The sequence below is a fragment of the Bos mutus genome, chromosome 1 (assembly GCF_027580195.1).
Source record: "Bos mutus isolate GX-2022 chromosome 1, NWIPB_WYAK_1.1, whole genome shotgun sequence".
In the NCBI taxonomy this organism is placed as follows: Eukaryota; Metazoa; Chordata; class Mammalia; order Artiodactyla; family Bovidae; genus Bos; species Bos mutus.
The window spans coordinates 95,342,865-95,414,953 of record NC_091617.1 but is presented as its reverse complement, the minus strand read 5'-3'; the positions used below and the strand labels follow the sequence as shown (position 1 = coordinate 95,414,953).

At 40.5% G+C, this 72,089-nt stretch overlaps 1 protein-coding gene across 2 annotated transcripts; it reads right to left on the bottom strand.

Moving 5' to 3' along the window:
- Window positions 1-37,303: 37,303 nt before the first annotated feature.
- Window positions 37,304-66,371, bottom strand: SLC2A2 (solute carrier family 2 member 2). Of its 2 annotated transcripts, XM_005905570.3 has the most exons (11): window positions 66,357-66,371; window positions 58,123-58,215; window positions 54,590-54,846; window positions 51,191-51,315; window positions 47,989-48,104; window positions 46,946-47,108; window positions 46,284-46,471; window positions 42,481-42,585; window positions 38,850-38,951; window positions 37,590-37,793; window positions 37,304-37,504 (listed from the first exon to the last, which is right to left on the bottom strand). In XM_005905570.3, the coding sequence occupies exons 1-11, from the start codon at window positions 66,369-66,371 to the stop codon at window positions 37,304-37,306; spliced, it is 1,569 nt and encodes a 522-aa protein (XP_005905632.2). The 2 variants fall into 2 exon arrangements, with proteins under 2 accessions (XP_005905632.2, XP_005905633.1); XM_005905571.3 differs by lacking the exons at window positions 54,590-54,846; window positions 66,357-66,371 and having other exon boundaries at window positions 58,123-58,136.
- Between the last annotated feature and the right edge of the window lie 5,718 nt (window positions 66,372-72,089).

Sequence of the window (72,089 nt, the reverse complement as noted above, 5' to 3'; positions counted from 1 at the left end):
GTCTTCACTGCTGTGCTCAGGCTTTCTCCAGTTGCGGTGAGAAATGGGGGCTGCTCTCTAGTTGCGGTGCACGGGCTTCTTATAGCAGTGGCTTCTCTTGTCTTGGAGCATGGGCTCCAGGCACACGGGCTTCAATAGTTGTGGAACACATTCTTCAGTAGATGTGGCTCATGGGCTCTAGAACACAGGCTCAGTAGCTGTGGCACACAGGCTTATCTGCTCTGTGGTACGTGGAATCTTCCTGGACCAGGGATCAAACCCATGTCCCTTCACTGGCAGGTGGATTTTTACCCACTGAGCCACCAGGGATGTCCTTCTCGGGTAATTCTAATGTGCATATATGGTTCAGAGTCACTGTTTTATTATCTCAGCTAAAGCAGTTAGGCCACACTAGGCAAAAGATGCTGGTGGTTACATTGAAGAGGCACTTTGATTGGAGTTGACATTGGCAACTGGTAGCGAGGCCTCACAGCAGGTAGCAGTCCCCAGTGGCTGAGCACCATCCAAGCCATGCCACCACTGTCTGCAGTACACAGTGATTTGGGCAGTAGTGCTAAGTCACTTCAGTTGTGTCCAGCTTTTTTGCTACGCCATGGATTGTAGTCCACCAGGCTCCTCTGTCTATGAGATTCTCTAGGCAAGAATACTGGAATGGGTTGCTGTGCCCTTCTCCAGGGGATTTTCCCAACCCAGTGATTGAACCTGAGTCTCTTATGTCCCCTGCAGGGGGACAGGTAGGTTGGCAGGCAGGTTCTTTACCACTAGCACCACCTAGGAAGCCATTGGACAGTAGCAGCTGTAGATACTTTGTAAACAGCAGGCTGCCAACCACACAAGAAGGCAGTTACCCTATTCTTATTTTAAATTACAAAAAAAAAAAAAAAAAGCTTGATTTTATCACCAGAATGTCATTTTTGAATATACAAATGCAAATGGCCTGATGAGCTTTGTGAAAGTCTCCCAGATAAGCTAAATGGTGGCAACATGCGGAGGGTACCAATTGTCTTGACTGGTCCCAGTGGGGCAGTTCATAGGTCTGGGAAACTGTTTATGTAAAGGATCAGGAATGTGGTATGGGAGAAGCACACTTCACGATCAGGTTGCAAGAAGCATCAGTCACCTGAGAAAGTTTGTCCATCAGCTGTTGCCTGTGGAAAGAGGAGTGGATGGAGGGGAGGCGAGCAGGTTTCCGTTGGGACATCACAAGCTGCCTTTTCCACAATGGGGTCTAACTGCTACTTTGTACAACTCAGAGATGGGAAGCTTCCAGTTTCTCTAGTGGATGATCAACACTCAGGACAGCTACACACAATAATGCTGAAGTATTTTTCAGAGGACCAGAATAATTTGTTTTTATTACTCAAAATACTCTTTCCTTCCTAGGAAGGGAAACTGGAGATAATATGCTCAGTTGCTCAGTCATGTCCAACTCTTTGCCACCCCATGGACTGCAGCTTGCCAGGCTCCTCTGTTCATGGGGTTTCCCAAGCAAGGATACTGGAGTCGGTTGCCATGTCCTTCTCCAGTGGTGATAATAAGTGAACATTTATTAAAATGTCTGCGTGTCAAGTGCTCTACATTTTAACATTTCATTTACACTTGAAGAAGGCATGGAAATCATGCCCAAACTCACAAAACTGGTCAGTGATGAGAGAAAAATTAAACCCTCTGGCTGATTCATGTAGATGTATGGCAAAAGCTACCACAATATTGTAAAGTAATTATCATCCAATTAAAATAAATAAATAAAAATTTAAAAACGCATCTGGCTCCAGATTGTCCTAGCCTTCCTGGGAGATTGAGCAAGCATTTAGAAGGCTGATCAGGAGTCAGATAAAAGGGAGACGAATGCTCCTGATGGAAATGTCATGAAGGCCATAAGAATATTTGCACTACACACATCTCATAAGACGGTGGATCTCTCTGGTAACCAGAATGATTTAGGTTGTCAAATACAGTGTCTCTCTCTATTTTTTTTTTCAGAGTGCTATATAATCTTTATTTTTTTCCCCTTAACTTGCTAAAGTCTCACAGAGAAGTAAACAAATTTTAAGTTTATACTTAAGAACTCAGTGGACTTTTACAAATGTGTACACATCATATTGCCATCACCCAGATGAAGTTAAACATTATCAGCAGTGCGATAGCTTCCTTCTTGTCCCCCTAGTCAAAGCCCCACTTCATCCTCAGCCTCCATGCCAACCACTATTCTGAACGTATAGATTTGTTTTGCTTACTCTAGAACATCATGTAAATGGGCTATATAGTATGGATCCTTTGGTATTTGATGTGTCTTACCCTACGTTAGCCTGTGGAATTCATCCATGTTACTGTATGTAATTCTTAATACAAACCACATGGTCCAAGAAGATACCTATTCTATCCACAATCCCAGCCTCCAAGCAGTCAGATTACTCATATTTGATTAGACTTGCTTATTTTTAGTTATAGTGCTGTTCCAAAGACACTCCCTGTACACCCAGATTGGACCTCATATATAGCTCATATCCACATCAACTAGAAATATAGGCATGATTTCTTAGGATGGGCAGTATCTATAGAGGTTTTAGATACCCACTATGTGCTTGTCCTTATTGTTATCACTCTCAATAGTAATTTTTTTTTCCGTTCAAGTTACTGCCTTTTAGCTACCATAGCTCTCTCTTTAAAAAGAAAAAAAAAGAGCTTTGGGTTTTCTGTGTTTTGTTAATGCATTGCTATCTCTCAGTACAAACAATTTCTTTCAAGAAGGGGGTTTTTACTAAATATTGTGTTTTTCTAATGCAAAGAATTTCTGTGGCTTGTAGGGAAGTCTGGTAATGGTGATAAATGGTTCCCAGGTTATTGTGTGTTTAACTCCAAGGTGTAGAGAGGTGGAGCTGTTTACCTTCTTTATGGTCCCTTGCTCATACCTGGACCACTGTTCCCATTACTCTCTATTCCTTCTCCCAGTATTGGACACTGAAGTCTAACCCTTCCCACAAAAAGATGGAAGGAGGGTCAGTTTTCAGTGACTCACAGGCACATCCTCCTCTGCACATCCTTCCTCATTAAAAAATATATATTTCCTGACCATTACCCATTTCATTGACAATTGAATTCTTTGTAAGAGCCAGCAGTAGTATTATTCACCTACTACCTTGAAACTCCAATACTTTGGCCACCTGATGCGAAGAATTGACTCACTGGAAAAGACCCTGATTCTGGGAAAGATTGAGGGCAGGAGGGGAAAGGGACGACAGAGGGTGAGATGGTTGGATGGCATCACCGACTCAATGGACATGAGTTTGGGTAAACTCCAGGAGTTGGTGATGGACAGGGAGGCCTGGCATGCTGTGATTCATGGGGTCGCAAAGAGTCGGACACAACCGAGTGACTGAACTGAACTGAACTGAACCCTTTCCCTCCTCTCTTACCTTGTTTTCCTCTCTCTCTCCACTCTTTCTTTTTGTTGTTATGGCAGGGGAAAAGATTAAGAAGTTGTAATCTTGGCATGACATTTTTCAGAAATTTCTAAGTCTGATGTTATTGGAGGGGAAAAATAGAAAGACCTAAAGAGAACACTTTCAAAAACTGTTTTTGTCTAGAATTTTTGTTTATAACCGCCCCCCCACGGCTGCCCCGAATCCAATTACACAGTTCTAGGTCAGGAGCAATCACTGTCTTACCCTTGTTTACTTTTTTTCATTTCTACAACCAGCACTTCTTCTTCTTCTTCTTGGTGGCACTTGTTATTATGAAGAACTTGTTATTACTTGCTTGTTTGGTTGGTTGATTTTAACCAGTTCATGGGATTGGTGCATTTGTTACAATCAGTGGAGAAAGGTAAAACCATGAATTCTTTGAATACTTTAGTCAAGTTTGGGTGATGATGGGCTATTGTGCTTTTGTTTCCACTTTGAAAATATATTTCCCAAGAGTCACCCATTACCCTTACACATGCCTACATACAGTATTTGAACTAAAGGATTGACAAAGAAAACATAATTGAGTACATGGGCAGAAGTTGTATGCATTCCTTTCTAATTATTTTATACAAGTAATTTATTTGTATTTAGCAAAAAATCAAAAGCAGGAACAAAACTTTTTATTTTTCCCTTTCCTAATGTAATATATGTTTATTGTAGAAATTTAGAAAATATAGATCAATGATATAAAAAATAAAAATTCATTTCTGATTCTATTGTAGAGAAAAGCATTATTGCCATATAGGGCTATAACACATCCTTTCACAATTTTTTTTTTTTTATGGATTGATTGAATTTTATTGTGATAAATGCAATTCTGAATAGCAAATAGCCACATATCTTATATTCCATGTTCAGAAAATCTTAACTTATAGAAAACTGATACAAAGCCCATTTTGTTAATATATTTTCTAAAGTTCTCAAATATTCACAGCATCAGCAGTAGCATAAATTTGTAAGAGGTAAAACTGCTTAAATATCAAGTTTCTTCTAAATTACATTCTCATTGAAAGGAAAAATAGTCCATCCATAGTAGATGGAAAAAACTCCATTTTAGGAGATATCCTCCATACCCTATAATCTGGAATTATAAAAAGAGCAGTTGATACAAGAAACTGTAGACCTTTTACCAACAGAAATCCCATCTCTTTTTCTGTACTCTTGCCTAAATATTTAACATTATGTCTAGTTTTCTGATGAAATCATGTAGGAATTATTCACCATTTCTTCACTGATTACAACTTTAGTCAAGAGTCCCAAGAAAATTCATTCCACATAATATAATTTCTTTAGCTTTATATATAGTACCTAGAAATTGAGTCATATGAAATATTTATATATAAACATATTTATTTTAAAATATTATTGTATATAAGATGCAACATTAAGATTAATAATGTTTTTGAAGAAAACTGTATTGAACAACTATTGATTGTAAAATCTAATTTTCAGAAATGCTATATCCAAAAATTATATATATGTAAGACTCAGCAAAAGTAGCACAATATTATTTCTACTGTTAATATTTGTGAACATATATATTTCTTTTAAGAGTAGAGGAACTCTATCAGTTCTGATACTACTATATAATCATATTTGATTTCCATATATATATATATGTATATGTATATAGGTTTAGGGTAACCCTAAAAAATATGCAAACCTTCAATGAAATCCCTTTCTTGTCTGTCAGTGCTGTCTTCCAGTTCTGCAGCCCTGGCTACCTATAAAAGTCTATTGCTCTGGTACCAGGAGAGCTCTTGGAACCTGGAAAACTGCTTTAGTTGCAGGGAGAACACTGATGTCAGCCTGAAGTGCTGCTGCTGCTGCTAAGTCACTTCAGTCGTGTCCGACTCTGTGCAACCCCATAGATGGCAGCCCACCAGGCTCTGCTGTCCCTGGGATTCTCCAGGCAAGAACACTGGAGTGGGTTGCCATTTCCTTCTCCAATGTATGAAGTGGAAAGTGAAAGTGAAGTCACTCAGTTGTGTCTGACTGGTAGCAACCCCATGGACTGCAGCCTACCAGGCTCCTCCCACCATGGGATTTTCCAGGCAAGAGTACTGGAGTGGGTAAAGTGCAGGAGAGGGTAAAGTATGAGAGTCTGGCTATGACCTTGACACCTGATGCATCTTTCTGCAGAAGACTGTTTTCTGGACAGCAATCTAGACCTTCTGGACAATGCTAGGTGACATTGACCAATTACAGTTAGTTGTAGTGAGCAACCTAATGAAGGTCTGATTATTCTCAACAAAGAAGGGGTGGCTATCAAGAATGGGGAAGTCCAGGAAAATAGCTAGAGATTTTATGAAGTCCAGCCTTCCATGAAGAAGTCTAGTCACCCGCCTACAGCAGCACCAGTAAGGATCATCCGTATATAGATCACACTGAAGATCAGCTGCCTTTTGGTGAAAGTCTGAAAGTGAAAGTGAAGTCGCTCAGTCGTGTCTGACTCTTTGCGACCCCATGGACGCCTACCAGGCTCCTCCCTCCATGGGATTCTCCAGGCAAAAGTACTGGAGTGGGTTGCCATTTCCTTCTCCAGGGGAATCGTCCCGACCCAGGGATGGAACCCAGGTCTCCTGAATTCCAGGCAGACACTTTAACCTCTGAGCCACCAGGGAAGCCCAAGGGGACGTTGTGGCTGCATAGGCTGGGAAATGAATCCGGGCCTCCCGCGTGGCAGGCGAGAATTCTAAATAGTACTAATTGTGGTGACCCAAGGATGAAAGAGCAGGTAAAACCAAAGAAGGTCTTGGAATGCAGGAATAGAAAAACCAGACCCTTATCGTCCTTCCCTCTCCCATGTTATAACTATTGATGGATTTCAGGTTCTCCTGAGCAGCATAACCTGTCTCCCCTCCTACCCCTTACTCTTCCCCCATCCAGGATACATGCCTCATCCAATCAGCATATGGCCCAGAAGACTGTTATCCAACTCCTTGTACCCTGGGTATAAAAGTGGACTAAGGACCCCTGTTCAAATGTTGGTTCTCCCTTGAGCTGGCCTGCCATTCTAACAGCATCTTCCACTCAAATAAACTTTATTTCCCTCTCATTCTGTCTCATTTCTGGAAGTTCTTTTCCAACCTGCACACAGACTAAGACACTAATGCCTGGTCTTGCCTGTTTGGATAAATAGTTCATAAATCAAGAAAATGAATTGAATACTGCTACTGCTGCTAAGTCGCTTCAGTCATGTCCGACTCTGTGAGACCCCATAGAGGGCAGTCCACCAGGCTCCCCCGTCCCTGGGATTCTCCAGGCAAGAACACTGGAGTGGGTTGCCATTTCCTTCTCCAATGCATGAAAGTGAAAAGTGAAAGTGAAGTCACTCAGTCGTGTCCGACTCCTAGCGACCCGATGGACTGCAGCCCACCAGGCTCCTCCATCCATGGGATTCTCCAGGCAAAAGTATTGGAGTGGGGTGCCATTGCCTTCTCCGATCTTTTCACAATTTTTATGTGTACTATATGTACCATTTTGTTTCTCCTTTCCTTTCTGACATGCATGCACAAAAAATGGTTTTAATTTTTTAAAATATTTAATGTATTGAGAATATACTTCCATGCTAACCCATTAGTTTTCAGCATCATTTTTTAATAGAAGTCTAATATTCCACTGGGTGAACAGATCATAATTCAGCATCATTTTTTAATAGAAGTCTAATATTCCACTGGGTGAACAGATCATAATTTATTTAACTAATTTCCTGCTGTTAAATATTTATATTCTTTCACTAGTAAGCAGCATATAATAAGCATAAAAGCATAAAAGACCCTTAACTTCTAGCATGTGTGCATCTGTCTTTTATTCCCTAGGTTTCATTCCAGGATCTAGTTCTGCAGTAAGACAGCCATTTAAATTGTAGAACAACAGAATGTTACCACTGGTTCATTATATCCTTCATTCATTTATTTTACAAATACTACTGACTGCCTACTTTGTGCCAGGATCTGTGCAGTATACTCAGGATATGATGATGACGAAGGTACACGTAATCGTTAATCTGAGGAAGTATAGTTTCATGTGAGAGAAACACAATAAATAATCATAAAGACTTTGGACAGGTGCCATTATAGAAGTACACTCATCCAAGGAGGCTTGTAAGAGACAACTATTCCAGACTTTGAGGAAGGGTAGTTAAGGGGAAATGTTCACATTGCATGAGAATTTCCTGTGCCATATATTCTCATGCTGAGTAAAGACTTCAGATGTCATTTAGCTCAAACCTCTTTTGCTGCTGCAATTTTCCGTGTCAGCTGGTAATGCAATACACAGGGCTCTGCAGTATGATCAGTGTAGTTAGACTGCCTGAATGTGAGTCCTGGCTCTACTCATTTAGGATCTGCACATATGATTTCAGGCATATAGTATATGATACTCAACCTGCAGTGGTTCAACTTAAGATTTTTTTACTTTAACTGAAAACTGATGCAAAAGTAATAGGTGTTCAGTGGAAGCTGGACTTTGAATTTTGATCTTTTCCCAGGCTAGCAATATGTGGTATGATACTCCTTCATGATGTTGGGCAGTGGCAGTGAGTCTCAGCTCCCAGTCAATGAAGTCACAAGGGTAAACAACTGATACCCTATGTATCCTATGTTCGAACACATTTAAGGTAGGCTAGGCTAAGCTGTGATGTTCAGTTGGTTAAGTGTATAAAGTATTTTCAACTTATGATGTTTCCAGCTTATGATGGGTTTATTGGAATGTTACCCCACCATAAGTGGAGGAGCCTCTATGCATATAATTCATGTACACTCAATTCATGCAATGATCATGTTAATAGGAAACTCACTGTCCACCAAAGCTTTTGATTGTTAGAAGGTTATTCTTCATTATAGGCTGAAATTGGGCTCCTTTAGCTTTTACCTGGAAGATATTTCCACCTTAAAAAAATGGAGAAATTTCAGGGAGGCAACTGTTGGTTCAGTTTAATGAAGTTGATTCCAACATTTAGAGCTTTCTAACAGAAATGGACAGCTAAGGAGGGGTGATTTTCACAAGTTACAATAACCACACAGCCTCTTGATTGCAAAGAGTTCCCTGGATAAAATCCAGAATAGCAGACTTCATAGCTTATCTGTACTACAAGTGGACTCTGAAATGCATTTTGAAAGCACGTGAACACAGGCACATTAAACTTTGATTTTCTACTATAGTGAAACTTATTGGCAAACCCAACTTGATACAGATTTGCGTAAGAACATGAGCACATTATCTTGCAGTGAATTCTGCAAAGGAATTCATATTCCCACAACACTCAGATTAAACTTGGCTCTACAAGAGAGAACTGGGGATCATTCTCCTTTGTAACTATTGAATCAGTTAGTACTTGTGATGAAATTTAGATTATGACATTGGCAATCAAAACCAGCCCTCGACCAGGGACTCCTGCAATGAAGAGATATTAGAAACAAAAGAAACCATGCTGCATTTTGTTAAGCTGGTTTCCAAGGTTTAACTGAACTAAATATGCTTTTGACTGAGAGACATTCTCACCAAGGATTTCCTAGTATGAAAGGTTTATGGCAAATTTTAGGCTAATAGAAACAAGTATGCTTTGGAACAGAGTTGATGTGTGCTTATCAGTTTTGAATTGATTTACAATTCATAACGCCCTCAGATGGCAGAAAAGAATGACCACTCCATGAGGCACCTTGGTGAAGATAACAGGGGTAGTCGGCAGAGGTCTAAGGTAAATCAACACTGTGAATGGAGACTGGCAGGCCCACTTCTGCTGCTGCAGTGGCCATTCAGTAACACAGAGGGGCTCACCCTCCCCTCCTGTGTAGCATTTTCATGTCCTTCAATATATAATCTGAGTTATGTAACTGAACAGCTTATTCTTTGAAGATATGACTCAAGTTGGATTATTTCTAGGGTCAAACTACTATAATTCCTAGCAATTGCATAAAGATTTACATTTGAAAATTAGAAGTAGTACAGTATATAGAAAGGGCTTCCCCTGTGGCTCAATTGGTAAAGAATCTGCCTGCAATGCAGGAGACCTGGGTTTGATCCCTGGGTGGGGAAGATCCCCTGGAAGAGGGCATGGCAACCCACTCCAGAATTCTTGCCTGGGGAATCCCCATGGACAGAGGAGCCTGGTGGGCTACAGTCTATGGGATTGCAAAGAGTCGGACATGACTGAGTGACTAAGAACACAAATAGTATAGAAAAATCATTATAATACACTCCTTTTTTCCTTTTAAAAAAAGTAGGTCCTCAACTTTTAGGTGAGTTTACCAACTTAGAAGGGGTAATTTCTTTTGGTCATTTGAATTCAAAACTACTGCCTTATCTTGCTCTTGCTTTTATTTCTCAGTTAATTTCAGCATCATCTATTCCAGCCAACCAGGCTCAAATCTGAATCTCAAAACAGTAGTGTCTCATAACTGAATCTTAAAGGATCCTCGGTCTAATCACCTGTATGCTACTTAAAGCTTTTATTTAATTTGTGATTCCCCAAGTATTTGAGTACCTACTCAGTACGAGGCACTGTACTCTTTCTACTGAGTAGTACTCATTCTAATAATTTCTGCCCAGTATGAAGCACCTCTGGAAAGAAAGGAGACAGGCAGCCATGAAATTAAAAGACTGTTGCTCCTTGGGAAAAAAAGCTATGATAAACCTAGACAGTATATTAAAAAGCAGAGACATTACTTTGCCAAAAAAGGTCTGTCTAGTCAAAGCTATGGAGAACGCACTGGCGACCCACTCCAGTACTCTTACCTGGAAACTGCCATGGACGGAGGAGCCTGGTAGGCTGCAGTCCATGGGGTCACTAAGAGTCGGACACAACTGAGAGACTTCACTTTCACTTTTCACTTTCATGCATTGGAGAAGGAAATGGCAACCCACTCCAGTGTTCTTGCCTGGAGAATCCCAGGGACGGGGGAGCCTGGTGGGCTGCCGTCTATGGGGTCGCACAGAGTCGGACACGACTGACATGACTTAGCAGCAGTCAAAGCTATGGTATTTCCAGTTGTCATGTATGGATGTGAAAGTTGGACCATAAAGAAGGCTGAGCATCAAAGAATTAATGGTTTCAAACTGTGGTGTTGGAAAAGACTCTTGATAGTCCCTTGAACTGCAAGGAGATCAAACCAGTCAATTCTAAAGGAAATCAACCCTGAATATTCATTGGAAAGACTGCTGCTGAAGCTGAAGCTCCAATACTTTGGCCACCTGATGCAAAGAGCCGACTCACTGGAAAAGACCCTGATTCTGGGAAAGATAGAAGGCAGGAGGAAAAGGGGAAGACAGAAGATGAGATAGTTGGATGGCATCACCGACTCAATGGACATGAGTTTCAGCAAGCTCCGGGAGATGGTGAAGGACAGAGAAGCCTGGCATGCTGCAGTCCATGGGGTCTCAAAGAGTCACACATGACTAAGCAACTAAACAACATATTCCTCGCAAAGCACAGCCTGCACTAGTGGAAGAGACATCTAAGAACATTTTAATACGATGGAGTGAGTGCTTTGCAGAGGTCATGTGGAGGACTGGGGAAAAGAGAGGAAGGGTGTCTAGCCCAGAGGAGGCTCCAGGAAGGGGAGTTGGGCCTGCTTTCTAGAATAAGGAACACTACAACTGCATCCTGAAGGGTGAACAGGAGTGATCCAGGTGACTGGCAAGTGTGTGTCCCAGGCAGGGAAACTGGAAGGGCAAAAGTGCAGAAAGTCCATGTGTGTCTCTGTGAATCTTGGTCTTCTCATCTGTAAGGGTTTACTTTATAGGAGCACTGTAAGGTATAAATGAGAAAACGTTTATAACAAACATGCAAAGTGCTCATCAAATTATTATTGTTATTATTCTCATCATCATTATTTTTATTACAACTGCTGTAATATATCAATGTAGAGATATACATAGTAACCATATAGTAACAAGATGACCTCCCCAGGCCCCAAATTCTGGCCTGATAAATATCCTAACATATCTATAGTTGGAATGTTCCAATCTGAAACAATCTTAGAGCCTAAAGTTACTAGATACCTCAAGTTATAACAACTCCCCTTGCTTGACATTCCATGCTTACTAAGAACCATGTTGGATTGCCTTCCCTTAGATCCCGGTCACATGGCCAGGATCTAATAGATGGGGAAATAGATGGGGAAACAAAGGGAACAGTGAGAGACTTTATATTCTTGGGCTCCAAAATCATTGCAGACAGTGACTGCAGCCATGAAATTAAAAGACTCTTGCTCCTTGGAAGAAAAGCTATGACAAACCTAGACAGCATATAAAAAAAGCAGAGACATTACTTTGCCAACAAAGGTCCGTCTAGTCAAAGCCATGGATTTTCCAGTAGTCATGTATGGATGTGAGAATTGGGCCATAAAGAAAGCTGAGTGCCGAAGAACTGATGCTTTTGAACTGTGGTGTTGGAAAAGACTTTTGAGAGTCCCTTGGACTGCTAGGAGATCACACTAATCAATCCTAAAGGAACTCAGTCCTGAATACTCACTGGAAGGACTGATGCTGAAGCTGAAGCTCCAATACTTTGGCCATCTGATGCAAAGAACTGACTCATTGAAAAAGACCCTAATGCTGGGCAAGATCGAAGGCAGGAGAAGGGGATGACAGAAGATGAGATAGTTGGATGGCATCACTGACTGGATGAACATGAGTTTGAGCAAGCTCTGGGATCTGCCAGGAGTTGCCTGCCCGTGGCCCAGAGGCTTGTAAGACATCCAAGATTGGTTTCCCTATATACAAAATATACTTTTAGCACCCTATATGCAAAATATATACACCAAAATACACGGAAATCAGATTGATTATATTCTTTGCAGCCAAAGATGGAGAAGCTCTATACAGTCAACAAAAACAAGACCAGGAGCTGACTGTGGCTTATAGATCATGAACTTCTTATTGCCAAATTCAGACTTAAATTGAAGAAAGTAGGGAAAACCAGTAGACCATTCAGGTATGACCTAGATCAAATCCCTTATGATTATACAGTGGAAGTGAGAAATAGATTTAAGGGACTAGATCTGATAGATAGAGTGCCTGATGAACTATGGACGGAGGTTCGTGACATTGTACAGGAGACAGGGATCAAGACCATCCCCATGGAAAAGAAATGCAAAAATGCAAAATGGCTGCCTGGGGAGGCCTTACAAATAGCTGTGAAAAGAAGAGAAGCGAAAAGCAAAGGAGAAAAGGAAAGATATAAGCATCTGAATGCAGAGCTCCGAAGAGTAGCAAGGAGACATAAGAAAGCCTTCCTCAGCGATCAATGCAAAGAAATAGAGGAAAACAACAGAATGGGAAAGACTAGAGATCTCTTCAAGAAAAGTAGAGATACCAAGGGGACATTTCATGCAAAGATGGGCTCGATAAAGGACAGAAATGGTATGGACCTAACAGAAGCAGAAGAGGTGGCAAGAATACACAGAAGAACTATATAAAAAAAGATCTTCCTGTCCCAGATAACCACGATGGTGTGATCACTCACCTAGAGCCAGACATCCTGGAATGTGAAGTCAAGTGGGCCTTAGAAAGCACCACTACAAACAAAGCTAGTGGAGGTGATGGAATTCCAGTTGAGCTATTTCAAATCCTGGAAGATGATGCTGTGAAAGTGCTGCACTCAATATGCCAGCAAATTTGGAAAACTCAGCAGTGGCCACAGGACTGGAAAAGGTCAGTTTTCATTCCAATCCCAAAGAAAGGCAATGCCAAAGAATGCTCAAACTACTGCACAATTGCACTCATCTCACAGGCTAGTAAAGTAATGCTCTAAATTCTCCAAGCCAGGCTTCAGCAATATGTGAACTGTGAACTTCCTAATGTTCAAGCTGGTTTTAAAAAAGGCAGAGGAACCAGAGATCAAATTGCCGACATCTGCTGGATCATAGAAAAAGGAAGAGAGTTCCAGAAAAACATCTATTTCTGCTTTATTGACTATGCCAAAGCCTTTGACTGTGTGGATCACAATCAACTGTGGAAAATTCTGAAAGAGATGGGAATACCAGACCACCTGACCTGCCTCTTGAGAAACCTATATGCAGGTCAGGAAGCAACAGTTAAAACTGGACATGGAACAACAGACTGGTTCCAAATAGGAAAAGGAGTACATCAAGGCTGTATATTGTCACCCTGCTTATTTAACTTCTATGCAGAGTACATCACGAGAAACGCTGGACTGGAAGAAGCACAAGCTGGAATCAAGATTGCCGGGAGAAATATCAATAACCTCAGATATGCAGATGACACCACCCTTATGGCAGAAAGTGAAGAGGAACTAAAGAGCCTCTTGATGAAAGTAAAGTGGAGAGTGAAAAAGTTGGCTTAAAGCTCAACATTCAGAAAACGAAGATCATGGCATCTGTTCCCATCAATTCATGGGAAATAGATGGGGAAACAGTGGAAACAGTGTCAGACTTTATTTTTTGGGGAGGGGGGCTCCAAAATCAGTGCAGATGGTGACTGCAGCCATGAAATTAAAAGACGCTTACTCCTTGGAAGGAAAGTTATGACCAACCTAGATAGTATATTGAAAAGCAGAGACATTACTTTGCCAACAAAGGTCCGTCTAGTCAAGACTATGGTTTTTCCAGTGGTCATGTATGGATGTGAGAGTTGAACCGTGAAGAAAGCTGAGCGCCGAAGAAGTGATGCTTTTGAACTGTGGTGTTGGAGAAGACTCTTGAGAGTCCCTTGGACTGTAAGGAGATCCAACCAGTCCATTCTGAAGGAGATCAGCCCTGGGATTTCTTTGGAAAGACTGATGCTAAAGCTGAAACTCCAGTACTTTGGCCACCTCATGCCAAGAGTTGACTCACTGGAAAAGACTCTGATGCTCGAGAGATTGGGGGCAGGAGGAGAAGGGGATGACAGAGGATGAGATGGCTGGATGGCATCACTGACTTGATGGACTGAACTCCGGGAGTTGGTGATGGACAGGGAGGCCTGGCGTGCTGCGATTCATGGGGTTGCAAAGAGTAGGACACGACTGAGCAACTGAACTGAACTGAAATGGATACAAAATATACTTATTAGACGAATAGTGGAAACAGCAGATCCTATACACTGGGAGATAAAAATTAAAGAAAGTAAGCATGGGATGGAGAAAGCAAATGGAGAAATACTTAATGGGGTAGATGAAATATTGTTCTGACTTCTCCTGGATTTTCCTTGACCATGCCCTCCTGCTGAGATAGATATGCTTTTGCAAGGCAGAACTGGAGATGAGTAAATAGGAAGGTGGTTATCCACTTTTATCATCACAGCACTCCACATCACAGTTCCAGAAAATGCTAATGAAGAAAATTCTGTGAGTTTGTGGAATCAGAACCCAAATTACTTTCAGAATTTAGAAGAATCAGAGTAGGAGGACTTCTCTGGTGGTTCATCGATTAAGACTTCACATTCCAATATTGGAGGTGTGGGTTCCATACCTGGCTGGGGAGCTAAGATATCACACATGCCTCAGGGCCAAAAAGCCAAAACATAAAACAGAAGCAATATTGTAACAAATTCAATGAAGACTTTAAAAACTGGTCCACTCAAAAAAAAAAAAAAAAAAATCAGGGTTAGTACAGCACCAACCACTTAATCCAATGAAACAGAAAAGCACTGATGGGATGATCTTCAAGCATTAGGAAAACAACCCCAGGGCTCCCGCTGACAGGACACTTTCCCAAAGTACTATTAGTTATAATGCATTATCAGCTAATTGCAGGCAGTGGACACCCTTTCTATCTTAACTAGAGTGCAACAGCCTTTTAGTTAGTGGGGCTTGCTCAGTCTTTGAAATTGTCTTAATCATTAGTGAACTAGTTAAACAATAACGTTAGGAGATAAAAATAATCAGCAGTGTCACTTGGGAACAAGTCTAAAGTAGAATCGGTGGCCAGAGGCTCTGGGTACAGACATTCCTGATAGTGCAGATTGATGGCTGACAATTCCAGTCAGATAGAGCCTCATCCTGGCCTCAGGGTTACACAGTATCATGAGATCATTGTTGCAGGCTCATTTCTGCTACAGTGTGACAGGTGTGTGAGACAGGAAAAGTGCTACCAAGGCATTTCTAGTCCGCTCTCAATCATTCAGAAATTGATGATGCAGTTAGCAGATTTTTGAAACTCGTGTTCCTTTTCTCTTTTTTGGGTCCATTTCACTGATTGTTAATGGCTCCACCTGGGGAGGTCTGGCAATGATGCTGAAACTCAGTCAAGCCTCTGACTGTTCTGGAAAAAGGTTTTGAGTGTCAGCTCAGAGACTGTGAAGAGAAGTTCAAATTGTGCTTCAGAATTATCTCTGGATTTTGTTGATTGGCATATTCCTTTTCTACTGCAAGTCACCTGTAATTAACAGAATAAACAAGGCTTAATTTGTTTGGTTTTTATTCATGTTTTGATGACTGGCCAGATGTAGAAAAAGATGGGAAAAAAATCTCTCTTCAAATAATCTGAGATAATAAGAAGACATTGCCTTTTGTTTTATCCAGCTTTTACAAAACACTAAATTTACTTTTCATAAACTTTATACATTAAAATTCACTCTATTTGATATACAGTTCTACGTTTAGACAAATATATATTTTAATAAACCACCATTGCAATCATAATAATTTGTATTATTCCTTCAACCTGAAAAAATGCTTAGAAAATGTCTTTAGAATTTCTTTTACAATAGATCCACTGGTAACAAAAATTCCTTGTTTTTTCCTTCATCTGAAAATGTTTTTTCTTTCCCTTCACCCTGAAGGATATTTTCCCTAGGTATACCACATTTCTTTTGTTCCTTCTAGTTGTTGTTTTCCAAATTTGGCACTTTTCTCCATTTGCAGCTAATTGTTTTGGCTAGTGTGAAGTGGAGAAGGCAATGGCACCCCACTCCAGTACTTTTGCCTAGAAAATCCCATGGACGGAGGAGCCTGGTAGGCTGCAGTCCATGGGGTTGCTACAGTCAGACACGACTGAGCGGCTTCACTTTCACTTTTCACTTTCATGCATTGGAGAAGGAAATGGCCACCCACTCCAGTGTTCTTGCCTGGAGAATCCCAGGGATGGGAAGCCTAGTGGGCTGCCGTCTATGGGGTCACACAGAGTCGGACACGACTAAAGTGACGCAGCAGCAGCAGCAGCAGCAGCAGCAGCAGTGTGAAGTAGGCATCTAACTTTATTTTTTCTAACTTGTTAGTATATTTTCGGGCTTCCCAGGTGGCACTAGTGGTAAAGAACTCTCCTGCCAATGCAGGATATTAAAGAGACGTGGGTTCAATCCCTGGGTTGGGAAGATCCCCTGGATGGCATGGCAACCCACTCCAGTATTCTTGCCTGGAAAACCCCATGGACAGAAGAGCCTGGAGGGCTACAGTCCATAGGGTCACAAAGAGTTGGGCAGGACTAAATCAACTCAGCACTGCACAAGCATATATTCTGTAACATTTGTCATGTTATATATAATTTCCCTGGTAGCTCAGCTGGTAAAGAATCCGTCTGCAATGCAAGAGACCCCAGTTTGATCCCTGGGTTGGGAAGATCCCCTGGAGGAGGGCATGGCAACCCACTCCAGTATTCTTGCCTGGAGAATCATGAGGTCGCAAAGAGTCAGAGATGACTGAGCAACTAAGCACAGCACGTATACTTTCCACTTGTTTGAAATACCCATTTTATCAAGTGTTAATTACTTTTATATAGTTGTGACTGCTGAGTTTTTAATTCTATTTTGCCATAAGTCTGTGTATTTGTTGATGTTGTCATTCAGTTGCTAAGTCGTATCCAACTATTTTCGACCTCATGGACTGTAGTACACCAGGTTCCTCTATACTCCACTAACTCACAGAGTTTGCTCAGATTCATGTCCATTGACTCAGTGACCCTCTCTAACCATCTGATCCCCTGCTGCCACTTTCTCCTTTGCCTTCAATTTTTTCCAGCGTCAGAGTCTTTTCCAATGAGTCACCTCTTCACATCAAGTGGCCAAAGTATTGGAGCTTCAGCTTTAGCAACAGTCCTTCCATGAATATTCAGGGTTGATTTTCTTTAGGATTGACTGGTTTGATATCCTTACATTCCAAGAGGGAGGGAACACATGTATACCTATGGCTGATTCACATTGTTGTATGGCAGAAACCAACACAATATTGTTAAGTAATTATCCTCCAATTAAAAATAAATAAATTTAAGAGAAAAGATCACACTGCTTATAAATGCTTAAAAAAAGAGAAAAGAGTCTTCTCCAGCACCATGATTTGAAAGTATCAATTCTTTAGCTCTCAGTCTTCTTTATGATCAAACTCTCACATTGGTACATGACTACTGGAAAAGCCATAACTTTGACTATACAGATCTTTGTTGGCAAATTGATGTCTCTGCTTCTTAATATGCTGTCTAGGTTTGTCATGGCTGTTCCTCCAAGGAGCAAGTGTCTTTTAATTTCATGGCTACAGTCACCGTCCCACAGTGATTTTGGAGCCCAAGAAAAGAAAATTTGTCATCGCTTCCACTTTTTCCCCTTCTATTTGCCAGGAAGTGATGGGACTGGATGCTATGATCTTAGTCTTTTAAATGTTAAGCTTTAAGCCAGTTTTTTCACTCTCCTCTTTCACTCTCATCAAGAGGCTCTTTAGTTCCTCTTCACTTTCTGCCATTAAAGTGGTATCATCTGCATATCTGAGGTTGTTGATATTTCTTCTGGCAATCGTAATTCCAGCTTGTGATTCATTCAGCCCAGAATTTCACATGATGTGCTCAGCATATATGTTAAATAAGCAGGATGACGATATACAGTCGTCTTGTACTCCTTCCCAATTTTGAACCAGTCTGTTGTTCCATGCAAGGTTCCTGTTGCTTCTTGACCAGCATACAGGTTTCTCAGGAGACAGGTAAGGTGGTCTGGTACTCTCATCTCTTTTCCCACAGTTTGTTGTGATCGGCATAGTCAAAGGCTTTAGCATAGTCAATGAAGCAGAAGCAGATGTTTTTTGGAACTCCCTTGCTTTCTCCATGATCCAATGAATGTTGACAATTTGGTTTCTGGTTCCTCTGCCTCTTCGAAACCCAACTTATACATCTCAAAGTTCTTGGTTCACATACTGCTTGAACCTAGCCTGAAGGATTTTGAGCATAACCTTGCTAGCATGTAAAATGAGCACAATTTTACAGTAGTTTGAACATTCTTTGGCATTGCCCTTCCTTGGGACTGGAATGAAAACTGACCTTTTCCAGTCTTGTGGTCACTGCTGAGTTTTCCAAATTTGCTGACTTATTGAGTGCAGCCCTTTGACAGCATCATCTTTTAGGATTTTAAATAGCTCGGTTGGAACTCTACTACCTCCTCTAGCTTTGCCTGTAGTAATACTTCCTAAGACCCACCTGACTTCGCACTCCAGGATATCCAGCTCTTGATGAGTGACCACACCATCGTGGTTATCCAAGTCATTGAGACTTTTCTGGTACAGTTCTTCTGTGTATTCTTCTGTGCCACTTCTTCTTAATCTCTTCTGTTTCTGTTAAGTCCTTGCCCTTTCTGTCCTTTACCATGCCCATCCTTGCGTGAAATCTTGATATCTCCAATTTTCTTGAAGAGATCTCTAGTCTTCCCCATTCTATTTTTTTCCCCTCTGTTTCTTTGCATTGTTCAGTTAAGAAGGCCTTCTTATCTCATGCCACAATTTTATATTGATACATTTTTAGTATTGCTGGAATTAGCAAATGAAAATATGGGCCACTCATTTAAATTTGAACTTCAAATAAACAACAAATAATTGTTCAGCATATGTATGTTTCAAACATTTCATGAGATTCCAAAATTCAGATGTAACTGATTCACCTGTATTTTTCTCAGTTCAGCTCAGTCACTCAGTTGTGTCTGACTCTATGTGACCCCATGAACTGCAGCACACCAGGCTTCTCTGTCCATCACCAACTCCCAGAGCTTGCTCAAACTTATGTCCATCAAGTCAGTGATGCCATCCAACCATCTCATCTTCTGTCATCCTCTTCTCCTCTGGCAATAATAAATTCCAGTGTCTGCCACACATACTTCCTACAGTCCTTTTTCTTTTACAGAATGTTCTTTTTTTTTTTTTTTTTAAAGTGAAGAGTAGAATCCTTTAAGAAATTGATGGGTAGGTGCTTTCAGAAGTTCTTAGGTGTGAAAGACTACACCAGAGGGACTTCTCTTGTGGCCCAGTGGTCAAGAATCTGCCTTGCAATGCAGAGTATGAAGATTTGATCTTTGGTCGGAAAACTAAGATCCCACATGCTGCACAGCAACCAAGCCCGTGTGCCACAACTACTGAGCCAGTATGCCACAACTAGAGAGTCTGTGTGTTGCAATGAAAGATCCCACCATGACATGCAACTAAGACCCAACTTGGCCAAATAAATAAATGTTCTTTTTAAAAAAAAAAAAAAAAAAAGACTGCACCAGCAAAAGTAAACAAAAATGGGCTACATTTTCTTTTTTTTCTTTTTTAAATTTATTTTATTTTTTAACTTTACAATATTGTATTGGTTCTGCCATATATCAAAATGAATCCGCCACAGGTATACATGTGTTCCCCATCCTGAACCCTCCTCCCTCCCCATACCATCCCTCTGGGTCGTCCCAGTTCACCAGCCCCAAGCATCCAGTATCGTGCATTGAACCTGGACTGGCGACTTGTTTCATATATGATATTATACATGTTTCAATACCATTCTCCCAAATCATCCCACCCTCTTCCTCTCCCACAGAGTCCAAAAGACTGTTCTATACATCAGTGTCTCTTTTGCTGTCTCGTATACAGGGTTATTGTTACCATCTTTCTAAATTCCATATATATATGCGTTAGTATACTGTATTGGTGTTTTTCTTTCTGCCTTACTTCACTTTGTATAATAGGCTCCAGTTTCATCTACCTCATTAGAACTGATTCAAATGTATTCTTTTTAATGGCTGAGTAATACTCCATTGTGTATATGTACCACTTCTTTCTTATCCATTCATCTGATGATGGACATCTAGGTTGCTTCCATGTCCTGGCTATTATAAACAGTGCTGCGATGAACATTGGGGTACACGTGTCTCTTTCCCTTCTGGTTTCCTCAGTGTGTATGCCCAGCAGTGGGATTGCTGGATCATAAGACAGTTCTATTTCCAGTTTTTTAAGGAATCTCCACACTGTTCTCCATAGTGGCTGTGCTAGTTTGCATTCCCAGCAACAGTGTAAGAGGGTTCCCTTTTCTCCACACCCTTTCCAGCATTTATTGCTTGTAGACTTTTGGATCGCAGCCATTCTGACTGGCGTGAAATGGTACCTCATAGTGGTTTTGATTTGCATTTCTCTGATAATGAGTGATGTTGAGCATCTTTTCATGTGTTTGTTAGCCATCTGTATGTCTTCTTTGGAGAAATGTCTATTTAGTTCTTTGGCCCATTTTTTGATTGGGTCATTTATTTTTCTGGAATTGAGCTGTAGGAGTTGCTTGTATATTTTTGAGATTAGTTGTTTGTCAGTTACTTCATTTGCTATTATTTTCTCCCATTTTGAAGGCTGTCTTTTCACCTTGCTTATAGTTTCCTTTGTTGTGCAGAAGCTTTTAAGTTTAATTAGGTCCCATTTGTTTATTTTTGCTTTTATTTCCAATATTCTGGGAGGTGAGTCATAGAGGATCCTGCTGTGATGTATGTCGGAGAGTGTTTTGCCTATGTTTTCCTCTAGGAGTTTTATAGTTTCTGGTCTTACATTTAGATCTTTAATCCATTTTGAGTTTATTTTTGTGTATGGTGTTAGAAAGTGTTCTAGTTTCATTCTTTTACAAGTGGTTGACCAGTTTTCCCAGCACCACTTGTTGAAGAGATTGTCTTTAATCCATTGTATATTCTTGCCTCCTTTGTCAAAGATAAGGTGTCCATAGGTGTGTGGATTTATCTCTGGGCTTTCTATTTTGTTCCATTGATCTATATTTCTGTCTTTGTGCCAGTACCATACTGTCTTGATGACTGTGGCTTTGTAGTAGAGCCTGAAGTCAGGTAGGTTGATTCCTCCAGTTCCATTCTTCTTTCTCAAGATAGCTTTGGCTATTCGAGGTTTTTTGTATTTCCATACAAATTGTGAAATTATTTGTTCTAGCTCTGTGAAGAATACTGTTGGTAGCTTGATAGGGATTGCATTGAATCTATAAATTGCTTTGGGTAGTATACTCATTTTCACTATATTGATTCTTCCAATCCATGAACATGGTATATTTCTCCATCTATTAGTGTCCTCTTTGATTTCTTTCACCCGTGTTTTATAGTTTTCTATATTTGGATCTTTAGTTTCTTTAGGTAGATATATTCCTAAGTATTTTATTCTTTTCATTGCAATGGCGAATGGAATTGTTTCCTTAATTTCTCTATTTTCTCATTATTAGTGTATAGGAATGCAAGGGATTTCTGTGTGTTGATTTTATATCCTGCAACTTTACCATACTCATTGATTAGTTCTAGTAATTTTCTGGTGGAGTCTTTAGGGTTTTCTATGTAGAGGATCATGTCATCTGCAAACAGTCAGAGTTTTACTTCTTCTTTTCCAATTTGGATTCCTTTTATTTCTTTTTCTGCTCTGATTGCTGTGGCCAAAACTTCCAAAACTATGTTGAATAGTAATGGTGAAAGTGGGCACCCTTGTCTTGTTCCTGACTTTAGGGGAAATGCTTTCAATTTTTCACCATTGAGGATAATGTTTGCTGTGGGTCTGTCATATATAGCTTTTATTATGTTGAGGTATGTTCTTTCTATTCCTGCTTTCTGGAGAGTTTTTTATCATGAATGGATGTTGAATTTTGTCAAAGACTTTCTCTGTTTATCTATTGAGATAATCATATGGTTTTTATTTTTCAATTTGTTAATGTGGTGTATTACATGGATTGATTTGCGGATATTGAAGAATCCTTGCATCCCTGGGATAAAGCCCACTTGGTCATGGTGTATGATCTTTTTAATGTGTTGTTGGATTCTGATTGCTAGAATTTTGTTAAGGATTTTTGCATCTGTGTTCATCAGTGATATTGGCCTGTAGTTTTATTTTTTTGTGGCATCTTTGTCAGGTTTTGGTATTAGGGTGATGGTGGCCTCATAGAATGAGTTTGGAAGTTTACCTTCCTCTGCAATTTTGTGGAAGAGTTTGAGTAGGATAGGTATTAGCTCTTATCTAAATTTTTGGTAGAATTCAGCTGTGAAGCCATCTGGACCTGGGCTTTTGTTTGCTGGAAGGTTTCTGATTACAGTTTCAATTTCCATGCTTGTGATGGGTCTGTTAAGATTTCTATTTCTTCCTGGTCCAGTTTTGGAAAGTTGTACTTTTCTAAGAATTTGTCCATTTCTTCCACGTTGTCCATTTTTTGGCATATAGTTGCTGATAGTAGTCTCTTATGATCCTTTGTATTTCTGTGTTGTCTGTTGTGATCTCTCCATTTTCATTTCTAATTTTATTGATTTGATTTTTCTCCCTTTGTTTCTTGATGAGTCTGGCTAATGGTTTGTCAATTTTATTTATCCTTTCAAAGAACCAGCTTTTGGTTTTGTTGATTTTTGCTATGGTCTCTTTTGTTTCTTTTGCATTTATTTCTGCCCTAATTTTTAAGATTTCTTTCCTTCTACTAACCCTGGGGTTCTTCATTTCTTCCTTTTCTAGTTGCTTTAGGTGTAGAGTTAGGTTATTTATTTGACTTTTTTCTTGTTTCTTGAGGTATGCCTGTATTGCTATGAACTTTCCCCTTAGCACTGCTTTTACAGTGTCCCACAGGTTTTGGGTTGTTGTGTTTTCATTTTCATTTGTTTCTATGCAAATTTTGATTTCTTTTTTGATTTCTTCTGTGATTTGTTGGGTATTCAGCAGTGTGTTGTTCAGCCTCCATATGTTGGAATTTTTAATAGTTTTTCTACTGTAATTGAGATCTAATCTTACTGCATTGTGGTCAGAAAAGATGCTTGGAGTGCTTTCAATTTTTTTTTTGAATTTACCAAGGCTAGATTTATGGCCCAGGATGTGATCTATCCTGGAGAAGGTTCTGTGTGTGCTTGAGAAAAAGGTGAAATTCATTGTTTTGGGATGAAATGTCCTATAGATATCATTTAGGTCTAACTGGTCTATTGTATCGTTTAAAGTTTGTGTTTCCTTGTTAATTTTCTGTTTAGTTGATCTATCCATAGGTGTGAGTGGGGTATTAAAGTCTCCCACTATTATTGTGTTATTGTTAATTTCTCCTTTCATACTTGTTAGCATTTGTCTTACATATTGCGGTGCTCCTATGTTGGGTGCATATATAATTGTTATATCTTCTTCTTGGGTTGATCCTTTGATCATTATGTAGTGACCTTCTTTGTCTCTTTTCACAGCCTTTGTTTTAAAGTCTATTTTATCTGATATGAGTATTGCTACTCCTGCTTTCTTTTGGTCTCTATTTGCATGGAAAATCTTTTTCCAGCCCTTCACTTTCAGTCTATGTGTCCCCTGTTTTGAGGTGGGTCTCTTGTAGACAACATATGTAGGGGTCTTGTTTTTGTATCCATTCAGCCAGTCTTTGTCTTTTGGTTGGGGCATTCAACCCATTTACATTTAAGGTAATTATTGATAGGTATGATCCCATTGCCATATACTTTATTGTTTTGGGTTCGAATTTATCCACCCTTTTTGTGTTTCCTGTCTAGAGAATATCCTTTAGTATTTGTTGGAGAGCTGGTTTGGTGGTGCTAAATTCTCTCAGCTTTTGCTTGTCTGAGAAGATTTTGATTTCTCCTTCATATTTGAATGAGATCCTTGCTGGGTACAATAATCTGGGCTGTAGGTTATTTTCTTTCATCACTTTAAGTATGTCTTGCCATTCCCTCCTGGCTTGAAGAGTTTCTATTGAAAGATCAGCTGTTATCCTTATGGGAATTCCCTTGTGTGTTATTTGTTGTTTTTCCCTTGCTGCTTTTAGTATTTGTTCTTTGTGTTTGATCTTTGTTAATTTGATTAACATGTGTCTTGGGGTGTTTCACCTTGGGTTTATCCTGTTTGGGACTCTCTGGGTTTCTTGGACTTGAGTGATTATTTCCTCCCCCATTTTAGGGAAGTTTTCAACTATTATCTCCTCAAGTATTTTCTCATGGTCTTTCTTTTCGTCTTCTTCTTCTGGGACTCCTATGATTCGACTGTTGTAGCGTTTAATATTGTCCTGGAGGTTTCTGAGATTGTTCTCATTTCTTTTAATTCGTTTTTCTTTTTTCCTCACTGATTCATTTATTTCTACCATTCTATCTTCTAATTCACTAATCCTATCTTCTGCCTCTGTTATTCTACTATTTGTTGCCTCCAGAGTGTTTTTGATCTCATTTATTGCATTATTCATTATATATTGACTCTTTTTTATTTCTTCTAGGTCCTTGTTAAACCTTTCTTGCATCTTCTCAATCCTTGTCTCCAGGCTATTTATTTGTGATTCCATTTTGATTTCAAGATTTTGGATCAATTTCACTATCATTATTCGGAATTCTTTATCAGGTAGATTCCCTATCTCTTCCTCTTTTGTTTGGTTTGGTGGGCATTTATCCTGTTCCTTTACCTGCTGGGTATTCCTCTGTCTCTTCATCTTGTTTATATTGCTGAGTTTGGGGTGTCCTTTCTGTATTCTGGCAGTTTGTGGAGTTCTCTTTATTGTGGTGTTTCCTCACTGTGTGTGGGTTTGTACAGGTGGCTTGTCAAGGTTTCTTGGTTAGGAAGCTTGTGCCGGTGTTCTGGTGGGTGGAGCTGGATTTCTTCTCTCTGGAGTGCAATGAAGTGTCCAGTAATGAGTTATGAGATGTCTATGGTTTTGTAGTAACTTTGGGCAGCCTATATATTGGAGCTCAGGGCTCTGTTCCTGTGTTGCTGGAGAATTTGTTTGGTATGTCTTGCCCTGGAACTTGTTGGCCCTTGTGTGGTGCTTGGTTTCAGAGTAGGTATGGAGGCATTTGATGAGCTCCTGTCAATTAATGTTCCCTGGAGTCAGGGTTTGGACTTACGCCTCCTGCTTCCAGTTATCGGTCTTATTTTTACAGTAGTCTCAAAACTTCTCCTTCTATACAGTATCATTGATAAAACATCTAGGTTAAAGATGAAAAGTTTCTCCACCGTGAGGGTCACCCAGAGAAGTTCACAGTGTTACGTGGAGAAGAGAAGAGGGAGGAGGGAGTTAGAGGTGACCCGAATGAGATGAGGTGGAATCAATAGAGGAGAGAGCGGGCTAGCCAGTAATCACTTCCTTATGTGCACTCCACAACTGGACTGCTCAGAGATGTTCATGGAGTTATACAGAGAAGAGAAGAGGGAGGAAGGAGACAGAGGTGGCCAGGAGGATAAAAGGGGGAAATGAAAAGGAGAGAGACAGATCCAGCCAGTAATCAGTTCCCTAAGTGTTCTCCACTGTCTGGAACACACAGAAATTCACAGAGTTGGATAGAGTAGAGAGGGGTTAGAGAGGAGACACAGGCGACCTGGTGGAGAAAAAGGAGAGTCCAAAGGGGGAGAGAGCAGTCAAGCCAGTAATCTTGCTCCCAAGTGAAAAACGGGTACTGAAGATTGGGGTCTTAAAGGTACAAAATTGGTAGCAAATACCTAAAAGCAAAAATTAAAAATATAGAGTAGAGTTTGGAATTTCAAAAATACAATGTTAAAGAAAAGAAGAAGGAAAAGAAAGAGAAAAAAAAAAAAAAAAAGTCACAAAATTATAAAGAAAATATAGGTACAAAATTGATAACAAATACCAAAAAGCAAAAGTTAAAAAATCTAGAGTAGAGTTTGGAATTTCAAAAATACAATGTTAAAGAAAAGAAGAAGAAAAAGAAAGAGAGAGAAAACAAACAAACAAAAACAAAGTCACAAAAATTATAAAGAAAATATAGGTACAAAATTGATAACAAATACCAAAAAGCATAAATTAAAACTCTAGAGTAGAGTTTGGAATTTCAAAAATACAATGTTAAAGAAAAGCAGAAGAGAAAGAAAGAGAGGGAAAAAAAGTCACAAAAATTATAAAAAAAATTATAGGTACAAAATTGATAACAAATACCAAAAAGCTAAAATTAAAAATAAAGAGTAGAGTTTGGAATTTAAAAAACACAATGTTAAAGAAAAGAAGGGGAAAAAAAAAAAAAAAAAAAAAAAACAAGGTCACAAAAATTATAAAAATATATATATGAAGTTTGCTTTTAAAAAATAGGGTCTTTTTTTTTTTTTGCAAAGTAATGGTAGGTTATAAAAGTGAAAATTAAAGGAGTAATAGAAGACTTAAAATTTTTTAAAAAATTAAAAAAAAAAGAAAGAATGATCGTAAAAATAGTAAAAGTGTATCTAGGACTTTCTCTGGTGGTGTTGTGAGTATTGCGGGGTCAGTTCATTTTCAACTAGTTCCTTCAGATCAGATCAGATCAGTTGCTCAGTAGCATCCGACTCTTTGCGACTCCGTGAATCGCAGCACGCCAGGCCTTCCTGTCCATCACCAACTCCCGGAGTTCACTCAGACTCACGACCATCGAGTCAGTGATGCCATCCAGCCATCTCATCCTCTGTCGTCCCCTTCTCCTCTTGCCCCCAATCCCTCCCAGCATCAGAGTCTTTTCCAAAGAGTCAACTCTTCACATGAGGTGGCCAAAGTACTAGAGTTTCAGCTTTAGCATCATTCCTTCCAAAGAAATCCCAGGACTGGTTGGATCTCCTTGCAGTCCAAGGGACTCTCAGGAGTCTTCTCCAACACCACAGTTCAAAAGCATCAATTCTTCGGCGTTCAGCCTTCTTCACAGTCCAACTCTCACATCCATACATGACCACAGGAAAAACCATAGCCTTGACTAGATGAACCTTTGTTGGCAAAGTAATGTCTTTGCTTTTGAATATGCTGTCTAGGTTGGTCATAACTTTCCTTCCAAGGAGTAAGTGTCTTTTAATTTCATGTCTGCAGTCACCATCTGTAGTCATTTTGGAGCCCAGAAAAATAAAGTCTGACACTGTTTCCACTGTTTCCCCATCTATTTCCCATGATGTGATGGGACCGGATGCCATGATCTTCGTTTTCTGAATGTTGAGCTTTAAGCCAACTTTTTCACTCTCCACTTTCACTTTCATCAAGAGGCTCTTTAGTTCCTCTTCACTTTCTGCCATAAGGGTGGTATCATCTGCATATCTGAGGTTATTGATATTTCTCCTGGAAATCTTGATTCCAGCTTGTGTTTCTTCCAGTCCAGCGTTTCTCATGATGTACTCTGCATAGAAGTTAAATAAACAGGGTGACAATATACAGCCTTGACGAACTCCTTTTCCTATTTGGAACCAGTCTGTTGTTCCATGTCCAGTTCTAACTGTTGCTTCCTGACCTGCGTACAAATTTCTCAAGAGGCAGATCAGGTGGTCTGGTATTCCCATCTCCTTCAGAATTTTAGAGAAACTCCTCAGGTCAGTAGGTGCCCAATATGCTACTGGAGATCAGTGGAGAAATAACTCCAGAAAGAATGAAGGGATGGAGCCAAAGCAAAAAGAATACCCAGGTGTGGATGTGACTGGTGATACAAGCAAGGTCCGATGCTGTAAAGAGCAATATTGCGTAGAAACCTGGAATGTCAGGTCCATGAATCAAGGCTAGTTCCTTGGTCTGGCTTATATTTCTCAAGATCTGTAGGCCCCTTCCTATGTAGTCGGTACTAACCACAGGGTTTTAATCTATTGCCTGTCGCTTCCAAGGCGGTTCCCTCTGTTATAGTTTCTTCTGTTTGCTGGTCTCTTCAGTGTCTGATTTCCACCCTGATACAAAGGGGGTGGTGGTGGACACTTTTTTTTTTTTTTTTTAGGCTCACCTGTTCAGTCGCGCTGTGGGGAGGGAAGAATGCTGCAAACAAATAACACTGGCGTGTGCTTGCAGTGCCTCAGCCACACTGTAGCCTCCCTGCCAACACTGCTCAGGCTCTAGGTTGCTCCACTGGGAACCATCCGAGGCCAGCCCTGGGCTGCTTGCACCTCCCAGGTCCAAGCCACTCAGGTTCAGGCACTCGGGTAGACCCCAAGGGCACAGACTTGTTTGGGCCTGCATTTTGTGCCCTTCCCAGGTCCGAGCAGCTCAGGTGATGAGGTGTTTGGTGAGCACGGTTGCTGCGACTTATCGCCTCCCTGCCGCTCGGTTTTCTGGGTGTGCAACCGGCACACCTTCTCAGGCAGATGTTGACCGTCCAGAACCCCAAGAGGTCTTAGTTAGCAAAGAAGCCTGCTTACAGTTTTGTAGATAATGTCTCTCTGGGGCTGCGATTGCCCCCTTCCAGCTCTGGCTGCCTGTCACCAGAGGGGGGTAGTCTGCAGCTGGCTATCTCTGTTCAGTCCTTTGTTCCGTGCATGGGCCTGGTGGTGTCTTAGGTTAGGGCTGGCTTTTCGCGTGGTAGCTATCCCACAGTCTGGTTTGCTAGCCCAATTTAGTTCGCTCAGATAGCGCTCGGGGCATTCAGGCCAGATCCTTACTCTAAGTGATGCAGCCCGCGCCTCCCTGCCCAGCCCCCGCTTGCTAGTGGTGGGTGCAGGCGTCTGCGCTGCTTCTCCGCTGGGGGAGTTACCATTGGGCTCGTAATCTGTGGGTTTTAATTGTTTATTTATTTTTCCTCCCTGTTATGTTGCCCTCTGTGCTTCCAAAGCTCGGCACAGACTCGACAGTGAGAGTGTTTCCTGGTGTTTGGAAACTTCTCTCTTTTTAAGACTCCCTTCCCGGGATGGAGCTCTGTCCCTCCCTCTTTTGTCTCTTTGTTTGTCTTTTATATTTTTTCCTACCTCCTTTCGAAGACAGTGGGTTGCTTTTCTGGGTGCCTGATGTCCTCTGCTGGCATTCAGAAGTTGTTTTGTGGAATATACTCGGTGTTTAAATGTTCTTTTGATGAATTTGTGGGGGAGAAAGTGGTCTCCCCGTCCTATTCCTCCGCCATCTTAGCTCCTCCTACATTTTCATTCTTCAAAATAGAATATTAAAACATGTTAATTCCTCCAAGACAATTTGGTCCTGTTTCTACTTCCAGCCCTCCCTCATTGTGTCTTTTCTTTTTCTCTCCTGAAGGTAAAAGTTCCTTACCATTTGTTATAGACTGAATGTTTATGTCCCCTTAAATTCATATGTTGACATCCTAACCCCGAAGTGACTCTGCTTAGAGTTGGGGCCTCTGAGGCAGTGATAAAGGTTAAATGAGGTCATAAGGGTAAGCCCCTAATTTGATAGAGCTGATGCCCTTATAAGAAGAGGAAAAAACCACTAGAATCCTTTCTGCCTTGTGAAGAGAAGTGACCATCTGCCAGCCAGGACGAGAGCCCTCACTAGGAACCAAATCAGCTGGCACCTTAACCTTGGACTTCTTAGCTTCTAGAACTGTGGGAAATTACTGTTGTTGAACTTACACAGTCTATGGTATTTTGTTATGGCAGTCTGAGAAGACAAATACATCATTAGAGGACTAAATTATGTACATATTTCATATTGCATTTCAGTTAAAAATTTTTTTAAAAATTACTGTACCTTGCAAAATCCTATAATGTAAGCAAAATCTGTGCTATCTTTATTTTCATTTCACACTAAGAGCACATGGTTGAAACTTTAGAGGACTGTGTAAACTGCCCAAGATGACTCAGCTGATAATTCTATAGGCAGGGTTTAGCTTTAGGGTGCAATTGACTCATAGGAGTTGGTTCAGGAATCAATGATCTTCAGGATTCCTGCTCAGGGTAGGAGCTCATCTAGTACTTTCTCTGCAGAAAATGGAGAGTCAACCTTATACAAGCAACCTCAACTTTTTAACTCTTTGTCTCAAAATATCTTCATATCATTTTTCATTTAAATTTTTCTCTCACCTGTCTCCTCCTTTCTAATATCACTGCCTATAATTTTTTTATGTTAAACTTTCCCATTCTTCGCTTATCCTCTCTCATGTGTCTTAAAATTCTTCTCTATTTCTCTTTTCCCTTAGTCTGTGAATACATTCACACATCCCCACGTTGTAATAAAGTTCTTTATTGTTGTGCAAACTGCAGACCTATTTCTCCTTTTCTTCTCACCATCTATTTCTGAAAGAAGGTTAATTCCCCCCACATTTTTTTAGCTTATTATAAACATAATATCAGAGAAGGCAATGGCAACCCACTCCAGTACTCTTGCCTGGAGAATTCCATGGACGGAGGAGCCTGGTAGGCTACAGTCCATGGGGTCATTAAGAGTCGGACACGACTGAGAGACTTCACTTTCATTTTTCACTTTCATGCATTGGAGAAGGAAATGGCAACCCACTCCAGTGTTCTTGCCTGGAGAATCCCAGGGACAGAGGAGCCTGTTGGGCTGCCATCTATGGGGTCGCACAGAGTCGGACACGACTGACGCGACTTAGCAAGCAAGCAAGCAAGCATAATATACATGCACAGTGAAGGAAACTTGGACCACATGCTCTCACACACATACATACAAACATACACACCTGAACACCAACCCCAACTGTAGCCCTAACCTAGCTGAAATCCTATCATCTATCCATAAGCACTGAGTACTGTACATTCTTCTTTTTTCCTCTCTCCCTCCTCTCTCTTCTTCCCTTTCTACCATTTTCACTCTCTCAGCCTCTCTAATCTATCTAAAATATATTTGGTATATATAATCTCATGCACCTTTGTGCTGTGTAGCATTTTATCAGTTGATTCAATAGTTTAAATTAAAATATTTATGGTTATATAATAATTTTTATTTTTATAAAGTAATGCATGTCTATAGTTTAAAGGTCAAATAATAGTACAGGCTTATATTACATATATTTGAAAAAAAAAATACAGTAAGTTTTTGCCCCAGCCTTCTTCAACCATGAATTTTCTTATAGGTGAGTATTTGAAAAATTTTTGTAGTTGCTGCTGTTTAGTTGCTAAGTTGTGTCTGACTCTTTTGTAACCCTGTGGATTGTAGCCCACCAGGCTCCTCTGTCCATGGGATTTTCCCGGCAAGCATACTGGAGTGGCTTGCCATTTCCTCCTCGAGGGGATCTTCCCGACCCAGGGATTGAACCTGCATCTCCTGTATCTCTTGCATTGGCAGCTGGATTCCTTATCACTGAGCCACCAGGGAAGCCCCTTGAAATTTTTTTAACTGTTTCTTAAAGCTTTAATTTCCACGTTCAAGTTCATATGTTGTTTTGTTTGGGTCTCAACAGAAGCAGCTGGCCCACTGCAAAGGAGTGGTTAAAGAAGCTTAATGGAGAAACATTTTACAAAGGAGGGGGCCAAGTTAAGGAACAGCAAGGGATGGTCAAGTACCTGGGACTAGTAGTAGTAGAACTCACAGTAGTATGATGCCATTACCAACTCTGGGATTAAAAGAGGCAAGATTTGGGGGAATGATTACCAGAACTCAGTAATGAGTATAATTGGAGCTATACGGAAGCTGTGGCCATAAGTGGAGGAATACAGTCACTGCCCAAGGAGAGGGGGGCTGGAAGCTGAAGGAAACAATAGCCTTCCTTCTCCCTCTTCTTATCCTTCCATTTGCCACCAGGGCAGCGCATTAAGCAAACTCAACTAGAAGCCAAAGACAAGGAACCTAGATGATAGAGTCTGAAGAGACCAGCTTTCTGAGTCACAGAGCAGAGTACAATGGGTAAACATAGACTGCAGGAGCACAGGGAAAATTACCAGCACATAGCCTCATATGGATATTTTTTTGCTTTATAGATTTTGGTGGCTATGTGTCAACAACTTACTGTGTTAATTATCATTGAGCTTTTCCTCACAATTCCTCACCTTTCTTTTCCACATATCTCATTATATTATTAGAAATTTTATTTGAAAATGAGAATTGTAACAATATTCAGTGTTTTACATAATTGTGTAAATAACTATTCACCATTGAGTTAAGTAGTGCACCAGGACACTTCTTTCCCATGTTGCTCCCTCCACACTCTCTCCCCAGGAGTTCATAATTGCCTCGTATTTGCATGTGTTTAGTTTTCTATGTGTTTGGCACTGTTCTTTTTTCCAAAAGGTTCCAAAGTATTCCTCATATGGCCAAACACATCAGAGAATATTTTAGTTCTGTTTTTCCCCAGAACCTTCTTTTTCTTGCTTCAGTCTGAACTGGTTGTCTTCTAGGCTCTGGTACTTGCCGTCACCTATGACTCATGCCCTGAGACTTTTCTTCCATCCTCCCCTTTTGCTGAATTCCATGTCTTTCACACTCAGTTTTTCCTCTCTCTCTCTCTCTCTCTTTGGCACAGTACACATTCCTCTTGCTTCAGGAGAGAAGGTACAGAATAGGTAAAATTTTGAGTTTTGCATATCTGGAAATATACTTAATTCTACTTTGACACTCAACTGATAGTACATCTGGGAACAGAATTCTAGGCTGAAAATAATTTTTCCCTTAGAATTTTGTAGGTATTTCTCCACAGCCTTTCAGCTTTCACAGCTGCTGTTCAGATATGACATGCTTTTATGAATCCTGTTTCTTTGTGTGTGACCTGTCTTTACTTTCTAGATGCTTTTATATGTACTTTTTACTTGCTAGTGTTCTTAAATTTCATGATGAAAATTTAAAAATAAGAAAATGAATAATTTCATAAAAAATGGTTATGGTGAGCAACAAATTACTATGGTAATTAAATGCTACTGGATACATAGAGCATAGCAATTTTTAAATGTATATATATATTTTGAAAAGTTATATTCTTTGCAGCTATTTAAACATATGATGAAAATTTTAGATGTCAACTAAAAATTTTTAAAACCACTAACTTACAGTTTTTCCTATTCTGCCCCTTGTGCCATAACTATTTGTTTTTAAAGTTTAGCTTCTTTAAAAAAAAATAAAATAAAATAAAGTTTAGCTTCTTTATGAGAATTCAGGTGATTGAGGATAGGGACCATGTTTTCTAAGCTTTGTATCTTTTACAAAACTTTAATAAAGTGTTGTGTTCATAATAGGAGCTCAATTAAATATTTACTGAATTGAAGTATTTCTATTTTCATCAAAGGGAGTCCTTCATTCCTCTTCAACCGTTCTTACCTAGTCTACCGGTTAGTTTTCCCTACTAAACTGATAATCAAAACAACTGCTTGATGGAAATAACATTTGGATTTATAATGCAACTCACATATTATCTTTAATATGAGAACAGGAAAAATACTGTGAGAAGGAAATGATTATATACAGTAAACCAATACAAATTTTCTTAAATGTGGTTATTTTCTACATAAAATAAAGTAACACAATAATTAGAAATATATTTATTGACATAAAACTGCAGTGTATACACACTCTTAACTAAAACCAGTGGATTTTCATGATGATTCTTTCTAACGTGCACCCAACTGGAAAGCAGTAAAAACACCAGCAGATGGCTCAAGAGTGGTTGGCAATAAACCCTTTCTCCTCAGATCACTAATATACAATTGTAATGAAAAATTATATTTTTTCACACTTTACTCAGCACCTTTGCTTAGGACACTATAAGCACAAGATACTGTCTAACACTGCTTTGCTATGTATACAATAATAAGCTAGCAAGAAATACTTATGTACACTAGTTTATACACTTTTGTAATTATTTTTACACCTTTTTAGGTAATCTAATATTTTAAATGTTTTTAACTTTATTTCCATATTTACTTGACTGTGCCAGATCTTCACTGTAGCACACAAGATCTTCGATCTTCGTTGCGGCACACAGAATCTTTTAGTTTCGGCATGTGGGATCTAGTTCCCCCACCAGGGATGGAACCTAGGCCCCTGCACTGGGAGCGCAGAGTCAGCCTCTGGACCACCAGAGAAGTCCTCATTTTTGCAGTTTTTGCATCTTATCAAGAAGGCTTGGCCTTGTCCTGTGATTTAATCCTGTTGTTACATTTATATATGACACATAGCATTTCAATTTGTACCTAGCATTATCCAAAGAAATAATACTACATATAGGCCTCTTAAAAATAACTTAGGCAAAAGCAAATTTAAAAAATACAAGAAAAACTCTTATACCCTACTTAGAAATATCAAGTATGGGTTTAAGTATTTAGACAGCTTAATATTCCCCCTAATTCTTACAATTCCCTTGTCATTATGGGATTGTTGCTGGAAGTAAGAAAATATTATATTGTGTTTATAAAACTTTTTTTTATTCAAAAGAAAAAAATTGGAACTATCTTATATATGATAGCTCTGTGTCCTAACAGTATTGTCATGAATACTAACTTTAGGTAACATTTATTGAGTGCCCTCTCTGTACCAGGCACTCTGCTTAGCACTTTATGTTTAATCCTCACAGCTCTCTGAGGTAGGTATATTATTGAGTGCATTTTATTTACAAAGTGCTATACACTGAGGTGATGAAAGGCAAGAAATGCAGGTGATCTTCCTGAACTCCTCAATAGACTGAGCTCCTTGAGGTGAGGCATTCTCTTACTGTGTCTCAGAGTGCATGACAGTGCTGATCCTGTAGAAGGGAGCATGGAAGAGGAAGTGAGAGGAGATCCCTGCATTGGTGTCAGGACAGTGGACAATACTAGATGTAGCAGATGAACGGCTGGATCATGCTCCAAGCAAGTTAAGAGAAGATCACATTTGTAAGGATGTTTGACTATGAAAATGACTCCACAGAAATGATAGTGTACTATGAAAATTAACCATTCAAACTCACATCTAATTTCCCTGGGATTAAATCCAATTAATTAGCATCAATCTTATTATATATTATGATGAATATTGCTGAGAACCTAGCAGTTTTTATTATGTTAAGCTAGTTCCTTTGTTTTAGTATGAAGCTTTAACCGCTTATTTCATCTGAATGTTTCTTTTCAACTCACTAGTATCTTTGCAAGGAAAAAATTATGAAAGGGAAACAATACATGCTATTTACATTTCTCTGAGGCAGAAAACTTCAGGGTCTGAATTTTGAGTATTTGCGGTCAGTCAGAAAAATTAATCAAAACTTAAAAGGGGTCTTGTGGGTTCTTTATTTAAACTCTTACTTGTTCAGTCACTAAGTCGTGTCCAACTCTTTGCAATCCCACAGACTATAGCCAACCAGGCTCCTCTGTCCATGGGGTTCTCTAGGCAAGAATACTGGAGGGGAAGCTATTTCTTTCTCTAGGGGATCTTCCTGACTCAGGGATTGAACTAGCATCTCCTGCACTGGCAGGTAGATTCTTTACCACTGAGTCATCAGGGAAATCCTAAACACTTACTGCTGCTGCTGCTGCTAAGTCACTTCAGTCGTGTCCGACTCTGTGCGACCCCATGGACGGCAGCCCACCAGGCTCCCCTGTCCCTGGGATTCTCCAGGCAAAAACACTGGAGTGGGTTGCCATTTCCACTTTATTCTAAATGAGATCAGGAATAGTGATTTGAATAAATCACATTCATCACCTATAAATATGTTAAATTTCTTTACTGGTGCAACTTTGGGCTTCTCAAAGGCCACCAGCATCCTGAAGAAGACAGGAGCTACGGGATGAGCCATTTTCCTGCTTCTGCCCGACTCCAAGTCCCTGCTTTTATTTTTTTTTTTAACTGAGTTCACAGTTTAGAAAAAAAGGTCTACCAAACTATTTAAGCTCACTTGGTATCCTGGAACAGCTAAGGGGACATAGTTGATCCCAAACTGGCTGAAAAGAAACAAAAATCAAAGTGAGAAGAAATAATTTCATGTTGCTTGGAATGTCAAATTACATAAAGGTAAACAACTTTGGTCAAAGAAAAAAAAGAAAAAACAAAAACAAAAAACCCTCAAGTGGTCAGTATTTTTTTTTCCCACTCTTAAAAAGAACTTTTAAAAAGAGAAAGTGCCTTTCTCTTCCATACATTAAAGCAAATTTAAAAAGGATTGATTCAGTGCTTTACTTTGTGAGGGAAAGAGCCTGGAGATATTTCAGCTCCCTGCTAAGCCTTTGGTATCCTTCAGAACTCTATTTCCATAGTTGCAAAATTGACTGAGTGAAAGTCTGTTTAATCATCTGTGTATTTCCAATTTGTCTACATAGGTAAAAGCACTTAGTGCTTGGCACATAAGTAGTATACAATAATGTTAGTAATCATAATAGAACAGCTTAGATAGCTCCATATACTGCCAAGGCGAAAAAGGAAACACCAAAAAGAATGATTGCTTTGTGTTTGGGAACTCAGTCTTTCCAGGAAAATTAAATAAGGATTTTGATCAAGGCTGAAATTCAATGTTTTTGAATTTTCAGGGACTCACCCTCAGGATCTTCCAACCCTACCTTTTCAACCTATTTTAAAACATAATAGTTCAGAAAATATTTTTTAACAAACAGAACAATCTTTTGCTTCCAATTTCCAGCGTTAGACTGCTGTATCTTATTTGAAGTTTGAGGAGATAAACAAATGTTTGATTTATCACTGTTTGAGTGTATTTTATAAGACAACTCAGAAAACCAGGCTGTGGTTAATAAAAAAGCAAAACAAAAATATAGCTTAAAGGATTGAACCAGCAAGGAATTAGCACAAGTTTATGATAGTTGTTATTATTAACTGGTAACCCGTGCTAAATGACCAAGCCGTTTAGTGTTTAATTTTACAAAAACCATTTGGTCATCAAAGTAACAAAAAAAAATTTTTTTTGGTACTAAATGTATTTGCCAGTTAGTGTAACAAAATGAGCTAGATTTTTTGGTTTTCTTATAGTCTTACCACCCAACATAGATTCTCTAAGTTAAAAGAAAAAAATACTTTTTTGTAATATTTGATGATACTTCTGATCAGAGCCTATAAAATCTCTATAAAAAATAAAACAATACTTCAAGATACAGATATAAAATTCTCAAAAAAGTGTCATTAAAAAACACTGCTTTCTTCCTGTTATTGTTCATGTCAAAAAGCAGGTTATCTTTACATGGTTTCTGTAGGTCCGAGGAATTCCATTTCTACAGCAGCTTTTGGCGTTTCAGCTGAACCCCTCTTCTTTCGGAACTCTGCTGCGATTTCCTCAAAGGATTTTCCTTTGGTTTCTGGAACTTTAAAAAATGTGAACAGAATAAAGGCCAAGACCACACCAGCAAAAAGGAAAAACACATAAGGTCCACAGAAGTCCTGCAGAGAAGAAACAGAGTCCCAGTTAGCAGCTGTTAAACCTTATCTTCTGTTCAGTAAGTTTGCACAGAACTAGGCTGCTTACCGCAATGTACTGGAAACACAGAGCTATAATGAAATTGCCTGTCCAGTTGCTGAACGCAGCTATTGCTAAAGCAGCAGGGCGTGGTCCTTGACTGAAAAACTCAGCCACCATGAACCAGGGGATGGGTCCTGGCCCAATTTCAAAAAAAGACACAAAGAGGAAGATGGCTGTCATGCTCACGTAATTCATCCAAGGGAATTTACTCTGAGGAGAAAAGAAAAACAAAATAAAAGTGGAACTGGGATCACTGACTGCTTCTTCCTGTAGCTAAGTCCTTGTTGAGTTCAGAGGGGACATAGCACTCTTCCTGATGTGCTATGGGAATCCCTGGTGGCTCAGAGGTTAAAGCGTCTGCCTGCAATGCGGGAGACCCAGGTTCCATCCCTGAGCTGGGAAGATCCCCTGGAGAAGGAAATGGCAACCCACTCCAGTATTCTTGCCTGGAGAATCCCATGGACAGAAGAGCCTGGTAGGCTGCAGTCCACGGGGTTGTAAAGAATCGGACACGACTGAGCTACTTCACTTTCACTGATGTGCTTATGTTCAATTAAGTATAAGTTATTCCAGTTGTTCAGTTCAGTTCAGTCGCTCAGTCGTGTCCGACTCTGCGACCCCATGAATCGAAGCACGCCAGGCCTCCCTGTCCATCACCAACTCCCAGAGTTCACCCAAACTCATGTCCATTGAGTCGGTGATGCCATCCAGCCATCTCATACTCTATCGTCCCTTTCTCCTCCTGCCCCCAATCCCTCCCAGCATCAGGGTCTTTTCCAATGAGTCGTAGACAAGTTTTTTTTTTTTCCTAGTCTGAATCATCCTTAAATCTTTTGAGCTATAAGAAATCCTGTGGCTTCGGATTTTCTCTGCCTCCTAGTCACTCTTCCTGTGGAAGAAGCAAAGCAAGGATCCAGTGACCTCTGCTTCTACTCATACCAAGCTCGGTAGACAGGATGCGGAACACCCTGTAAAGTGGTAGAAAGGTCTAGGTACTTGTTCAAGGTCACACAAGCAGCCAAGTGGCAGAGCCAGGATTGAAACCTGGTTATTATACACCCTGCATCTCTGGGTGACAAGCACCATTCACTTGCTGATATTCAGTCTTTAAACCCTGAAGCTAATTCTTTTTCTTTACATTTCTCTTTTGTTTTATATGCTGTTCCTCTTGCTTTATTTTGTTAAGTAAGTCTCAGATGTTTAACTTGGGGCTCAGAAATGCTATCATTGGGTACCCAAAAATCTCAGTGCAGACACCAGACTCACCAGGAGCACAAGTCCCACCGACATGAAGATGGCACAAACAAACATCCCACTCATTCCAATTAGGAACAGAGAGCGTCGCCCTGCCTTCTCCACAAGGAACACCTAGGAAAGTTTTAAAACATGTGGCTTTATACTTAAATAGTTTTTACTGCCGAGGAGATCTTTTAAATTTATACAGCTGAGAAGAAGCCATTCTATTATCTCATTTTGCAGATGTGGAATTAAGGAGGGAAGTGACTCTTGCCCAGAAAGGTGGAACTGGTCTCAGTGACCAGAGATGATTAACAGATGCTGTCTTCCTTTTGTCACACTGATTCGAACAGGTCATTCTAGAGAAAGAACCATAGCATCATTACCCCCTGATGTTTATCACTTTGGGTGCAATAGTTAGAGACTGGACATCTTGGATGTCCAGTATTTCCTCTCCCCTTAAAATATGAAGGGTCTACATAAAAATGACATTAATTTCTCTTTTGATAATTATCCTAAGTTATAATTAAAAGCGTTTGAGCACTGCAGACTTCTGAAACAGTGCAATTATTGATGTGTCAACTGTCATCATCCAACTTCATTACTGCAAACAAAGTCAAATTGTGACCACTCAGGGGGAAAATACAGAATTTGATCATCTCACTAAAGAGTCAGGCCTGAAAGTACTTGGTCTTGGTAATGACTATCCACTTGAAAAGATAAGACTTTAAAGCAAAAGGTTAAATTGCTTTTTTATCCTATTTTAGGAGACTTGGCATCAATTCCTTTGGGTTGGGATCTTTGCACTAATGTTTAAGATTTACAATTAGCAAGGACCAGAGTTTGCTGAATAGACTCTGGCTTGATCCTTGCCAAGGTTGGTGAGTCAAACACACACAAAAATTACCTGTCATAATTTCTCACTTGGCTGTTCTCATAAATCTATCAGTAAATCAATAGCAATCCAATACTCTTAGTGCAGTGAGCTTTGGCTCTGAAAATATCTGAGAAACATTTCTTTTCACTCACAGTGAAAAAAACCCCTTTTTCTCAGGCTTTCAGATCACTTCAGAGTGGTAAGCAAGGAACCCATATTTAATTGTTGAGAATGAAGTGGGAAAAACAAAACTTTCTCTAGTTCATAAATTTCTCTCTATATATTTTGACTCTCTCTATATTATGACTTTTAAAGTTGATTTGATGACACCATGTCAAGCCGCCAAGGAAACTGGAGCATTTCTTCAGCAAAAAGGGCTTTCACTACATCCGTTTCTTCTATTTCTGGACAACTATTACTGATAGGATTATAAATTCTAAAACTGCATGCCTTGAAAATTGAGTCAGACTCCCTTGGGGCCAGGTGAGCACAGACACAGGGTGAGACTTGGTCAGGTCTTAGAGACCTGGATGCCTGACCTTAACTTCCATTTTCCCCACAGACAGTGTGCAGCACTCAGACCCTCGATGCCTACTTGGAGGCCTCTTTCTCCTCTAGACCCATGCTGTCTTTCCGTTGGCTTCATATTTCTTTCTGTTTTGTTTTCTCACTCAAGATTACAGGTTTCCATCTACTGGATCATTAGTGTAAAAGAAAATACAAAATATGGAACATCATTCAGCATCGAGTTTAGAAAGTCTCTCTCTCCAAATACTCATTCAGGAAAAAAAAAAGGATTATATTCCCTCTGAATTGTTGAAACATTACTATGTTATCAGTACATATTCCTATTTGCACATCTTTATTTGAATGGATACACGGAATTCGGTAACATTGCCTGATTTTGGCAAGAGAATCTGGATGATTGAAAGGTATCCTTTTTGTATTTTTTTGAACTTTAAAACTTTTCAAAAATAAATATAATTAAAAGTGTTAAATATTACTTGTAGTCCTGGAGGGTTCATTAGACGGCTGATTAGAGTTTTAAAATTATGTCACTCCTGCAAAAATGTTCACAGAATAAAAGGATGAGTTCTAAAAAGGTATATTCAAAATAATCAGGACACTATTTTTGGAAAAACTCCTCCCACTCCATGGAGTTGGTGGGGTTGGATGGGTGGACAACAATGGAATTTTACAGTAGTTTTTTTAGGCATTCTTATAGTTTGGATTGCCCTGATCTTGATAACTTGATTCTTCACATAGCAAATCCTGTTACACATAAAATATTTTAATCACAATCTCTATATGAGAAAAATAATGTTGAAGTGAGATTTGCAAAAATATTATCTCAGGAGACAAAAGAATGCAAATAGGATTCCATCCCAGTACCAATCCTTTATTGATTTTAGAGTAGCCTTTTGGATTGAACAAGCATTAACTCTAAAGGCATAAGCACTGGTGTTCCCTTGTTATCTGTTCTTCCTTCTCTTTCCAAGGTCCAGTTCTGTTTAATGTGGTCTGGACAAACTTGCCTTTTGATCTAGGTAGCAAGGCTGTAATTATTGACCACTCTAGGTAATAGTTAAAAGTCCATGTGCAGAGAATGAAAAACAAGTGATCCCATAAACTGTAGCCTGCCAGGCTCTTCTATCCGTGGGATTCTCCAGGCAAGAATACTGGAGCAGGTTGCCATTTCCTTCTCCAGGGGAACTTCCCGATCCAGGAATTGAATCCAGATCTCCTGTACTGCAGGCAGATGCTTTTCTAACTGAGCTATATGAAAAGCCTCAGAGCTGCCTGGAAGGTCTGTCCAATGGCCTAACATCATAAGAATCTGCTCAATCAGTTTAATTTTGCTAGAGGCTTAGATATTTAATCAAGAGGACAATGTTTATTTAAAAAATGTTTTTTTTTTTTCCCCTAAGATATCAGGATAAAAAATTTCAACCATGGAAGGATGGAATCAAGGTGGAAGATCCAGTACTGACAGAAATGACAAGCTGTTTGCTAATATCAGGGGCTTCCCAGGTGGTGCTTCCCAGGGTGCTTCTCTGCTTCCCTGGTGGCTCAGACAGTAAAGAATCTGCCCTGGATCCAGAAGATCTCCCAGAGAAGGGAATGGCAATTTGCTCCAGTATTCTTGCCTGGAGAATCCCATGGACAACAGTACATGGGGTCGCAAAGAGTCGGACATGACTGAATGACTAACACTTTCACACTTCCTTTCCCAGATGGTGCAGTGGTAAAGAATCTGCTGCCAATGCAGGAGACGCAAGAGGGTTCGATCCCTGAGTCGGGAAGATTCCCCTGGAGTAGGAAATGGCAACCCACTCCAGTGTTCTTGCCTGGAAAATCCCAGAGGAGCCTGGTGGGCTATAGTCTGTGGGGTTGCAAAGAGTCAGACACAGCTGAGCATGCATATACACATTTGCTAATATTAAGGGACTTAAGTACAGAAGAAAGGAGAAAAAGCCTAGGTATTTACACAAAAATACCAAGTGTCTTGTCCCCAAGTGAGTTCCTGATTCACAAGTGAGTGACAAATGACATATTTGGGAGATAGGGAGAACCATTGATCCATGTGTTCAGTTATGCCTAATCTCACTACAATGGTTGGTTATTCACATCTAGGACTCTTCCTGTGACTCACATAGTTCTATCTACATATCCAGTACATGTGGACAATAAATCACAGGTTGCTTTTATGTTACAAGGGTTTTTTTCACTCCTATTTCTGGACTGAGGAACAAGCAGAATATTTATCTAGAGTATTTCACTTACAGAGACAGCAGTGAAAACTGTGTTGACAGCACCAACTCCAATGGTTGCATAAACAGGTTGGCTGATTCCAGCTGTCTGGAAAATGCTGGTTGAGTAGTAAAATATCTGAAAGATGAGAATAGTTTAGCTTTAATCAAGAAGCCTAGTGCTAAGGCTTTAATGCAAGAATTATTTTAGGTTGTTTATTTTTTGAGTGTTTCAATGGAACCAGAGTTCCGAGAGATCTCAAAAGGTTTTATCATCCCTCTTCTTCCAGAAAAGGAGAAATCACAATCTTCCTTTAGTGTGTAAAACTTCCAATCATTTAAAATCTCCTTATATTCAGCTGAAAACTCTACATCTGCATCTAACTTTTTTCAGTTTTAAAACTTTTTCTTAAAGTTAAAATACATGCAAAAAGGTACATATACCCTTTAAGTGTACAGCTTAATTAATTTGCACAAACTAAACACACCTGTATCAGTTCAGTTCAGTCACTCAGTCGTGTCCGACTCTGCGACCCCATGAACCACAGCACACCAGGCCTCTCTGTCCATAACCAACTCCTGGAGTCCACCCAAACCCATGTCCATTGTGTCGGTGATGCCATCCAACCATCTCATCCTCTATTGTCCCCTTCTCCTCCTGCCCCCAATCTTTCCCAGCATCAAGGTTTTTTCAAATGAGCCTGCTCTTTGCATCAGGTGGCCAAAGTATTGGAGTTTCAGCTTCAACATCAGTCCCTCCACATCCAGGATTGATCTCCTTTAGGATGGACTGGTTGGATCTCCTTGCAGTCCAAGGGACTCTCAAGAGTCTTCTCCAACACCCTTGTATAATCTAGGTAAAAAATAAATCATTTCCTGCCTTCTGGAAGCCCCCTAAATGTCACCCTTTTTCAAAGGAAAGTCTTTCAACTTCAGCCATTGTAGATAAATTTTGCCTAGTCTTGTACTTGATATAAGTGGAACTGCTTGATGTATATTTTATATCTGGCATCAACATTGCCTTTGTGAGAATCATCCACATTGTTGCATTTGCAGGCTGTTTATTATCACTGCTATTTAGCATATTATTGTAGTAATATACCACAATTTAGTTACCCATTCTACTATTTAGTCACCCATTCTACTATTGATGGTTATTTAGGTAGTTATCATTAGAGTGATTATGAATAGTGCTTCTATGAACATTCTATTCTAGTACAAGCCTTTTGGTAAAATACGTACACATTTACACCTTGGAATAGAATTGTTGGATCACAGTGTGTGTGTGTTCTCAGCTTTGATTGATACTACCAAATAGTTTTCCAAAGAAGTTGTGTCAATTTGCACTCTTACCAGTGAAAAGGCAGAGGAACCAGAGCTCAAATCACTGAACATCCATTGGATCATCAAAAAAAGCAAGAGAGTGCCAGAAAAACATCTACTTTTGCTTTATTGACTATGCCAAAGCCTTTGACTGTGTAGATCCCAACAAACTGTGGAAAATTCTTAAAGACATGGGAATACCAGACCACCTGTCCTGCCTCCTGAGAAATCTTTATGTAGGTCAAGAAGCAACAGACTGGTTTCAAATCGGGAAAGGAGTACATCAAGGCTGTATATTGCCACCCTGCTTATTTAGTTTATATGCAGAGTGCACCATGAGAAATGCTGGACTGGATGAAGCACAAACTGGAGTCAAGATTGCTGGGGGAAATATCAATAACCTCAGATATGCAGACGACACAACACTTATGGCAGAAAGTGAAGAAGAACTAAACAGCCTCTTGATGAAAGTGAAAGAGGAGAGTGAAAAAGTTGGCTTAAAACTCAACATTCAGAAAGCTAAGATCATGGCATCTGATTCCATCACTTCATGGCAAATAGATGGGGAAACATTGGAAACAGTGACAGACTATTTCTTTGGGCTCCAAAATCACTACAGATGGTGACTGCAGCCATGAAATTAAAAGACACTTGCTTCATGGAAGGAAAGTTATGACCAACCTAGAGGGCATATTAAAAAGCAGAGACATTACTTTGCCAGCAAAGGTCTGTCTAGTCAAAACTATGGTTTTTCCAGTAGTCATGTATGGATGTGAGAGTTGGACTGTGAAGAAAGCTGAGCCCAGAAGAATTGATGCTTTTGAACTGTGATGTTGGAGAAAACTCTTGAGAATCTCTTAGACAGCAAGGAGATCCAACCAGTCCATCCTAAGGAGATCAGTCCTGGGTGTTCATTGGAAGGACTGATGCTGAAGATGAAACTCCAATACTTTGGCCACCTGAAGAACCGACTCATTTGAAAAGACTCTGATGCTAGGAAAGATTGAAGATGGGAGGATAAGGGGACAACAGAGGATGAGATGGTTGGATGGTGTCACTGACTCAATGGACATGAGTTTGAGTAAGCTCTGGGAGTTGATGATGGGCAGGGAGGCCTGGCGTGTTGCAGTCCATGGGGTTGCAAAGAGTCGGACACGACTGAGCAACTTTGAACTGAACTGAACCAGTGTGTATAAGAATTTTGGTTTCATTGCACTTAACCCAAAATTTCCACTCATGTCAGTACAAATGGAGAAATCTGATTCACAACCTTCTTAATAGCCTTTATTATTAGTTACGTCTCTATGTGCATAACAGTCATTTTCTTTGGTTGTGTCATCCTCTGTCATTCCTTTCCTACAGCCTCATCCTGCAGACAGGGCTGATGCAGGAGGACTGTTCAGACTGTGTTCAGTGAGGAATGGATTACTCACTGCACACTATCCTACCCAAAAGCCTCTGGTTCAACATTTCCTGCATGCCTCTAAGCCAGGCACTGGGATGGAAGCTAAAGCAGGGACACTCAGAGAGATTAAGTGTTGTGCTCTTGGATATACTCGCAGAGCTGAGAGAGAGCTCAGAGAGATTTGGTCTCTGAGACCCAAAGTTATAAAGAATTAAGAGATTAAAAAAATCAACATCAAGGACCTTTAAAGGAGGATAGAGGCCAGAGCAGAGCATTCAGCTTGTGGAATGAGGCTCAGGTCTCCTTTTGCTTCACCTTGGGGGAAATACTTTCTTTGCTTCCTCTAAGTCTCTGCCCATCTATCAGTCACCCCCACAGTGTCTGTGAATCTGGGGTTGACTCACTGTAGAAGCCCAAATCACAGTTTTAACAGCATTGAATGGGGATACGTGGTTTTTAAAATCTGGTTTCTTAACCAATGCTTAATTTTTTTCTTCTAGCAGCTAACCATCAGTAAGACAATTTTAGTCTGCATAATACAAAGATTTCAAAACCTAAAAGCTAGCTAGTTTAGTACTCAGTATGTTTTTCAGTCATGTCTTTTCTATTACCCTCACTCACCAATATCATATCAGTTCCTTCTATTGTTTATTTTGTGTGCTGTCTCCCCAAACAGTGAAAATTTCTTGGATGGCAGGAAAATTCTTTGCACTAGGCTATCTGATACACTTCATTTAAATAGATAGCAGGAACCATGAGTCCTTCTGCCTAGGCTATCTGAAATCCTAAATTTGATACTCAACTCTAGAAGCCCATAGTAATTCAGTCTTCTTGGTATATTTATTCTCTTTTGCCCTCTTTTGTATTTATTATGACTTGCCTTTTAATCTTCATCTTAATTGACATGAGACCACTGATCACTGACATCTTTTAAAAATTGTAAGGTAATTTTAGAAAGCAGACAAGGCAAGATAAAATTAATGCTCATTCAAGATATTTGTGATGTCAGCATTTTAATGTGTCCTTAGTTACTTAAACTTAAACTCCTGTCCTCGTCTGTCTTAGTTCACTTTGGTCTTAAGAGTGAGGGAGGGTGTTCTTAAACTTACCCCATTGATTCCAGAAAATTGCTGAGCCGCATGCAGCATCAATGCCACTAGAATAGGCTGTCGGTAGCTGGCATTGGTGAAGAGCTGAATTATGGAGACTTTCTTTTCATTTGATGCTTCTTCCCTCTCTTTTCTCATCTCAGTGATGTCTTTGGTGATATCATCACTTCCTCTGAGTCTTTTCAAGCCTGTCCCCCAAAATGATCATGTTGACACAACTCAGGTCAAAACAAAAATAAATTTGTTTTTGTTATGCTAATGAAAGAACTACAGTTCTGCCTAACCCATTCTATGACCTAATAGAATGGGTGTTGGAAATCCTTTCTTGTTAAATCCTGTCTTTTTATTTTTTAAGAAAGCAAAACATTTGGCTTCATCTTATTCCTCATTATCATAGAAGTACAATGTAGGAAAGGTCTGTTAGAAGTCTGAGTTCAATGCACTGCATGTGGATTTTCTATTTGGGCTTGTGTGAATGTTTATGGTTGCAAAATGACATGTACCAGTCATATTAAGTGATCGTGCATATTCTTACATATAATCACTGACTTCATTTGAAAAGCATTGGTACCAATTTCATGAGTATCCATTCATGTGCACGGTTTCTCATTAACTGATAATTCCAAAACAATAGGAAGAAAGGAAAACCACCATAGACTTACTTTTCTTTGCCTTGGCTTCCTCATCCAGCTTGATGTAAAGGTATCTGGGGCTTTCTGGACAGAAGAAGAGCAGCAGACATTGGAGAATGGCCGGCACAGCAGACAGGCCAAGCAGGATGTGCCATAGCTCGTGATTGCCCAGGATAAAGTCAAGGCCAACGATCTGAAAAGGCAGGGAGGAAGCATATCAACTACATATCACTTTGGAGCTGCCTTCTGAAACAATTTGTTGGAAAAGCACATTGGCTATTTGATAGTAACTCCTGACTTTGATTCAAGTATGCACAAGTATGCTTAAGATGGAAATTGTTACTAGTATGTCTCTTCTTAAATGAATTAGGGACTCTGTTTTACAAAGAGTTCAGCTAGATTTGTTTTCATTAACTCCTATGGGACATTTAGGATAGAAATCAACCAAACTTTTAAGCACGCATTTGATATCTAAAACAACAGCAAAAATAATGCATAACTTTGGACGATTACCCAGAACTTAAATAGAATGGATTACATAAATAAAGCAATTACTCTGAGAGAACTAGTTTTGTGATCCCTATTGCAAAGTAGTTTATCCTCTGGATAGTCATAAGTTTGAGGTTCTGAGGACTCCCTCTGAGAACACAGGAGAGAAGGAAAGAATAAGGTAACTGAACAAGAACTGCTACTGCAATCCTTTGCATTTTAAATCTGAGCAGGAAAGATGCTCAGAAAAAAGGAAACCCAGGCAGCCAAAATTTTGAAATTTTTTTCCCTTGAAATCTAAATGGAATAATGTAATTCTGGAATAGCTCCAGTAGTTAAGACTTGGCTTACCAGGTCACCTTCAGTGCCAACTCCACCACAGATTCCAGGGGAAAAGTGAGGCGTGGATTAGTAATATTTTAACTTTGAGCTACTAAAAAGCCTATGTCTCTGTACTGCCACCTCCAAGACCACTTGTGGAACTGTCTTTTCCTCTGTGTTGTTTTACAGTAAGAGTGGCCAGTCAGGGGGAGAGAAGCTGGGTAAAGTAGAGGATGGGTGAGGGAGGGGATGGGAGTTTTTACCTGACTAATAAGAATGCCCGTGACAATGGCCAGCTGATGAAGAGCACCGATAGCGCCCCTGAGTGTGGTTGGAGCAATTTCACCAATGTACATTGGAATCAAGCCTGAAATCAGCCCTGAGTGAAACATGAACATACACGTTAAAGTGTAATCAGGATGACATCAACAGCAGTAACTTTATTTAAGTACAGTCAGTATTCATTCTGAGTTTATTGGAAGGAAGAGCCCTTGTCACCAACCGCAGACACGATTTATGCAAAGAATGTTTGTTGATGAGATTCCAAATGAAATTGTAGTTGGAGATATAAATAGAAGGAGATGGTTAGTCATTCATCTGGCAATTATTCATACCATTGCCTTTATTTAGTTAAAAAATTCATGTTAATATTGAGTTTGTATCATGATGCCTTAGGTTATCTTCAGAAAAGAGATTGAAGAATGCTTTAACAATATTCTTAAAAATACAGTAATATTCTTACTCTAAAATCACGGGATTAAAGGAAATTAGAACATATCTATGCCAACCTCTTTACTTGATAAAGGTGAGAAATGACTTACCCAAGATCACAGTGCAATAGAGTGTTAGCAGGAGAACTACAAGCCCTTCTTGAGTTTCTACAATGTGGAGGAGCCTCAAAGTTACACTTAAGAGTTGAGGGAGGAGTGTGTAGAGAGGTGTCAGGAGTTAAGGGACTCAGGGGCTCCTCCCTCAATTACTCCAACCAGAGCAACCTAGCTTCTTTATTCTCTCTAAATAATGGGCTTCAGAAAAGATTTTATTTGAATAAAGACTTCTGATTCTTACACATGTGCTAAGTCGATTCAGTTGTGTCTGACTCCTTGCGATCCTATGGACTGTAGCCTGCCAGGCTCCTCTGTCCATGGGATTCTCCAGGCAAGAATACTGGAGTGGGTTGCCATGTCCTCCTCCAGGGCATCTTCCCAACCCAGGGATCGAACCCGCATTTCATGTCTCCTGCACTGGCAAGTGGGTTCTTTACCACTAGGGCCACTTGGGAAGCCCTCTGATGCTTAAAAGAAAACAAAATTTTGAAAAGCTCTAGGCCATTATGCCTTCTGTAGTTTTCCTAGATGCAGATGTAACCAGTCATGTTGAAAATGGTGGAGACTCTAGACATTTGCTAAGAGCATAAAAAGGTTAGAGACTAGTCAATGAGCAAAACTTAATGCAATGTTTGACATTTCCTGAAAATAAGATTTGTCAGAGGCTTCCTCTTAGATATACTGTGGGCCTATCAAATGGAAATGTATGGTCTTTGTATAAAAGATGCTTTTGAGAATTGTTTCAATATTTTTTTAATGCTTCAAATTGTTCTTAATATCCCATGAGCATTTGCATGGCTGATACAGCATCTAAATTTCTGCTTTTACATGCAACTCTACTGTGTGGTCTGTTGATCTTAAAGAAGCAGGGGGAAAAAAATAAAAAACAAACATTGTTTGGTCCTATTCTGGGCTGTAGTATTTTTGTTAAGGCCAAACATACCTCAAGAACAGAAAATGCAGATAAGCTCAAAGGTCTTCAGTCTTCAGTCTAACTGCTCTCTCCAACTGAGCTATTTTGGCCACCTGGTCTGACGTCTTACGAACTCGAAATCAAATTGTATTTTCTATTAATTGTTATTAATTTATTTTCATTAATTTTTAGCTATTTTAATGCTCATAATAAAATCAGACATAATTTTAGAAGGTGCTTAGAGAGTACAAGTTACTTAGTTATGCTAGTAATAGGTTGCTACACACTGTATATAACATTTATTTTCAATATCACTAAAAATATTTTATAATTTTTTTTCTTATTGTATTTCAAAAAGTAGAGAGAAAATAAAGAAGAATCTTGATTTGGACCTCTTTGATGGTGTTATTAGTTTCATTTTACAGTCAAGTGAAACTGAATTTGAGTCTTCAAAACTGTAAGAAAACAAATTTGTGTTGTTTTAAGTCACTAAGTTTGAAGTAATTCATTAGAGGGAACTAATACCAAGGAGGAAACCGAGCCTTCTATTCAATGACTAAGGCCAGACCAAGACAGTGCCAGAATTGATGCATTCTGAATCCAAAACTCTTCCCATAAGTGAGTTGCCTCTTTACCTTGATCAAACTATCATTTCAGTTATTTGTATTAACATTGAAAATAACAAGAAAAGCCATTTAATTAAATAATCTTAGATTTTTATTTTGAGCCTCCCTGGTAGCTCAGCTGGTAAAGAATCTGCCTGCAATGCAGAAGACCAGACTTTTGGTTCAACCAATCATTGAAGATGAACAGAATTGTAGTCTTCCTCTTTTTCAGGTAAAAGTGTTAGAAATATTTCATATAGCATTTTGTGTGCTCACCTTCCCTCTCTCACCTGCAACGGTTATTATTAGTGGCTGTGATTTGGGACAACGGGTATTACTGGGATTGAAGAGCAAAAGATTTGACTATTTTAGAGAATGGACTATCCTCCCTTTCTTCAGGCCGCTGCTGCTAAATTGTTTCAGGAAGATTGAAGAGCTCTTTCCAAGAAATAGTGATTCAGATATTTAGATGGGAAAAGCATCTTTCCTCCATTCTGAACTCCTCTACCAGCTGCTTCTGCCTAAGCTCCTCTCCCTATGGCCACCTTCACTTTAACACTTGGACCAGCCAAGTGTGGAAGCAGATAGGGTAAGGGAATGTGGCCTGAGAGATGGGCCAGAACATCAAGGTCTTTCCAGATAGGAGAGACAGAGCATCAGTAGCTAGGCAGGCCATAAGGGTAGAGTTAGGGGTTCTGGGCATAGCAGTCTTCCGGTGTCTACTGAACAACATAAGTAACAATAACAGCTAGCTGTAGTCAGATTCTATGCTGAATATTTTACACATATTCTCACAAGCGCCCCCATGAGGTAGATATTATTATCCTTCTCATTTAATGGATAAGAAAAATAAGAGTTAAGTAATTTGTCTTGGAGCATATGACTAGAAATGATGTCATTGCTGTGGTTAAGAACATCTCATTACAACTCCACTTACTAGTCCCAAACCTCCCTGACTCAGAACTGAAACTTTGTGCTATTACCTTTTCTTTTTGTGATGTCACCTTATGCTCAAAAAGTTCCCTACATGTAACCACATCTACCTTGAGAATAATTTTCAGATGTACACGTGTTTGTGTGGGAGGGTGTGTGTGTGTGCGTGTGTGTGCACACAACTTACCACAGTAGAGTCCAGATATGCCTCTTCCTGAAATTATAAGAATGTGAGATGGTCCCAATTTCGAAAACCCCATCAAGAGAGCTCCAACTAATGAAAGAATGTTTGCTACCAACAGGGCTTTGATTCTGAAAATTTGAAAAGCAAGGATTATAAATTTAGCATCGAAACTTGATAAAAAGGATTTGCTTTCAGAGCATGCTGAGATTTTTACCAAAGAGTGATTATTTTAATTTTGTTGATAGAGCTAGTTGAGGAATCTTAAACCATGATTGCTACTTTGATTTATCTATGTGTTAAAGCATTGACAATACATAATATTTATAATGAGAGAATTTGGGTTGCATGTACTTAATCTCCACATTTTGATAGAGAAGATTCAATTGTGATGATGACTAGTTTGCCTTAAGATAACACTTCTGAGACCTTTTCAAATAGTTAACAATTAGTTTTCTACATGCTGACTGTTTTGAAGAATAAATGCCTGGCGATAGCTAAATTTAATTCTATAGCTATAACCTATGACACTGACACTTTTTTCTTTTAGTGGTACAAGATTTTAGCCGCTATAGATCATGAAAGAACTTTAAAATTTAAGTTTTCTTTAGTATAAATTATTTGGAAGTAGATTAAAACATGCTTTTACTTTAAGCCTTGTCAGAGAACTATAATTATTCTTATTTTATCATTATATGCCAGCATATTTCCAGAATCTATGAATCAATGTCAACCAATGCAAAATACTTAGTAAAGGTGATACTAGCAAAAAAACCACCATTTTCAAAATTGATCATACAAAAATTGACATTTGCAGGTATCTGATACTCTTCTTCCTGTTAAATGAGAAAGTGATGTACACAAAAACCTTCTTCAAAGTTCAGTCAATGATGATAAGGCCAATAAAAGAACCTGAGTGAATAAATGTGAAAATGTCTGTCCCACAAAGAAATGTAAGTATCTTGTTACATTCTTTTTCCGTGTTTCAAACTTTAATAGGTGAGCTTTTCCTAAACAAGTATCTTAAACACCAAGCAGATTGTTTTTTTCTGGAAGAATAAAACTATATAATCTCATACTCATTTTTCCAACAAACCATGTGATGAGCTGGATAATACCCCACAATAGTCAGTAATTTGATAAAATTTGAAGAACTGACCATTTTCTTTTATGGTAGAGGGAAGTCCCTTTCAAATAAGAATAAGAATAAAACTTGTGTTTCCGTGCTACCTATTACTTTAGAAAAATTCTTATAGTCTTATTAAAAGCTCCAGTACAAAAGGAAGAAATTATCAGAATTTAATAACCAAAGAGGGAAAACTATAAAGTAGGAATTTTAATAATTAAATGAATTATAACCCAGTACACCAATGCAGGAGATGTAAGAGATGCAGGTTCAACCCCTGGGTTGGGAAAATCCCGGGGAGGAGGGCATAGCAACTCACTTCACTGTTCTTGCCTGGAGAATCCCATGGACAGAGGAGTTTGGTGGGCTACAGGTCATAGAGTCATGAAGAGTTGGACACAACTGAGCATACACATTACTAAAGTAGTTGCCTGTATCATTTAGATCTTTAAAAGTTTTTGCATTTTCTAATTTTTCCATATTTGCATATTTTTATCATCAGAAAAAAGTGATAAAAAAGTGGATGCAAAGACCAGAAAATAAATATAAAGAAATAACTTTGATTTTCTGTTTTATTTCCTATCAATAACTTCAGATATGCAGATAACACCCTTATGGCAGAAAATAAAGGGGAACTAGAGCCTCCTGATGAAAATGAAAGAGGAGAGTGAAAAAACTGTCTTAAAACTCAGCAGTCAAAAAACTAAGATCATGGCATCGAGTCCCATCACTTCATGGCAAATGGATGGGGAAACAATGCAAACAGTGACAGACTTTATTTTCTTTGGCTTCCAAATCACTGCAGATGGTGACTACAGCCATGAAATTAAAAGATGCTTGCTCCTTGGAAGAAAAGCTATGACAAACCTAGACAGCATATTAAAAAGCAGAGACATTACTTTACCGAGAAAGGTCCATATAGTCAAAACTATGGTTTTTCCAGTAGTCATGTATGGATGTGAGAGTTGGACCATAAAGAAGGCTGAGCACCCAAGAATTGATGCTTTTGCACTATGGTGTTGGCAAAGACTCTTTGAAGTCCCTTGGGCTGCTAGGAGATCAAACCAGTCAATCCTAAAGGAAATCAGTTCTGAATATTCACTGAAAAGACTGATACTGAAGTTGAGGCGCCAATACTTTGGCCACCTGGTATGAAGAACAGACTCATTGGAAAAGACCCTGATGCTGGGAAAGATTGAAGGCAGGAGAACAAGTGGACAACAGAGGATGAGATGGTTGGATGGTATCACCAACTCGATGGACATGAATTTGAGCAAGCTCCAGGAACTGGCAATGGACAGGAAAGCCTGGTGTGCTGCAGTCCGTGAGGTTGCAAACAGTTGGACACGACTGAGCAACTGGACTGAGTTGATGGGGGTGGGGGGAACTCCAAGAGCTTTAGTATTTCACATGACTAAATGAAATTTGGATGTAAAGGAGTTCTACTGATGTTTTTAATCCAAAACAGGAAGTTTCAATCCAAAATAGAAAGTTGAGGAATGGAGATACCACTTGCTTCATTTGTGGTTGGGTTTTGACTCAGCAGTAGCAGCAGCTAGAAACTGCCTATCAAGTACATTGGGCAACTGGGAATTGGTGATATTGACTTAACCTTATGACTTGGCTGATCCAGATGTCAAATTCTAATCTGAAAAGGAAAAACTGGGTGTCTGAGAAATGTAGCAATTTGGTGAAGCCAACAATAGATTTAAAAATTCCATGCTTGACTCTTCCCTTGAGTTCCTGAGTAAACCACATGGGCTGTGATTTCTTAATACATTTTATAAGTTATAAAGTCAGAGAATCAAAGTGATTATCCAGAAATACACACCAAATTCACTTTGTCTGTAAATATCTTCACAATTAAGTAGTTTACTGCAACAGCTTTCTCTATTATTTGGTTCAGAAAGTAAAAGTGTTAGTCGCTTGGTCGTGTCTGACTCTTTGTGACCCCATGGAGTATAGCGCGCCAGGCTCCTCTGTCCATGGAATTCTCCAGGAAAGAATACTGGAGTGGGTTGCTATTTCTTTTTCAAGGGGAACTTCCTGACCCAAGGATTGAACCTGGATCTCCTGCCTTGCATTCAGATTCTTTACCATATAAGACACCAGGGAAGCCCTTATTTGGTCCAATACCAACCTAACTCATAAGATCATGAGTTGGAAAGAACAACTCTAAAACTATCCCACAAAATGGAAGATTATTTCTTTCCAAACAAATTCTGAAACCCCAAATAGTGACTTTTCTGTGTGTATGCTTATTTATGAAATTTGCCTACCTTCCAAGCTTGTCCCCAAGCAACCCTCCAAAGAACGATGCAATCATTCCACCAACTGCAAAGCTGGACACAGACAGGGACCAGAACATGGTGATGAGGCTAGCTGATGTCATAGTCTCTTCCTCAGCCCAGGAGACTGGCGTTGGATCTCCCAGGCTTGTGGGCAATTCCTCTGTACTGTTGAGAGCGTAGTTGTTGATAGCTATTCGGTCATCCAGTGAAACACCCAGAACATGTCTATAGTGGGTTATAATTACCTAAGGAGATAAAATAAAGAAAAATAGCTGAAATATTTCAAACATTCTGTATATTTTTGGTTTGTTTTTCCTTGAAACTATTTGTTAGGTGTTCAAGCAGGATTATTTCAATTATGTGTGTTAGGCACATACTAATGCATATAGATTGCTTACAGTTGACCACATCCTATAAAACAGAGGTCACAAATTCCAGTGCCAACAGGAACCTGGCAGGAACAAACAAGTAAAGGAGGCAAGAAGAAGCTTGAGAACTTGAGGGCTGAAATATAGTCTATACTATTGAGAATATGGGCTCCAGTGGTAAAGAATCTGCTTGCTAATGTAGGAGACATGTGTTCAATCCCTGAGTCAGGAAGATCCCTGGAGAAGGGAATGGCAACCCACGCCAGTATTCTTGCCTGGGAAATCCCATGGACAGAGGAGCCTGGTGGGCTACAGTCTATGGAGTCACAAAGAGTCTGACACGACTCAGTGACTAAACAACGACTATTGGGAATAGAATACTGAGTGGGCAGGATTTATTTGTCCCATCTGAAGGAGGAAGCTGCAACTTGAGACTAGCATTGCATGGCCTTTAATTTTTAAAGAGAAACCAGACGTGTGTATTTTTATGTAAAATGCTTCAAGTTTTAAAGATTGGCAACTGTCCATATTGAAACTATCCTGCAAGCTGAAAAGGTACATTTTCATGCCACTGTTAGCCCTGCATAGCAGGATTTAAATTGGCTACTGTAAATATTTTAACAGAAACAAAAAAGTGGATATAAGAAAAAAGTTTGAGAAAGTTGAGGCCAAAAATGAAGTTAGCATACAAAATTCAAACACCAGGTGCTGTATCCTTGCTTTAGGTGAGCTATAAATTTATTAATAAGTTTCCTAGCAGCCAGTGAAAAGAGAGGAAAACAATCATGTATATTGGTGAATTCCGAAGATCAAAACCAACTCAGAAGTCCCTGAGAAGGTACTGGGACCTAAAGGAAGTGTCTTGCGTGGGTCCTCACTGAGTGCAGTAGGTAACAGTAAACAGTGTTCAAAACTAGAGTTCACAGAGCCATATTTTATAGTGTTTCAGTAGAGGCAAACTCGAACAAAAGTATGATTGAGTAAAGGCACATCCTTCCGGCTCTTCTTCCATGTCATTCCTCTGGATGATTTGGTCACCACTTGGCAGCAATGGGCTGGGAAGACCTCTAACAATGACCTGGAATGCAGCTGTCTACGCTGCCAGACCTGGGCAAAGTCCTATGTGGTAAAGTCAGCTGATGAAGGAGAGAACTTACATCCTCTTATGATAAAAGAACTCCAATCCAGACCTTTGCCTCATGGGAAGATCACTCTATATGGATAATGTACACAGCTGAAAGGAAATAGCCCAGATGTTTTCAGCAGTTTGCCCTACGTGAATAATCATTAATAGTTCTCTTTCTGAAACTTTCTGCAACAGGTATGCAGAGTTTTCACAGTCATAAAAAGTGATTTAAAAATACCCTAAAATAATTCCAAATGTCATTCTGCTAGTAGAAAACAAATTCTTCTTACATAGTGCTGTTTAAACAGCTCTTTAAATACAGATGGAGGGGGCTATAGAGAGGGCACTAATCCTGATGCCAGAGAGGGATGACCTCTGTTGTCAGGTCTGGCTCTAGGACTTGGATTAGAGGAGGGGAACCTTAGATTAATTTTTACGTCCAACACTGAAGAGGGCGGTTTAAATAAGGATTTGAAAAGTTCTCCCACAAGGAGAGAAAAGGTTCTACCAATGCCAAATTTCAGGAATCCTGCTACATTGGCACATGTTATCAGCCGCAGGAAAAAAGATATGACCCCCTAGAGCGATTCTCTAAATCTCTCAGCCTTGGCAAGACCTGCCACATTCATGATGCCATGTGGTGCCTAACCAGAGAGCATCTTTTGGTCCAAGGAGCAACCCTTTTCAGCAGACGGACTTGGCAAGTACACATTTCACACATTCACACCCTGTAGTCTCTTACATTTTCCTAAGAGTCCACTATGTTAAGAGAAGCAGACAAAATATGATGGGTTCACAGAGAACACCCAACTGAAGCTTGTATTGTCACCTTATGCCATCCCTTTCCCCAGCTTCTCCTCTCTGTCTCTTTCTTCTTTATTTACTAAACATTTTATGTTTCTATCAATCACTGTGCTTGGCACTGGTGTTAAGAAGACGAACACAATATCAATCCCACCCTAAATGACCTGATGGTCTGAGTTAGGGCAGAGGGAATGAATTCCTGATTTCCCCCACTTACAGGCTGTGGGATCTAAGACAAATGATATCTCTCTCCTGTGTATTTCCTGGAAACCAGAGTAGGGATGCATACAGTAAAAGTGAAAAATGATAGAAAGTGTCCAATATTAAAAATACCCAAAGAGTCAACATGGAGAAAACCCAAACTTTGTTGGACTTCTTGACTTATTTAAAAGGTTTATATTATTTTACTTTGGATCATACATGGGAGACTGACGTAGAGGGAAGGACTGGAATCGTTCCGGTGTTAGGCTCCTACAGTTTCTCCTTTGCTTGTCTTTTTTTTTTTCTTGTGATGAGAACTCTTAAGATTTATCCTCTTAACAACTTTCATATATAACACACAGCAGTATTAGTTATATTTAATTACATTTGTCATGTTGAACATCACATCCCTAGTACTTACTTCTCTTACAGTTAAAAGTTTGTACCTTTTAACTACCTTTATCTGATTCCACCCGCTCCCCACCCAAGCCTCGAAAATGCTTTGATCTGGACAAAAACCTGGGCATAACCAGGTTGTTGGGCGAATCAGCAGGGGAGAGAATATGCTGGTTCCTGACACACAGTGAGTTGGTGCTCAGTACATGTTTCTGCACTGAAAAAAGCCTGTACTTCCACTGTTTCTTCTTACACCCTGGCATTTCCATCCATTTTTGGCTAGGAGCTCTGAATATATGCTGCAATAAGCTCTTAAGCCTTTTTTTGTTTTTTTTTTTTAAATCCTTTTGGCACATGGTATTCTGGCTGAAGTTTTCTGTGAGCTCAGCGAACAGCAGAATCAGAGATCAGGAATTATTCATTACTCTTTCTTTTTCTATGAGGGTTATTAAATGAGGAGCAAAGGTCAAGTTATCAGCATTGGAATCACGCACGTGGTACCCAACAGAAGACCGGATTGCCACGTGTTCCCCATGTAGGCACACTTTATCTCTCTGGATGAGGAGCTGATATCTTTCTGCCACTGACAGAAATTGCCAAAAAGAGAACTTGTACGTTTCACTTGCCTGTTGAGGTGCATTGATCACACCAATGTCATATCCAAACTGGAAGGAACTCAGCACAGCAGTGAAGACAGCCAAAACCAAGGTCCTGGTGACCTGCGGGGAATGAAACACAGGGCTGGGAAACACCAGGCAATTTCAGTTGCCCACCGTCCATCAGTCTGCAGCATGGGCTTCTGACAGGTTCTATGGGCTGGTTCTTGCCACTTGACACTCATTCATCATATACCCCTATGTTCCTGGCAGGGCTCATTCATATGGGACTGTGAGTGCCTTTCATTTCTCCTATACTGCCAAAGCAGCAAAAAGTCTGGGACAGCTTTGTCCAGGGAAGGAACCAAACATCCTTCTCCACATGTGTATGTGCTAAGTTGCTTCAGTTGTGTCCGACTCTGCAACCCCATGGACGATAGCCTGTCAGGCTCCTCTGTCCATGGGATTCTCCAGGTAAGAATACTGAAGTGGGTTGCCATGCCCTTCTCCAGGGGATCTTCCCAACCTAGGTCTCCCGAATTGCAGGTGAATTCTTTACCGTCTGAGTTACCCGGGAAGCTCAAGAATACTGAAGTGGGTAGCCAATGCCTTTTCCAGGCTTCTCCTGCATTGCAGGTGGATTCTTTACTGAGCTACAAGGGAATCTGAATTCTTTATATGAATAGGCAGAGTTTTGAGATAGGAGATAAGAGGGGTTCCTTGTGTCAGACTCGGCGTGTACTGGGAAGCATGAAAAATTTTTCAGTTAACACAAAACCCTAAGTGATGGGATCGGGGCATATATGTTTAAAGAAGCACCCACAGGACATGATACTAAATTGTCTCCGAGAACTGCTTTACAAATGAAGTCACTTACTTTGCGTCTTTTTTTTTTTTCATTTACTTACTTTGCATCTTGACATGGAAGCATGATGCTGTATGTGCAGAGTTGTAAGTAACACCCGGAAACTTGAACTTGAGAACCAAACCAGAAATGCAACTGAGAGGGCTGGGCATGGAGCTCACAGAACGCAGGAGGGCAGCAAGGCAGGAGGCCCAGAAGCCGCTGGCTGGAGACCACCTCTCCCTGCAGCGTTCAGCTCTGCACTTGGCAGGCTGATGTTTTCTCCTAAAAGACTGTTGTGCACCTGCTCTCTGTCATGCATGGTTCTGCATTCTCATGTTTGTCGTTCAATCTCCTCTCCTGTAAGACAAGGGGCTTCCCAGGTGGTGCTGGTGGTGGAGAGCCCGCCTGCCAACGCAGGAGACAGATGCGGGTTCGATCCCTGGGTCGGGAAGATCCCCTGGAGGAGGAAATGGCAACCCACTCCAGTATTCTTGGCTGAAGAATCCCTGGGACAGAGGAGCCTGGTGGGCTACAGACCATGGGGAAGGACAGAGTCAGACATGACTCAAGTGATTTAGTATCACTTCACACACACTGTGTGTGTGTGTGTGTAATAGTTTTCTCTTCTCGCTATTACAAAAAAAATCAACAAACTAGTGGCTTAAGTAACACAAATGTATTACTTTACAGTTCTTGTAGGTCAGAAGTCTGATAGTAGTCTCACCAGACTATAATTAAGGTGTTGGCAAGCTGTGTTCCTCTCTGGAGGATGTAGGGGAAATTTTGAATTGATAGAATTTTATTCCTTCTTGATGAAGGACCAGAGTCTGTGCTGGCTGTAAAGCAAGGGCCATTCCTAGCTCTGGAGGCCACAACATCCCTTGATTAGTTGTGCCCTTCCTCCATCTTCATAACAGAATCTCCCTACCTCAAAGTCCATAACAGTAAAGATGTTTGTAAAGCCCTTTATTTTGTGTGAGGTAACAGATTCACACGGGACAAAGGACACAACCAGGGACAGTTATGGGTATCTTTTGAGGGCCCTTATTCTGCCAATAGCACTCCTCACAACAGCACCATTAGTATCCCTATTTTATAGATAACTAGACTAGGTTATGGCACCCCACTCCAGTACTCTTGCCTGGAAAATCCCATGGACAGAGGAGCTTGGTAGGCTGCAATCCATGGGGTCGCTAAGAGTGGGACATGACTGAGCAACTTCACTTTCACCTTTCACTTTCACGCATTGGAGAAGGAAATGGCAACCGACTCCAGAGTTCTTGCCTGGAGAATCCCAGGGATGGGGGAGCCTGGTGGGCTATGGGGTCGCAGAGTTGGATACGACTGAAGTGACTTAGCAGCAGCAGCAGCAGACTAGATTAAGGTCTTACAGCCAGTAAGTTGTAGAATAATGATTTGGATCTAGAACCTATGCTTTTAATTACTTGGTTATTTTGAATTTCTCATGAATCAGAAACAGACATTCAAAAGGCAAACATATCTGAAAATCTAGGATCCTAATCTTCCTAAATTGGAAAAAATATCCAAGAGTGCACGTATTCATAGAATTTGCCAATTTTGATGCTGAAGCCAAATGACCAAACACCCACCAATTCCAAGCACATTTTCCCACCACTCACCACACAAATGCCCGCCATCCTCACACACCCACAGAAAACCTTTGTGAGGTTTTTGGTAAAAATTGAAAAGACAAACAAAGGCTACTCAACTGCTCCTCTGTAGCTCAGCTGAAGAACCTCAGGGTCTACCCAACACCAAGCCCAGGGCCACAATATACTCTCCCAGTTTCCTCCCCACATCCCCTGTCCCTCCGGCGGCAGGGTCTCCCAGTGCCCGGTGTCTTAGTGATGCCCCTCCCACCCCAGGCTCTGCTCTCTGCTGGCTCTCCGGTCCCTACCAGACAAGCATATAGTTCCTTTCTTCTTATTTTGAGTACAACCAGTGACCATGGCAGTGGTGAGCAGGAATGGAAGTCGGGAGTGAAGGTAGTGGCTGCAGCTGGTTTGGTCTGCTCTACCCAGGTGGTGCAGTGGTAACAAATCCACCTGCCAATGCAGGAGACCCAAGAGATGAGGGTTTGATCCCTGGGTCAAGAAGATTCCTTGGAGGAGGAAATGGCAACCTGCTCCAGTATTCTTTCCTCGAAAATCCCACAGACAGAGGAGCCTGGCAGGCTACAGTCTGTGCATACTGTGTGCTAATTTGCTTCAGTCGTGTCCAACTCTTTGTGACCCTATGGACTGTAACCCGCCTGGCTCCTCCATCCATGGGGATTCTCCAGGTCAGAATACTGGAGTGGGTATTCCCTTCTCCAGGGGCTCTTCCCGACCCAGGGATTGAAACCGCACCTCTGCTCTTGCATCAGCAGGTGGGTTCTTTACACTAGCACCCTGGGAAGCCCCAGGCTACAGACCAGAGGGTTTCAAAGAGTGGATACAAATGAGTGCATGTGCTTGCATATGCACAAACACACACACACACACACACACACACACTCCATCAGCCTTCCTCTGACACTCCAAATGAGTCTCAGTCACAACAGTGTTAGCAGTTCCTACATTTCTTTGACAAAAATAAATGTTAATTTTTAAAGATAGAACTCCCGTTTCATTACCTCCCAATTAAATTGCTTTAAGTCATTGCTGTAGGAATACTGGAGTTGCCCCTAAGATCACTTTCTTCCACTTAAAGATAACAAAAAATACCACTGAGAAGGAAACAGGAGAGAGGTTTTTAAATTTATTTTTTAATTGTAAGAGAATTGCTTTAAAATGCTGTTTTGGTTTCTGTCATACAACAACTTGAATCAGCCATAATTATATATATATTTATATATATAAATGTTATATATATATATATGTTATATATATATGTTTATATATATATATATATAAACAAAGGTCCATCTAGTCAAAGCTTTGGTTTTTCCAGTAGTCATGTATGGATGTGAGAGTCGGACTATAAAGAAAGCTGAGCACTGAAGAATTGATGCTTTTGAACTGTGGTGTTGGAGAAGACTTGAGAGTCCCTTGGACAGCACGGAGATCCAACCGGTCCATCCTAAAGGAAATCAGTCCTGAATATTCTTTGGAAGGACAGATGCTGAAGACAAAACTCCAATACTTTAGCCACCTGATTTGAAGAGCTAACTCATTTGAAAAGACCCTGATGCTGGGAATGATTGAAGGCAGGAGGAGAAGGGGACGACAGAGGATGAGATGGTTGGATGGCATCACCGACTCAATGGACATGAGTTTGAGTAAACTCCGGGAGTTGGCGATGGACAGGGAAGCCTGCCATCCTGCAGTCCATGGGGTCGCAAAGAGTCAGATCCGACTGAACTGGAACTGGAACTGGAGCTCCTCCCTCCTGAGCCTCCACCCCCTCCTCCCAGCCCACCCTTCTAGGTCATCACAGAGCACCAGGCTGGGCTCCCTGTGTTGTATAGCAACTTCCCACCTGCCGTCTGTTTTACACATGATAGTGTGTACATGTTGGTGCTACTTTCTGCACTCGTCCCACTCAGGAGAGGTTTTAAATGTTTAGAAATCGTAGGACGTTCTTAAAATCTTTGTCCTCTGGTCTTCCTGGCTTCTTTTCTTTAGTGAAGGCTCTGATCCTGCCACCCTATGGCCTGTAGTTCCTCACTTTAACTCCTCAAGAGAGAAATTTTTGGTCAGACAAGGAGCAATCTCATTTATTTTAAGTGGGTCATTTGAATTCCCAACTGAAGCAATCATTCCAAATATCGAAGTCTCTGTAACTGTTTGATTGCATTTTTCTTTTTTTGTTTTGTATCTCTTATTTTCAGGCTTGATTTCCCTCTCTGAACTCCATTCTGAACTGGCTCTTTGCATTTCATCTTTTCCTTTTCCATTGTCAAATAAAAAGAGGTAACATTTGTAGTCAACCCTCTATGTGGTTAGATTTGGTCAGAGAAAGTTCTGTTTATGAGAGGGAGAATTTCTGAAAACTACTAAATTTGAATTAGCCCATTAACCCTAATTCATTCAATCTATCATCCAAGAGACTGACCCACAAATAAGTACATAGGAGCTAGTGAAAACTTAGCTGGAGCTCACTCTGTCCAGGCTCTGTGATCTAATTGGTTTGCCTTTTCTCTCAATAACCTTGTAGGTTGAAATTCTATCATATTACATATGGTAAAACTGATATAGAAAGGGTAAGGAACTTGCCTGAAGGCCTGTAACCACCAAGTGGTAGAAGATATTCAAGTCTTTTCTCAACCTTTTCATAGGCTGCTGCTGCTGCTAAGTCACTTCAGTCGTGTCCGACTCTGTGCGACCCCAGAGACGGCAGCCCACCAGGCTCCCCCGTCCCTGGGATTCTCCAGACAAGAACACTGGAGTGGGTTGCCATTTCCTTCTCCAATGCATGAAAGTGAAAAGTAAAAGCGAAGCCGCTCAGTCGTGTCCGACTCGCAGCGATCCCGGGAACTGCAGCACCAGGCTCCTCCATCCATGGGATTTTCCAGGCAAGAGTACTGCAGTGGGGTGCCATCGCCTTCTCCGTTTTCATAGACAGCAAGGTATTAAGCCTGCACTTTTTGAAAGACGTTTGGAGCTTAATAATTTTAAGTTAAAGAAAGCTATGCTCTATATCCAATTTAAAATATGCTGCTGGATAAATGTAGAAGAAAAGAATGTGGGCAAGTGGGCTAAACCTTAACAAAGAACAAAATGTGGTGTTTATTTTGTGACTTAGAGGTCAGATGGAGTCCATTAGGAAAAACAAATCAACTTGGGAGTCAGAAAACCTATAAGAGTCCCATCCAGGCCCTTAACATCCCCAAGTGTCAGTTTCTTTGCCCCCCAAATGGGTATAATAGTTATGCATAGACTTATTATAAAGACTGAATAAGACACACACTATGGTCTTCCTATAAATAGTAAAAGGGCTGTAAAACAACTGATTTTTAATCACATCATTAGCATCTTGTTCATCACTCTTGCCAAAAAAACCGCCTGTCAATTTTTCAAACATATAGTTTTCACAACACTACTACAAAATATCTCCATTTTACAGGTGAGGAAGCCAGGGCTCAGAGACCAAGTGGTATTCCCAACACACATAGCTGGTAAATAACAGATACTCTTTTATTGGAACCCAGATCTCATCTTAAACTCCCACTGCTAAACAAAATGATTTTCAGATTTTCAGCAGCTCTTGATTGACTAGGCAGGGAGGAGAAGCTTGTACTGTTTCCTCTACAAAATACCACAAGCAGCAAGTCAAAGGCGATCTTGCACTCAACTTTGGAAAAGTCCAGGAGTTTCTCAAGCTATAGAATTTTCAAGTTTCAAGGGACCTTTAAGAGCAATGGATTCTAGTCTGATCTCTTCCTTTTTCAGTTGGAGAATCGAAGTCCTTTAAGTTATACAACGCATTACTGGCTATATCCAGAGTGAGAATCCAGTCTCGTGCTTAGCTCATTCCTTTCAACCCGGGTGAATTTATAAAGGTGACACATAGCGCTTTACAATAGTTCTCATTCTTTCTGGGTTCCCTTTCTAGGCAATTCTTTAATTCTCAAGAGAAGTGCTATAGCACAATTTCTAAGGCTCCTAAGGGAAGGTAATAATCATTTTAAATGAAACTTGAGTATATTCTATGTGCCAGGCACTGTGGACAAGCACCTTCTGTTTTGCAGTATCTACCAAACTTCAGTTGTTTGAATGCTACCTTCATGATTTTTTTTTGCCAAATCTACATATCATCTGTATAGTTATTAACTCAATATTTATCTTTATACTGCTTTTAAAGTTTTATCTAATTTAGCTGTATCCTGGGCTGTAATAGGAAACCATGAAATCTTAGCTAGTATTCCTTAAATATACATTATACAAACACACAGCTATTGATAGTAAACTGTCACCTGAGTTTCTCTAATATTATCTCATTTAATTACTCCCATACAGTAAAAGAAAGAAAGAAAGAAAGTAAAGTCGCTCAGTCGTGTCCAACTTTTGCGACCCCATGGACTGTAGCCTACTAGGCTCCTCCATCTGTGGGATTTTCTGGGCAAGGGTACTGGAGTGGGTTGCCATTTCCTTCTCCAGGGGATCTTCCCAACCCAGGTATCGAACCCAGGTGTCCCGCATTGCAGGCAGACACTTTACTGTCTGAGCTACTAGGGAAGCTCCATACAGTAAAGAACTATTATAATCCCTATCTCCCATACTATATCCTTATGTTCAATTCCAATGTGTTTTTAATTTGTTGCAAGAGAGAAAAACCATTTGAGAAAACATTACACAGACTAGTCAGAAAACAGAGCAAATATCCTTAAAATCTCAATTGGTGGATAGGCCAATTAAAAAAACTTAACCCCCATATCACAGCAGGTAGGCAACATTAGCACACTCGCAATCTAGGATCATGACCACAAAGCCTGTGCTCCCAGCCTTGTCACTTACTGACATGAAGGAAGGCTTGGCAGAGTAAATTACACCAGATCAGAACTCAGAGGTCCCTCCTCGAACACCCATTGTATGATTGTGATTTGGTTGGGGGACACTTATAAGGGAACAATAGCACTATACCCTTTCTCTTTTCAAGGTTTTATTTTGAAAAGTATTTTATCTACAGAGAAATTGACAGAGTAGTGCAGTGAGCACTCCATAGCCTTCACCTGTGTTCACCAATGCTTAGCCTTCACATTTGCTTCTTTCTCACTGTGTGTGTCTGTGTGTGTTATTTTGGCAAATCATTTGAAAATAAGTATCAGATATTTATGTCACTTTACTCCTAAATACTTCAGCATGTACTCACTAAGAAAAAGACATTCTCCTACTCCTACATAATTATAATACCATTATCATATCCAAGAATGTAGTAGTTATAAAATATTATCTAATATACCCACAATTTCTACCCCTATATTGTCCCTTGGAGCTGTTTTCTTCTTCCTTCCACAATCTAAGCTCACTTGTTGCATTTGGCTGTCAGTTCTTCTTTGTCTCTTTTAATCTAGAATAGTCCTTTTTAGTCTCCTTTAATCTAGACAGTCCTTCTCATATATTGATATTTTTGAAGATTTCAGGTCAGTTTCATGATGAGTTAGATTTGGCTTAAAGTGCCCTTTTTTGCACATTCCTTCAATAATATTGTTAGGCTGTACTACTCGAGAAAACATTACACAGGCTAGTCATAAAACAGAGCAAGTATTCTTAAACTTCCAATTACTGAAAAAAAAATATGATTTTTTAGCGGCTAAATTAACTATCAATTTGCCAAAAGAAGAAGGGCTCATCTGCAGTAGCTACACCCAACATTCCCCAAATCTTCAGTATACTCGTACAGAATCCTCAATATGCTCACTGACTTGAACAGATTTCCCTACTCATGTCCTCAAATGGACATAATACAACTGTACCTTATCTTCTGTCATTTTATGGGCCGGAGTCCTCCTCTTAATTCCAGGTCTAGAGTGGCAGATGCAGTGGCCAGCTTCTGACTGTCCTTCTCCAGCTTTCTGAGACTAGTTATACATTAGAATAGGAGGGGCCAGGTAGGAGGCATGAGGCCAAGTCTAATCTTGGGCAGAGGTGAATATTGATGAGAATCTAATCAATAAATGCTTTGCCTCTGTTACCTGTGGCGTCAATGTTTTTGTTCCACCAGGAAAGAAAATGAGAGCAGGTTTCTTCAGTGTTAAGTTACAAACCAGAGATGGTTGTGTTTTAAGGCACTTGCTAAGTGTGGCAGTAACCAGGGGCAAGTGAAAAAGAAAGCTTATAGAGGCTTTTATAGAAAATGAGATATGTTGGGCTGCCCTGCTCTGTTGCAGGGACAAGAAAGACAGGCACACAGGAGGCACATGCCCTGCAGAGAACCACTGCTGTGGCGCTTCTGCTTCAGAGCCAGACTGTGTGGCCAGGGGTCACTATAGGCTTGAGTGGTTATCTGAATGAATTTGGACAGTCATGAACTTGGGTTTGAATCTCACCATTTTACTAGTGGTGTGACCTTAAGCATGAGACTTTTCTGTGCCTTAGTTTTTTCACCCGACGAAAGAACAGAATATACACTTTATTGATTGGGTTAAATGTGGTAATATATGAAATAATAAGTGCTCAGCAAATGTTGGTTACTATTGTTTTTGCTATTACTGTTATTGGTTCAGTGTATGTCAGGAAGTACCTGTCAGGGGCAGTGGTGAAGAGGTCTCAAATAAACCTGCTCACAGGGCTTGGGCTTGTGCCCTCTGTGTATCCTCTGTGATGTCCAGTCCTTGTTGGGAGACAGGTGACATCTCATTTGGTTGAGCTTGAACTGTGTCTAGCAGAGAGTGTTACTGGTTCCACTGAGGCTCAACTGGAACCAGTGTCCAACAGAGAAAATGTAACAAACAGCCCCTAAATGAGGGGCTTTACAAAGAAACAAAGGGTGAGGATGCAAAGGAAACTCAGACTTCATTTGTCTTTTATTTCTCCGCCCTTTTTCCATTTCTGTCACTTCTACCAGATAATGCAAGTGAGTCAATAATTCATTTCAAATCACAGCCCCAGGCTCTGAGATGCATGATATAAAAAGACACTTCAGAGCTCATAATGCATAAGGAGGGATAAACGTAACCATAGACAACAATACAGTAATTTCTTGGTGGAAAGGCATGAGCGAGTATTATTAGCAAAGAGAGTTAATCTTTATGAGTTCTTGCTTGGTGCCAGGTGCTGCTCTCAGCACTTTGCACGCATTAGCCCGTTCAATCATAACAGAAGGCACTCTCTGTTGCACAGCCATGCTTTAGGGAGCAGTTTTGAAATCAGACTTTGAAGACCCCAGGTAGCTACACTCCTCTTAGCCTGGCTCCTGGCTTTCTGCTCTGGTTTCAGCTGATGAGGCCCACAACCATTGTCAGAGCATCTTTAATCAGGAGAGGACTCCTTAGCAATCATTTTCCAGTGACATGATATTCTGCCAGAAAGTCTTTGTGCTGCTGTCAAAAATAATAGTCCCCTCTGTTTACCAACCTTTGTTTTTGGAATTTTCCTTTTAAGAGATGGCCTTGAGTGCAGCGTGAGGTCAGGAAACCTTTAACTTTTACTAGGTTGGAGCCGTGCAGCGCGTGCAGGGTAGCTGTTCTCTCCATTGGAAGTGCGCCCTGCTATTCGTTAACCCCGGGATGCAGGACCTTAAGCCACCCAGACCAGTTTCCTCTGGTTTAGCCCAGACCTCTCCTGTTCCGCTCTTACTCAGAAATAAGTAATCTCTGCACCTTTTAGGGATGGGCTGGAACTTTATCTCCAGTTGTAGGGTGGAGGAATTGTTAACAGTGACTGCATTGGCATTTAGCTCTCAGAGAACTGATAATGCATGTCAGCCTCTCAGGAGAGTCTGCCTTAGCACCCACCCAAGGAGCAGGCAGATTGCCTGGAGTTATCTCCATGTTTCCCTGGTTGTGAGATAAAGTCAGCCTTTTCTCGCTTTGCTGGTGGGATGGGGGCCACCCACTGAGGTGCACCAGTGCCTAGAATCACCCAGAGATGCCCTGTGGGTGGTGTAAAACCAGCTCTGTGTGGTGGGCTTTGTTTATTTGTTTGTTTTTTCAGGATTCACTTTTTAAACACTTCAAGTCATATTCTGATTACTTCTTGAATAATTTAATCTTCATAGTGGCTCATAGAGCACTAGTGGCTGTAACTGGAGAGAGTTTTCCAAGGGTGGAAAAGAGCTTCTCCTCCTTTATTCTGTATTATCCTTGCCTGCCCAGTTGCTCAGTCACGTCTGACTCTTTGTGACCCCATGGACTGTAGCTTGTCAGGCTCCTCTGTCCATGGGGATTCTTCAGGCAAGAATACTGGAGTGGGTAGCCATTCCCTTCTCCAGAGGATCTTCCCCACCCAGGGATCGAACTCACTTCTGCTTCTTTTGCATTGGCAGGCGGGTTCTTTACAGGCTGAGCCACCTGGGAAACCCCATAATATCTTTACTTTGAGTGAAATGAGAGTTTATTTCTATAAATGGAAAAAAGACAACTCACTCCTTTAGCATGCTGCCTCCCTCTCTGATAGGATCAGGTATGGAGAAGTGCAAAGGCATCTCTGGGGAACCAAAAAAGTGAGTTCAAACTGGGCCAACCCAGGAGTGCGGGAAGAATATTGGGAAGTCCTAGATTCTGAAGAAGGCCAGTGTATTTTAATATTTTTGAGTCAAGTTGTCCTTATTGTAGCCTGCCTCTTCTCACCCTCTCCACAGATCCCACTCTGATCCATCCCACCAGTATCTCTCCTGAATGTGACTGCCCAGCCTGCCTTCCCTGCCCCCAGTCTCATCCTACAGCCTCTTTTTGACAGAGAAGCCAATGGTGATTTAAAAAGTAAACCAGACAGTAATGCATGCATGCTAAGTCGCTTCAGTGGTGTCTGACTCTTTGTGGCCCCGTGGACTCCTCTGTCCATGGGATTCTCCAGGCAAGATTTCTGGAGTGAGTCGCCATGCCCTTCTCCAGGGATCTCTTCCTGATCCAGGATCAAACCCACAGCTCTTATGCCTCATGCACCAGGAAGTAATACCCCTTGCTTAAAAGTCTCCAAAGACTTCCCTGTCACCCTTAGAAGGAAACCCACGTTGGTCAGCACAGCCTGAGAGGCTGAGTTGATATAGCCTTCCCTGACACTGACCTAGCCTTTTACGCTCTCCTTCTCTGGGCTTAGCCACCCTGTCCTCAGACTTGATTAACGTGTTCCAGTCTCAGCACCTCTGCACTTGATGTGGCTCTGCATACAGCACTCCACCCCAGGCTTGTCTTGGCTCCTTTACATTCCCTTGAGGGCTCACCGAGGCTCGCCAAGCAGGCTTCTTAAGGTGGGCACAACCTACCCCCCACTCACTCTCAGGCCTGTTACTTTGCTTTATTTTCTTCATAGATCTATGCTTGAAATCTGATTTGCCATTATTTATTAAAAATTAAACATTTAATAAATTGAAATGTCTAGTCAAAATATCTAATTATTAAAATATCAAATATTGAAATTATTTTATTTAAACTTATTACTTGTTACTATTTTATTACTTGGACTTCCCTGGTGGCTCAGATGATTAAGTGTCTGCCTACAATGCAGGAGACTCAGGTTCAATCCCTGGGTTGGGAAGATCCTCTGGAGAAGGAAATGGCAACCCACTCCAGTACTCTTGCCTGGAAAAGCCCATGGACAGAGGAGCGTGATAGGCTACAGTCTATCATGGTCCACTTTCCTCACCACATTTAAGTTCCATGAATGTGGAGGAGACCTTGCCCTTCTTGTTATCTGCAGCGGCTTGAGAGTGCCTGGTACATAGTAGGCACTCAGTGTTTAACAAATGAAAGAAGTTCCAAAAGAGTTACTTTCTTGCAATAGTCTGAGGCTGGCATGGGGACATTTATCGATTTAACATTCAATAAATGCAGTATTTACTGAACATCTTTGTAGGCACTAGTCACAACAACGAACAAAACATTATCTGCTCATGTGGGGTTTACTTTCCATGAAAGAAACTAAACAGGTGCTTAGGAAGAGAAAGCAGGGGCACTCACTTTGAAAGAGTCGGACATGACTTTGCAATTAAAGACCAACAGTAATCTGGCCAAGAAGTCGAGAGAGTCACAGCCCCAGTGACCATGGATACTTCCTCTTCCCTGCACCTGGGGGCCACAGGTTTGCCTTTGGGAAGGGGTCAAGAGGTCCCCAGGCCTCTGTGCGCATTTGGGTTTATCATCTGAGAGTGTCTGAGTGTTGCTAGATGATCATGGAGCTAGCCAGGAGAATCTACTTATCCTTTTGTGTGTGTGTTAGCTGTGTCTGACTCAAGGACCCTATGGACTGTAGCCCACCAGATTCTTCTGTCCATGGGCTTCTCCAGGCATGAATACTAGAGTGGGTTGCCATTTCCTTCTCCAGGGGATCTTCCCGACTCAGGGATCGAACCCAGGCCTCCTGCATTGATTCTTTACCATCTGAGCCACCAGGCAAGCACCAGTTCCTCCTAACCCACCTAAAGATTAGTCATTGAATTGACTCAGTAATGGGCAAGTTTAAAAGAAAGAAAAGGAATAAAGGATATAGGCTAATTTACTGGCCGCCATAGACAGAAATGGCACAAGCAACCTGCCCCATGTCCTTCCCTCTTAGTCTCAGCACAGGACAATCTTCTTAAGGTCCTCAAAGTTTACATGCTATGATGATTAATGTGATGTCTCAACTTGGCAGGCCACAGTGCCCAGACGTTTGATTAAACATTAATCTGGATATTTCTGTGATGGGTTTGGATGAGATTTGTATTAAAATCAGTAGACACTAAATAAAGTGGGTTGCCTTCCAGAATGTGGATGGGTCTCATCCAATCCATTGAAAGTCTGATAGAACAAAAACCTGACATCTCCTGAGCAAGAGGGATTTCTCAGGCTTTGGACTTTAACTCCTTCCTGACTTCCCAGCTTGCCGGCCTCCCCCATCATATTCTGGACTCACCAAGCATCCACAACCACACGAGACAATTCCTCAAAATCTCTCTCTCTCTCTCCTTGGGGCACCTCTTGACCCCCTCCCAAAGGAAAACCCATGGCCCCCAGGTGCAGGGAAGAGGAAGTAACCCTGGTCACTGGGGCTGTGACTACCTTCACTTCTTGGACAGATTGTTGTTGTTTAGTCACTAAGTCATGTCCGACTCTTTGTGACCCCACAGACTGTAGCCTGCCAGGCTTCTCTGTCCATGAGATTTCCCAGGCAACAATACTGGAGTGGGTTGCCATTTCCTTCTCCAGAGGATCTTCCTGACCCAAGGATTAAATCTTATATTTCCTTATATCACTCTTATATCTCCTGCATTGGCAGGTGGGTTCTTTACTGCTGAGCCCCCAGGGAAGCCCCCTTTGGACTGATATAGTGACCTTAATAGCCGTTCAGTGACTCACACTGGGAGTCTCAGGTACCAGCTGAAAAGCTACCCAATACCTGTACAAGTCTAGACACTGCCCCCACCTTTCATTTATCTGTTTTTCTCCTTTCAAAAATATTTACTTCATCTTAATAGCAAATTAAATATAAATACATGAGACTATTGTCACTGAAAAAATTTTGTCGGCTACAGATAAAGCTGGAATGACCCTCTGCCACCACTTTCAGCC

Bases quoted from the DNA above. Each gene is read 5' to 3' on its own strand.
- SLC2A2 (XM_005905570.3), bottom strand. The intron at 47,109-47,988 runs GTAAAAACTCCC...CTGCCTTTTCAG, and splicing joins CGGGCATTCTTATTAGTCAG to ATCGTTGGCCTTGACTTTAT. The intron at 46,472-46,945 runs GTAAGTCTATGG...TTTGGGGGACAG, and splicing joins GGAAGCCAAGGCAAAGAAAA to GCTTGAAAAGACTCAGAGGA.